We start from the raw sequence: 72,089 nt of genomic DNA on the forward strand, positions 1-72,089 counted from the left end.
GTAATTAAACCCTGTGATTTATGTTTTATTTGTATATTCGTTTGTTTGTTTGTTTTTGGTTTTGTTACATTTTTAAGTTTATTTATGTATTTTGAGAAGGAGAGAGAGCATGACCAAGGCGGGGACAGAGAGAGAGAGGGAGAAAGAGAATCCCAAGCACGCTCAGCACAGAGTCCGATCCTCAGCACAGGACTTGAACTCAGGAACCATGAGATCATGACTTGTGCTAACATCAAGAGTCTGACCTTAACCGACTGAGCGTCCCGATTTTGTTACTGTTTTCAGGTATTTGCTTTTCGTTGCGTATGTGTGTCTTAACATTTTTTTAGTTCACTTATATGCTGCTTACCTATGGATATATTTTTAATCACCTCAACTAATTCTTCTGTGATTTTTGAAAGAGCTCTTAAACATATCGGACCTGAGATAACACTGAGGATCACAAGGATTGCAAGCATTCTGCATTTGGCATCATACCATGCAGTTAAAGAAGGGCTAATAGAAAATGAAAACTAGGCTCATAAATTGAAATTGTGCTGCAACAGAGAATATTTGTGAGCTTGGTGTCTTAACACTGTTGCCAGAATGACTAATTCTAGAAAGGCTTCAATATTCTGAGGTATTTTTAATCCACACCCTTTTCTTCTCCCCCGTTATTATTTTTCCAGAAAGTTGGCTTCATGTAGAGATTGCAGGAATTTTTTGGTTTGTTTTGTTTGTTTGTTTTTTCTATTTTAACTGAAGACCTATATTTATAGTATTTGCTCAGAGGGTATTCATTTGAATTATCACTGAAAAGGTTGCCGTCAGAGAGGGGAAAACATTCGAGAATGATTCAGTGCAGCATGCCCTTTTGTCTAACGAGAATTTGCTTCTACATAACTTAAGTTTGTTGCTCAGAGAGAGCAGCAGCACGTTCAATTATTCATGCTTTCTAATTAAGCCCTGCTGACTGTGCCTAAATGGAAACTTTATTTTGGAGAGAATGTGTTCTTAATGTTTTTCACTACAACAATAATTTGTCTGATGGCGACATAAGTCTCCGTAGGATCCTGAGCAGCCTATTTGTTGGGTTTCGGACTCACACATAGATATGAGATGTCATGTGGAAGGTCTCCAAATTGTTCATCTCATGTCTTGTTTAGTGATGACAATGATATCTTACTTTTTGCTAATGACCTTTTAGTTATTGCCTGTGTTGGAAATATTGGGAATTTACAAGCCAGATTCTGGTGCTGCGCAGTGATTCAGCAGTTGCTGTACGGTACACTAAAATTACGTTTCTTGCAAAGCTGAGTGAGGTGATTAAAAGATTACATTTATGTACTTGTCTCTTCTTTTTGGTTGCTGTGTGGATGAAAAGCCTGTCGTCCCTAAAAATTGGCCAGCTGTCATTACTTCAGTAATGTTTATCCTAAAAAAAACCCCAAGAGGTTGATTTTAAACATTAATATTTCCTCTTTATCTCTTCCCATTATACTTTCCTAAGGTAAATTTTCCACAATTTTCCAAAAGTGTAATTGTTGTATGGTTCCTTAAAATACTGAAATTTGGATTATTTTAGCTTCATGTCCATAGATCAAGATGATTGTATTTATTTCTTATAATTCCATTCTTGCATTTTCTTAACGTTTATGATCTTTTTAGTATATTTCCTTCATTTATTACATATCTTAGTTATTCAGTAAAATATAAAGTGAATCTATTATACTGTATAATCCTATTTGAAATATTTTCATTAATTTTTCTATATCACCCATTGGACAGTTTGAAATGAACTCTAGTTAGTCTGAACAATAAATCAGTGACAATAGGATAAAGTCCTGAATCATCCATTTTGGCTAACACTATTAATCAGATTACATAGAGAGATTGCCTCTGTTACTTCATGGGAAAACATCCCAGCTTTAGTGTTTTTAAAAAGTAAGTTTTCATTTACAGACTGTGTTTTTGCTATCAAAAAGTATATATTTTTCTTAGTTTTCTCCATAAGAAAAATCTTATGGTGATTAAAGATGTTTCTTTTTTAAAAATTTTTTTAACTTTATTTTTTATTTTTTAAAATTTACATCCAAATTAGTTAGCATATAATGAAGAAATGATTTCAGGAGTAGATTCCTTAATGCCCCTTACCCATTTAGCCCATCTCTCCTCCCACAACCCCTCCAGCAACCCTCAGTTTGTTCTCCATATTTATGAGTCTCTTCTGTTTTGTCTCCCTCCCTGTTTTTATATTATTTTTGTTTCCCTTCCCTTATGTTCATCTGTTTTGTCTCTTAAAGTCCTCATATGAGTGAAGTCATATGATTTTTGTCTTTCTCTGACTAATTTCACTTACCATAATACCCTCCAGTTCCATCCACGTAGTTGCAAATGGCAAGATTTCATTCTTTTTGATTGCCGAGTAATGCTCCATTGTATATATATACCACATCTTCTTTATCCATTCATCCATTGATGGACATTTGGGCTCTTTCCATACTTAGGCTATTGTTGATAGTGCTTCTATAAACATGGGGGTACATCTGTCCCTTCAAAACAACACACCTGTATCCCTTGGATAAATGCCTAGTACTGCAATTGCTGGGTGATAGGGTAGTTCTATTTTTAGTTTTTTTGAGGAACCTCCATACTGTTTTCTAGAGTGGCTGCACCAGTTTGCATTCCCACCAACAATGCAAAAGAGATCCTCTTTCTCCGCATCCTTGGCAACATCTGTTGTTTCCTGAGTTGTTAATGTTAGCCATTCTGACAGGTGTAAGGTGGAATCTCATTGTGGTTTTGATTTGTATTTCCCTGATAATGAGTGATGTTGAGCATTTTTTCATGTGTCGGTTGGCCATCTGTATGTCTTCTTTGGAGAAGTGTCTATTCATGCCTTTTGCCCATCTCTTCACTGGATTATTTGTTTTTCGGACATTGAGTTTGATAAGTTCTTTGTAGATTTTGGATAGTAACCCTTTATCTGATATGTCATTTGCAAACATCTTCTCCCATTCTGTCAGTTGCCTTTTAGTTTTGCTGATTATTTCCTTTGCTGTGCAGAAGCTTTTTATTTTGATGAGGTCCTAGTAGTTCATTTTTGTTTTTGTTTCCCCTGCCTCAGGAGATGTGTTGAGTAAGAAGTCGCTGCAGGCAAGATCAAAGAGGTTTTTGCCTGCTTTCTCCTTGAGGATTTTGATGGCTTCCTGTCTTACATTGAGGTCTTTCATCCATTTTGAGTTTATTTCTGTGTATGGTGTAAGAAAGTGGGCCAGGTTCATTCTTCTGCATGTTGCTGTCCAGTTTTCCCAGAACCACTTGCTGAAGAGACTGTCTTTATTCCATTGGATATTCTTTCCTGCTTTGTCAAAGATTAGTTGGCCATACGTTTGTGGGTCCATTTCTGGCTTCTCTATTCTGTTCCATTGATCTGTCTGTTCTTGTGCCAGTACCATAGTGTCTTGATGGGTTACAGCTTTGTAGTATAGCTTGAAGTCTGGGATTGTGATGCCTCCTGCTTTGGTTTTCTTTTTCAAGATTGCTTTGGCTATTCGGGGTCTTTTCTGGTTCCATGCAAGTTTTAGGATTATTTGTTCTAGCTCTGTGAAGAATGCTGGTGTTACTTTGATAGGGATTGTGTTGAATATGTAGATTGCTTTGGGTAGTATCGACATTTTAACAATATTTGTTCTTCCTATCCAGGAGCATGGAATATTTTTCCATTTCTTTGTGTCTTCTTCAATTTCTTTCATAAGCTTTCTATAGTTTTCAGTATAGAGATTTTTCACCTCTTTGGTTGGATTTATTCTTAGATATTTCATGGATTTTGGTGCAACTATAAATGGGATTGGTTCCTTGATTTCTCTTTCTGTCGCATCATTGTTGGTGTATAGGAATGCAACCGATTTCTGTGCATTGATTTTATATCCTGCAACTTTGCTGAATTCATGAAACAGTTCTAGCAGTTTTTTGGTGGAATCTTTTGGGTTTTCCATATAGAGTATCATGTCATCTGCGAAGAGTGGAAGTTTGACCTCCTCCTGGTTGATTTGGATGCCTTTTATTTCTTTGTGTTGTCTGATGGCAGAGGCTAAGACTTCCAATACTATGTTGAATAACAGTGGGAAGAGTGGACATCGCTGTCTTGTTCCTGACCTTAGGGGGAAAGCTCTCAGTTTTTCCCCATTGAGGAGGATATTAGCATTGGGTCATTCATATATGGTTTTTATGATCTCAAGGTATGATCCTTCTATCCCTACTTTCTTGAGGGTTTTTATCAAGAAAAATTGCTGTGTTTTGTCAAATGGTTTCTCTCCATTTATTGAGAGGATCATATGGTTCTTGCCCTTTCTTTTATTGATGTGATGAATCACGTTAATTGTTTTGCAGACAATTTGAACCAGCCCTGCATCCCAGTTATAAATCCCACTTGGTCGTGGTGAGTAATTTTTTTAATGTATATTTAGTGCTGGTTGGCTAATATCTTGTTGAGGATTTTTGCACCCACGTTCATCAGGGAAATTGGTCTATAGTTCTCCTTTTAGTGGGGTCTCTGGTTTTGGAATCGAGGTAATGTTGACTTCATAGAAAGAGTTTGGAAGTTTTGCTTCCATTTCTATTTTTTTGGAACAGTTTCAAGAGAATAGGTGTTAACTCTTCCTTAAATGTTTGGTAGAATTCCCCTGGCCTTCTGGCCCTGGACTCTTGTTTTTTGGCAGATTTTTGATTACTAATTCGATTTCCTTACTGGTTATGGGTCTGTTCAAATTTTCTATGTCATCCTGTTTCAGTTTTGGTAGTGTATATGTTTCTAGGAATTTGTCCATTTCTTCCAGATTGCCCTTTTTATTGGCATGTAATTGCTCAAAATATTCTCATTAATTTTTTTATTTCTGCTATGTTGGTTGTGATCTCTCCTCTTTAATTCTTGATTTTGTTTATTTGGGTCCTTTCCTTTTTGTTTTTGATCAAACTGGCTAGCGGTTTATCAATTTTGTTAATTCTTTCAAAGAACCAGCTTCTGGTTTCATTGATCTGTTCTACTGTTTTTTTTTTTTTTTGGTTTCTATAGTATTAATTTCTGCTCTAATCTTTATTATTTCCTGTCTTCTGCTGGTTTGGATTTTATTTGCTGTTCTTTTTCCAGATCCTTAAGGTGTAAGGTTAGGTTATATATCTGAGATCTTTCTTCCTTCTTTAGGAAGGCCTGGATTGCTATATACTTTCCTCTTATGACTGCCTTTGCTGCGTCCCAGAGGTTTTGGGTTGTGGCGTTATCATTTTCATTGGCTTCCGTATACCTTTTAATTTCCTCTTTAACTGCTTGGTTAGCCCATTCATTCTTTAGTAGGGTGTTCTTCAGTCTCCAAGTATTTGTTACCTTTCCAAATTTTTTCTTGTGGTTGATTTCAAGTTTCATAGCATTGTGGTCTGAAAATATGCACGGTATGATCTCAATCTTTTTGTACTTACTTAGGGCTGATTTGTGTCCCAGTATATGGTCTATTCTGGAGAACATTCCATGTGCACTGGAGAAGAATGTATATTCTGCTGCTTTAGGATGAAACGTTCTGAACATATCTGTTAAGTCCATCTGGTCCAGTGTGTCATTCAAAGCCATTGTTTCCTCGTTGATTTTCTGTTTAGATGACCTGTCCATTGCTGTGAGTGGGGTGTTGAAGTCTCCTACTGTTATGGTATTACTATCGATCAGTTTCTTTATGTTTATGATTAATTGATTTATATATTTGGGTACTCCCACATTTGGCTCATAAATGTTTACAGGTGTTAGGTCTTCTTGGTCTATAGACACCTTGATTATGATACAATGCCCTTCTGTATCTCTTGATACAGTCTTTGATTAAAGATGTGTCTTAAATAAAATGATAAATTTTTACTAAAAATAAAACTTGCATATACATATTTTCCTTCTATTACAGTTACTCCATTTTGTCAGATTTATATTTTTATTTATCGATATAATATAGGACACTGAAATATAACAGGAAGTATGTATTTACAAATTACACAGACTTTATCTAACCCAGAAACTGAAATAAATTTAAGACAGTGTGAATATTTTCTGCATATGTTATTTTTCTAGATGATTTAGCATTTAATTTTCAAGGAAAATATTAATCCTTCAAGTATTATAATAGAAACAGAAACACAGTGTGAAAAAAACAATTTCAAGTTTTAGACAGATCTTTATACATGACCTTAACCACTTTAACATAAGTTTTTAAATGATTATGGCATTATATACCACCTTTGAGAAAAGATTTCGAATTCGAATGAAGTTCTGTATGTAATGAAGAGGTATCAACAACAAAAACAACTAGAGTAAAAGTCAAGTGTGGGCACATATAGCATTATAGTTGGAAACTGAATAGTTTCAAGAAGAAGATGGGATAGATCTTCTGAAAATATATACATCTCATACTTCACATCTATAAAGACCATTTGATTAAGTTGTTCAAATTAGTTCTGGGATAGCACATAACACTGCTTAAGAAAAAGCAGACTCTTTAAATGCTATTTGACAAAGAATTTCTTTGGAGCAGGGCCATTTTTTTAAAACTTTCTAGAAATTATTTATTCATTAAGTACAGATTGTATTATGGGTGATTCTGAAGTGGATGGAACACTTCACTGTAGAAACATTGTAATGCTGACGCCTTTGAGTTAGAATTCTATTTTTTTTTTTTTTGTATATTGCAGTGCTGTTTAAAAATGATATTGACTGATTTAAATAGGGCTAGATGATGACAATTATTCACTGTAGTTTAGAATGTCGATAAGGAATTAAATTTCTAGAATTTAATGTGTACTTGAATTCTGTTTATAATACTTGTTTATACTGTTGCAGATAAAGAGTTTATGAAATGGATGCTCTGAATTTTGTTGGCTCTTTCACATAGATCTTTGGCAAGGTTATAGAAAGTTTTTGGAAATGTACCTTTATTGCTTTTCTGTTAAGAAGTACGTTAAATATTTTTTAGGATAGTACTGTTAGGGTAAAGGTAGGCCAGTATTTTTACTTATCTTAATCTTCAAAGTATTAAAATAGATTTAGTTTCCCTACAAATATCTTATATAGACCCAACAATGAAAAAAACTATCTTCATTTATATTTTATTTAATCCATATAACTTGGAAAATAGGTATGATTACCTTCAATGTGTATGTGAGGAACTGGAGGAAATATAAATAGTCAAGGTCACATAAGTAAAATATAAAAATCTTTATTATAGCCTACCTATCTCCCAAGTCTATATGATTCCCACCTTTACACTTAAGGAAGCCCAGTGATTAATAGATTACCTGAATTTTCTTCTCTTTCCTGTAAGGAAAGTTCTAGAGTGTTAATTATATCCAAATGATATGTTCTACCCATGGTTACAACCTTGTTTATCTCCACCTATAAATCCTTTGAAATGTGTAACCCACAAGTAAATTTGGCTAGACTTAGAGCATTCCAGTGTCCTTAAGTAAGGTTTCCTCCTTATTTGAAACTTGTTTTCCCTATTTCTAAATAGTCTGTCCTGGTTTTCTTTCCACCACTGTTTGGACCATCAACTCTTTCATAGACCTCTCTCTTTTTAATTTTTTAATGTTTATTTTTGAGAGAAAGAGAGTGTGAGCAGGGGAGGGGTAGAGAGAGAGGGAGACACAGAATTGGAAGCAGTCTCCAGGCTCTGAGCTGTCAGCACAGAGCCCAACGTGGGGCTTGAAGGCATGAGCAATGACATCATGACCTGAGCTGAAGTCAGATGCTTAACCGACTGAGCCACCCAGGCACCCCTCTTTCGAAGACCTCTCTCACACTCGTTTCCATTACACAATTATCTCTCAGGGGGCTATTCTTAGACTTCTCATTTCATTAGATATATTCTCCTTGGATTATGTCACTAACTACAATGAGAGATTCAAAATGCCTTTTACTAATACACACCTTTTCTCCGGATCTCCAGACTCACATTCTAACTGCTTAAGCATATCAAAAATAGTAGATCAAAAGCCAAATGTAGCCATGTCTTTGTATTTTCACACACTTTTATGTTTTCCACTCAGTAAGTATAACTGTATACTCATTGTCAACTCATGAATCTTAGAGATAGCTTTAATTTATTCCTCTCATATTTATTAATTTATTAATTCATTGTCATATTAAATTAGTATTGTAGAGGCTAAAAGGGCTTTTAGTGCACCAGTAACTGTTCCCTGATATCCTGGAGATTTTGCTCTAGGTAATGAGACAGATATTAAGCAAATAATCACATACACACACACACACACACACACACACACACAAATCATATACACACACACACACGCACACGCACACAAATCCCATGGAAATTCAGCTATGTTAAAGCTTAGAATGAGAGGTACTTTGTTCCAAAACAGCATATAATGTAATACTCGACCTAATCAGGAAGATCAGGAAAAGATTTTCAGAAGAACAAACACATGAGCCTGGAACTTAAGAATAAGTATTGAGTTAACTGACTTATGAGATGGAAAAGAGAGACTTCCACATAGGTAACTGCAAGTGTAAAGGTTTTCAGGCCAAAAGAAGCCCAGCAGAGAGAGCCACCAGAAGAAGGCCAGGACTTCTGGAGGGAAAGGAGTCTGGGGAAGTGTGATGACAGATGAGGTGCAGAAGAATAAAGGATCCGAACACATTATGTCTCTTAAGAAGTTTAAAATGCCATAGGAAATGGTGAACTATTTTTGGGGTTTAAGCCAGGGGATGATAAAATAAAACTATTTTAAAAAATATCCTCATGGAGCACCTGGGGGTCAGTTTAACCCTTGAGTTCAGCTCATGTTATGATCTCATGGTTCATGGGTTCAAGTCCTGCATTGGAGTGATAGCACAGAGCCTGCTTAGGATTCTCTCTCTTCCTCTCTCTCTGTCCTTCCCCTGCTTGTGTTCTCTTTCTCTCAAAATATATTAACTTAAAAAAATAAAAATATTCTCGTATCTGATTAACAAATCTTATTTCTATTAACTCTTAAATACCCTTGAATTTGTCCCCCTCTTTCTTTCTTCTTTTTTTTTTTTTGTCATTATCTTAATATAAGACTTTCTTATTTTTATGCGACTAACTGCAACAATGTCTTACCTCATTTTCCTATCTCTGTTCTCTCACTGTCAACACATCTCCATTGTGCTCAGGGGGAAACAACAGAATGTTCTGTTACATAGAGCCATGTTTCCTAAATTTCCTATAGTATAATAGTAAAAGTTTTGAGAAAAAATGATTTTGTGGTCAATATAATTTTGGGAAGTACTCCACATTCTATGCCCCACTTGGTGGTTAGCAGTCCAAATCCTCCAGAAAAGACTTTAATTACTTTTTGTTTAATCAGGAATTTCCCAAGGTTAATTGGCTGACTGTAACCTCCTCTTTTCTTCTCTAAAGAAGTACCAACATCCTTCAATACCAGCGTTCTTAAGAACTTGGTTTTGAACCGTTGCCTACCGTGTGAAGTCTAAATGCTCCAATAAGGCATTCAGAGCTTTACTTTTAGGACTTGTTTCCTTCTTCTCTTTATAGCTTCAATTCTTATAGCACTCCAATCACAGCACATGCTCAAGTACACATTTGTGAAACTTTTCACACTTCCCTGAACTTCCCTTATGTTATTTCACAATATGTTTCTCTTTACTCAAAATGTTCCTCTACCATTTTGCACTTGGCTAGTCTCTGTTCAAGGCAACTCTGTTGCCAACTTCACTGAGGCTCTTCTATCTTTCAAACTTAACAAAAAGTCTTGTCTTCCTTCTGGAAATCTCCTTATTTTAAGCTCATTACACTTAACTCTTTGCTTTTTTAGCTCTAATACTAAAAAGTAAACTTTTTGAGGACAAGAGACTACCCTTCCTTTCTTTGCATCTTCATTTTTTTTTTTTTTTTTTAATGTTTGTGTTTGAGTGAGAGACAGAGCACTAGTCGGGGGGAGGGCAGAGAGAGAGGAAGACACAAAATCCGAAACAGACTCCAGGCCCTGAGCTGTCAGCACAGAGCCCAACGCGGGGCTCAAACCCACAAACCACAAGATCATGACCAGAGCCGAAGTTGGAACTTAACTGACTGACCCACTCATGCGACTCGCCTCCTCCTTTGCTAGCGTTATGCTTGGAATATAGTAAGTTGCAAAGCGGGTATGTGTTAAATAAACAAATACAAGGAACCAAACCAGGACTGACAGCAGATAAAGAAAAAGTAGTGCAAAGTTCCATTCCTCAATAAGTCTGCAATTAAAGTGGAAGTCAAATGACTGTAGCAAAAAGATTCAGAAAAATTCTCTGAGGAATGCAAGCAAGTTCACATATGGTTGAATGAATTGGAGAAGATTCCTAGAGCAATTATTTTAGATGGGCTTGTAACATCATACGGGATTTCTACAGAAGAAAGATGTATGTTCCAGATAGAACTGGGAAGTGCAAGAATATATATTCCTAGGAGACAAAGTCTACACCAGTGTATGTGGTGCATGTGCATGGTTTCTAATAGCAGATTCAGAACTGTATGTTTGGTCTGTGAGTATAGATGAAGCATTGAGGGATGTGAGCATGAGACTGTCATGAATGTTGATGCTTTAAAGCTTTTTTTTAGTGTTTATTTATTTTTGAGAGAGGGAGAGAGAGGGAGACAGAGAGAGACAGAGCACAAGAGGAGGGGCAGAGAGAGAGAGGGAGGCACAGAATCCAAAGCAGGCTCCAGGCTCCAAGCTGTCAGCACAGAGCATGATGCAGGGCTTGAACCCATGAGTTGTGAGATCATGACCTAAGCTGAAGTTGGCTGCTCAACCAACTGAGCTATAGAGACGCCCCTGAATGTTCGTGTTTTTAAAAGATTCAACCAACAGGATTAACTCTTGGAGGTCTAGGGATAAGGAGACTTATTAGAATGCATATAACAATATTCTAGGTCAAGGGATGACAAACATTTTCTATAAGTAGCCAGACAGTAAGCATATTCAGCCTGGCAGGCCATATGGTCTCTATCACAACTCTTTAAATCTATTGGTAAAGACTGAAAACAGTCATAGACAATATGAATTGAATGACCAAGGCTGTTCTCCAATAAAACTGTACTCACAAAACAGGTAGCAGGTGGATTTTATTTGCGGACCATAGTTAGGTGACAGTTAACCAAAGTGCCAACTGGACTGATGGTAGTGACAATGGAAAAGAAGGGTTATCTGTAACGAAATCATAGAAGTGGAATATATAGCATTTACTATCTCATTGCCTGTGGGTGGCAAAAAAGGAAAAGGTGTTAAAAATGATACCAAAAGGGCGCTGGGGTGGCTCAGTTGGTGAAGTATATGACTTGGTTTCGACTCAGGTCGGGACCTCACAGTCAGTGGGTTGGGGCCCCACATCAGGCTCAGTGCTGACAGTGCGGAGCCTGTTTGGGATTCTTTCTCTCTCTCTCTCTCTCTCCCTCTGTCTGCATCTCCCGTGCTCACTCTCTCCCTCCCCCTCTCTCTCTCTCTCTCTCAAAATAAATACACATTAAAAAAATGATACCAAGAGTTGAGACTCAGTCATGGAAAGAGCTGGTGTTGCCTTTGACAGACATAAGTATGTTAACAAAGAAGCTGTTTTGGGAGTGAAAATGATTTATCCGTGGAATGCGGAAACCAGTTAAAAGAAGAAAGCTGTATAGTGTTGGAAACAGTCCCATTAAACTGTGAAAAACATTGAAAACGCAAAAGCCTCTTCCACTTGGCAATGAGCTTTAATAAATTTGTTCCATTTTCCAATTTTTTATGTTATAAATAATGAAGAGGTATATGAGTTTCCTTAACATTCTAGCATGCTCAATATGATTTTTATTAGCACTCTACATAGAATATATCACTCTTACATCCATTCATTCAGGATACGGAACAACCTGAGCTATGATAAAAAGCATTTATTTTAGAAATAATCTATTTCTTGCTATAAATATGTCTACATTGTGTATTGCTTGACAAATATGACCTTATTCTTTTTTCTGTATTCAGAGTTCAGAAGGATTTAATTTTGATTTTAAGGAACCAATCTGAAATAAGATTAACTATAGACTATTTTTCTCCATTTCTTGGCCTGAGCAGGCAAATGTTACTATGCATTTCAATTAGAAACACACTTGTCAGGTGGGAAGGAAGAAGGACTAAAGTGAGCCAGCAATGAAACAGGACAGACTTCTTCACTAAGTCTGCTTCCTGATTAAAAAAAAAAAAAAATAAGTAAAAATAAAAAAGTAAAAACAAAAACAAAAACAAAAACAAAAAATCCAAAAATCTAGAAATGAATTATTCAGAGCCACGTTGAAACCAGTCAGCAACATTGAAATAGGATTCAACACACCTGAAACCTCTGCGGGGGAATTATCTCAACTTCTATTTCTTGGATTTCTACAAAAACTCCTTGTTAAAACAAGAGCCAGAAAGACTTTCGGTAAAATTGCACTTCATTATAAGGGACTTGCAAACATTTCTGTTATTCTTCTCTACTGCATGAAAAGCTTTACTCTAGTTAAAAACTGCTCCTACCTATTACAGCATATACTTGGGACTCAGGTGCTTATGGTTTTTAGACGTTTTTTCTCTTCTTTTCATCCACTACCATCTGATTCCATTTTTGGCAACCCCTCTTAAAGATTTATTTGGACTTTAGAAACAATACAGGAGTCCTATCCCAGGTAGATCCATTGATTTGTGCTGTTTTATTACTATTGTAAATCAAGCTGAATTATTTCTTCAGAAAGATCTGTTATGTTTTAGACACTGTAATGGAAACGTGTTCTCTTTGGAATTTGTAAAGAAAGGTGTAAAACAGCTGTTTGCTATACATCAGAAACTCTACTGGTGGGCATGTAGTGATATGCAAAACACCATTTTAATTATGCCCACCTCTCCTCTTGTTTTGTGTTATTATATGAAATAAAATTAATCATTCATCAAATTTAGAGTGATGGTAGGTTATAACTTGTTCAATCATCCTGTAAACAGGCCTGAATATATTTGATGTATCATATTAACCACACTACAAAAATATTCAAAATTTCAAAATTTCAAAATTGAAAATGCACAATAAAAATAGTGCATATGTGTGCTGGGGAAGAGGGTGCTGCTGCTAATGTCTTCTGGGTTTCTCATGTAATAACTGTTAAGTATCTTTCATATTGTACTAAACATTGATGATGTTTTCAGGGTAATCGAAAATACAGTTAGAGGGGCACCTGGGTGACTCAGTCGGTTAAGCTTCTGACTTCGGCTCAGGTCACGATCCCGCTGTTCTTGAGTTCAAACCCCGCATTGGGCTCTGTGCTGTCATCTCCGAGCCTGGAGCCTGCTTCAGATTCTGTGTCTCCCTCTCTCTCTGCCCCTCCTCTGCTGGCACTCTGTCTCTCAAAAATAAATAAACATTAAAACAAATTTAAAAACAAAAAAAAGAAACTACAGTTAATCAACTTTAAGTGAAGAAGAACACCTGCTGATAGGAAGTGTTTACGATTTCGCCCCAAATAATTAGATTAATTATGTAGACTACTCAAAGAGTTTAAGTATAAATAAGTGATACAAATATCTTCACAGTAATGATCATCAAGCTGGGTGAGATAGGAGTAGCCTTGTGGGTCAGGAAGACTTTTTAAATGGTAAATGTGCACAGAAAATTTTAAGGCAATCAATTTCCAGATTTTCCGTCTCCCTATGTATTCTTTCTGATAGGTGACATAGATCATGCGTCTCCTCTTTTCCCACCTCGCTTTTGGTCATTGTCGTGCTCTCATCTCACAAAAAAAAAAAAGGTAAAGCTCTTACAAATTCTGGATTTTGCTGCAATAATTTTCATGTAATGACGTCAACTTGTGCATTCCTCAATTCTAATCAAATAACGCATTGTCCTTGAGGAACGAAGCCATAGAGCATTATGTCATTAGGCATCAAACTCATAGCAAGGGTCCATGCTTTATTTGTCCGTGTGTCTGTCTCTCTATCATCTATCTCATGTTATCTAATTATCTGTGTATCTCAGAATTAAAATTGAGAAGCAAGCTTGTTATGGGAGGCATATTGACACATTTATTCATTTATTTAAATTGGAAAATGAAGTCAAGCTTTTTGTGACAGGAAGCAAACATGCTTACTGTTTTGTTTGACAGCAGGTTTGGCTTTGGGAATTCGGTTATATGTCAGGCATTTTCCCATTATTTGAATGATCCAAAACATCAGCCCCAAGATTACAAAGCACATGATACTATACAAGTGTTTTATCCAAAAGCAAAATTAATGATAGTTTAACTTATTCAAGCTCTTGTGAGTGCATCTGGTTAAAATTGTGCCTCTACATAAAAGAGAAATGGGTATAAGTAACAATTACTTGATATGTTGGGGTAAAACTTTTTTTGAAGTAATAGAAATTGAGACGATAAATGATTTTGAGAAAACTTGTTTCAAGTCAGATGATTTTCAGTCATTGGCTTTCACTGAAAATGAATAAAAACTAATCAATATGTCAGGTGACATTTTTCTTAAAGATATATTACCTAATTGGTGTTCTTAACCAGCATTTAGTAGCACTCAACCAATATGGTCTCATAGGAATAATTTGTTTTGTTTTTGGAGAGGATAGGGGCTTTGAAAAATCATTAGGAAAAATCTGATATATTATCTACTGAATTTTATTGCTATAGAAACCTTAGACAATTTAACTAAAATAAAAATAAAACACCCCTTTTGTATTTTTTGTCGTTTGCTTAAATCAATCAGATAAATTTAAAATTGTTGTATTTATTTTTTCTTGTATTGGAAACTCTAGTAATTCTGAAAAACATAAAAGATGAGAATTTATTCATCTTACCTTAATAACCTTAAAGATACTAAGATATTGAAAGTGGAAAGTCAGTATTCTGTAGTTCTTAACACATAATCAATTTATCAGAAGTCCCTCTCTCTTTTTAAGTTTATTTATTTATTTTGAGAGATAGTGAGAGAGAAAGAGAGTGGATGCGAATAGGGGAGAAGAGAAAGAAGGAGAGAGAGAATCCCAAGCAGTTTCCATGCTGTCAGTGTGGAGATGGATGTGAGTCTTGATCCCATGAACCATGAGATCATGACTTGAGCTGAAACCAAGAGTTGGCTGCTTACCTGACTGAGCCATCTCTTTTCGATCCTTTTTAATACATCAAGAAGAAAAACCAGTTAGTTTCTAGTATGTCTTAACATTGTTCTATCACTTTCCATTCTCTCTTGGCAGGAGATAGGATTTAACGAAAATGTAATATTGTTGAAACCTTGGCACTGTTGTAATAAACACAGTTGTTAAGTCACTGGGCTCTGAAGCCAGACAACCTTCATTCATTTGCTGGCTCTACTAATTACTAGCTTGCTAACCTCAGGTAAGTTTCTTAACTTCTGTGTGCCTCAGTTTTCTTCATGTGTGATAATACTTTTAAGGGAATTATATTATTATGAGGATGTTTATTCATGTACAGAATTTCAGAAACACATTTTCTGTCACATACTATGAGTTCAAGAAGTTAATTATTGAATTTATTTTTCTCGTTCTTGTGTGTGTGTTCAGGTGATCCTGTTTTTTTCCTTTATGGAAGTAAAAAGTAAGATCATTCCAAGAAATGTTTAATAGGTGTTTGAACATTGATGAAGGGATATTGTAAAAAATCATGAACGTCATTTCTAAATGGTCAATCTGTACCACAGTAATTTTTACATTTTTTCCCTTAGGGTGTTATTTAGGTGCAAATAGAGCAATCCTACTTCTAGCTAGAAATTAGTATCTTGTAGCACTGTAAGCACTCCCCACACCAAGGAAAATCAGAACATTTGGTAAAGAACCGCAATATTCTTTTTTTTTTTTTTAAGTTTATTTAGTTTTGAGATAGAACATAAGCCAAGGAGGGGCAGAGAGGGAGAAACAGAGAGAGAGAGAGAGAGAGAGAGAGAGAGATAAGACAGACACGGATAGACAGAATCTGAAGCAGGGTCCAGGCTGCAAGCTGCCAGCACAGAGCCTGACGCTGGGCTTGAACTCATGAACCGTGAGATCGTGACCCAAGCTGAAGTCGTAAGCTTAACCAACTGAGCCACCCAGGCGCCCCTAGAAGCACAATATTCTGTTTGAAGGCATTTGGAAGCTGCCAAGAAAACCAGGACTAGAGAGGCTGTGATTCTAAAGAGAAGGCAACCGAGGAGAAATTAGTCATCATTCTTCACATGATGCTTTTCTTCTTAGGGCATTTGCCAACACTTACCTCTGCATGAGAAGAAAACACAGCCAAAGGGCCATATACAAGGGACACAGAAGCCAGCAAAACAACTGAAAATATCAAGTGGCTGGAAAGACAACACTTTGAGTTCAGGGCTGCCAAGGTGGCAGAGATTTCAAGGGCAAGATCCTAAAGAGAGGGGAGGCACATGGAAGCTAACTTTACACTGTTAGTGTTTCCGCTTTGTCAGCATTTGGTGAATTTTAAAGCTGGCTAAGAAGAGGCTGAGAAATGGATCAGAACTACCCACTGCCCTGTGGTGTTCTACACTCATAGACCAGGAATTCCATTAGCCCAAGTTAGCAGTGCAGGTTGAGGTTCTGCAGGCAAGAATATAAAACCCTTATTCAGTGGTGATGTATTGTTGGCCCTCCCAAGACAGAAGGGGTCCAATGCAGTCAACTTGTCACCAGGTGGTCAGTTGGTTTCCTTGAGAAATAATCACATATCAGGGCTCTGTTTTTGTCTCTGTTACTGGGAGGCAAGACACCTGGAGGTAACAATGGTCAACATGGGTTGGGTACATAGGAGAACATATTGTTCGGCCACGGATAGTCTCCATTTCTCCTACTATGTCTACTCTGTTTATGTACCCATTGAGTTGGTTCTGGGGTTAGCCACTGACAAAATCTGTAACATCTACAGACTAAGTCATTTTTCTTCTTGGTTTTTCAGTACCTCTTCCATAAGGGTTGCATTCTGGTAGGTATTAGTGTGTGATACAAAAATAATTCCACTTTGTCCTTTATATATCCCATATATCCACCCACTGTCTTCTTGCCAGACTTACTCATTTAATATTATAATTTTTTTTCCTTCCAGGACCCTGACAACCTGACTAGGTCATTGGCCACAGTATAAGACTCTGTACGTAGTGTTTCCCAGGGCTACTTTTGCTTCCAGCAAGAGCTTGCAGAGTTACTTATGGGAAGATTTTCTCTGTCTACTTTCTTTCAGCGCAGTCCCTGAAAATAGTTGTAACATAGCCACCACCCATTTGTGTTTGAATCCACACACCAAGATGTCCTATCTATAAATCAAGTTGGGCTTTTCCCTCCTCCAGAAGCTAGTCCTAGGTATAGTCCATATGGTCACAGATACGAGGTGGAAGATAGGTATGAATAAAATCTGAGTAATTTGGGCTATCTGCTCATTTGCTTACTCTTATCCTTCTTGAGTTGGTTCCTGATGTCCCATTTCTGATAGACTGCTAGCCCTGTCTGACTTTTGACTGGATCCATCTGATAGAACCAGCTCTGACGGATACATGTTTAATTTTTGTCCCATAGACAACCTTCTCTTTCTATCAGGGCTCGATAGCACCCAAGAGCCATCTCTTGAAATGTATATAATTTTCTAGTACAGCTTGCATGGACTCAACTCAAGCCCCAAGGAACTACATTATGATTTTCTCATTGGACCTTGCTATAAACACTATATTTGTATCTCCTCGCCACTAAAATCTCCATCTCCATAGACTCTTCCAGATACTGTGATCCAGGCCAATGGCTGCTTAAATTGTAGCCAGGACCTGCTGTGAAGTCCTTTCCTATTCAGATCCCACTCAAGCCTCAGAACTTTTGAGTCTCCTGATATATGGGCCAATACAGTAATACTAAGTGTGGAATGTGTTGTTTTTGGAATCCTAAGAGGCTCTCAAAACTTTGTACTTCTATCTCTGTGACAGGAGATGCAAAATGAAGTCGTCTTTTACTGTTACACCGTACATGTTCAGAGTCCATCATTCTACTATTTTCCCTCAGCAATGCATCAGTATAACTTAAGAATAATCATCTAAATCCATTGTTCTTACGACATTGTTCAAATCCTAATCCTCATTTTCACTCCCATCATTCAACTAACTGGATCATTACCAGCAAGGTTATTACCTTCCACTAAGGCAATTCGCTGCTACTGCCAGTGAAATATTAAGCAACTGGTCACCATTTTTTGTTCCATATTTTTCTTTGGATTGGATTCTCCTTGCTAGCCAGGCAACAAGAGAACCAGTCCCCAATCCATCTTTTCGCTTTTTTTCTTAAACCAGTCTCAGTACCAATGTTCTCTGTTCACAGCATCTGATAAGACATCAAGATATAATTAGACACAGTAAGCTTTATTGTGGTAAAATCCTGTTGAGGTTAAAGACGGAGTGATCAAGAGTAGTAGAAGGAGCCTTCACAACATGATGCAGGTCTAACATCTATAGGGGGGAAAAAAGGAAACAGAAAGGAGGAGGCAGAGATAGGAAGGGCTCATGTTATAGAACTACTCTCAGAAAATTGACAGAGAGATCCTGAAAATGATTTCTCATTATAGAGGTGGAATACTGGGCAGAAGGAGCCCATCTTTCGTACCCTTGACATGCTCAGTCATTGGCAACAGGGTGGATGAAGTTTGGCCTCATCTTAAGCCCCATGGAGAATCTGAAGGTGTACAACAGCTGGAGACTCCCAGTTTTCCTGAAATAGTAGGTCCTTTTGAAGGGATATCTGAGTGGTACACACCATGGACAGACACTGCAATGAAACTTAAAAAAAACCCACAAAATTCAGTGATTTGACCAAATATTATGTTTAAGTTATGTGTAAGTTATGTTAATAGAAGAAAAGAGCTAAAGAAGAAAAGAAACAGAAAGCATGGCATCTAATTTTGGCAGAAAATTTTGATAGAAAAGAAGCAAAAAAATAAAGTTACAGAATTTTTAAGCTATGCAAAATAATACACATAATATAAAATATTTAATTTCTCAAAGAGGATGCTAACAATGGAAAAAAATTAAGATTGCATTCTATTATTTATTTACTTATTTATTTATACCATTCATGTTTCAATAGTATATGATATGAAATACAGTCAGTTATTGTACACAGTTGGAAATAGTGTAAAACATACCAGCTTTGGATATACGCGGTCATTCCATACTCTTGTATGTGTGTCTTTTTCATGCTCTATGTATCAAGAATTACAACAGGAAAGAAAAAAGTTGGAGAGCTCTTAATAGTGGAAAAATGCAACTAGCTGTGAAAATTAATGAGATGTAAAGAACACATTGAACAGAAATAACAAAGAACTATAAAAGTAGAAAGGAGATAAAGACCACTTTATGTAAAAATTTTGGAAGCAAATCTTGGATCTGTATAAAGCTATTAGTTCTAAAGGAATTTTCCCACATTAAGTCAGAATATGGCACAATCTCTTGAATATGTACCACAGGGTAATGGGGAGGAAGATGCAAAGTACAATATGGGATCCTTTTTTCAGTAATTTCATCATACCTTCTATTGGACTACCCTTCCCAGGGAGAGTCGTTATAAACATTGAACAAAATGTAATAAACTCTTTGCCCTGGGGTGAAGTGACAGGCAAGTGAAAACTGGAATAGGGTCCATGAAGAAACTCCTGGCATACATTGTATCCTCAACTGTAACTTCAGAGGGTCCCTCCTTATATCTCAAGCAGCAGCAGTAATAATGGCAGTGAGAACTCTGACAATGGTGACCAGGGAGAGTTGTCATGGTAAAGTCTCTATGAGAGAGAGTTCGTTGATGTCCAGGCTCTGAAGGACATCTTAGCTGGCTATAGCGGATGGGGGCAAAACCCACAGAACTCACCGTGTGAAAATTCTGTCCTGAAGAACCTTATTACGAGATCTTCTCCCTTCACCCGTCATAGATAATGACACTTTCCTTCCAGTTCAGAACGATAGAGTGGAATTCTAACTGCAGTAACAACAGCAGTGGGTGGCAGAGGGGTTAGGAGTGAAACTGCTATTTCAAGGCAACATCTTGGTGGACCAGTCAGACCTGAGTTGTGTAGTGCCAATGGAACAGTAACAAAACTGAGCGGTAAGCTGGCCAGGTGTATGGATAATGAAATTGACTCCTGACTTTTGGAAACATTTAAAAACTTCACCTGGGCCTGTGCAGTGAAGCTCTTAGAGCATTTCAACTTGGACATAAAGGTGAAGGTGGCCACTTACGCACAACCTGGGGAGTCTTATGATATAAAGCTCAATCATTGTCTGTTATTTGTGGAGGCTCTTAATATTGTTGATTGATTTTGTGAAAAGAACCCAAATCTTATTTATTTATTTATTTATTTATTTATTTATTTATTTCTAATTAACTAATTAATTAATTTGAGAGAGAGAAAGAGAGTATAAGCAAGGGAAAGGAGCAGAGGGAGAGGGACAAAGGGGGGAGTTGGGGGGCATCCTAAGCAGGCTCCACGCTCAGCACAGAGCCAGACACAGGGCTTGATCCTACGACTCTGGGGTCATGACCTGAGCTGAAATCAAGAGTCAGACGCTTAACCCACTGAGCCACCCAGGTGCCCCTGATTCCTTTAGTTCTAAAGACCAATACAGACATTTAAATAAAACTATAAATGCAAAACATAGATTCAAGATAAAAATTCTCTGTAATTTCTAAAATTCTGTGCATCTTATTTGTTCATTGGATGTCAATGCAATCTTCTGTTATTCACTAGCATATCTAAAGTTTCCATACTGAGAATTGTTTTTAAAAACATTAGTTATGGGGCACTAGGGTGGCTCAGTCAGTTGAGAGTCGGACTTCAGCTCAGGTCGTGATCTCGTGGTTTGTGAATTCAAGCCCCACAGCAGGCTCACTGCTGTCAGCGCAGAGCCTGCTTTGGATCCTCTGCCCCCCTCTCACTCCACCCCTTCCCCACTCATGCTCTCTCTTGCTCTCAAAAATAACAAAAAACATTAAAAATATATTAGTTACATTGTTTGTAATTAGTATATTTAAAATGTAAAAAATTAATGTGAGAAATAGTAGAAATGAATGCAAGCTGAGTAAAAATATGGAAAAAAATAAAAATGGGTTAAAAATCACCAAATGGCATTGTAATTATATAATACTTTTTAAAGCCTAAAAATGAAACAATCATATGATCAGGATATTATTTTAAAATATCGTTCCGCAGTTAATTCTTCTATACGATGGGGAAATATGAAGATTGCATTTCTGTGAGAGTAAAGTTTCAGTTCATTTGCAAGTATCTTCATTTTTGTAATAGGGAAAACTACTTGTTATGGGGGGGAAGGAGACTAGCACATTCATTCAAAAAGATGGCACATTTACAGCCAAAGTTGTTCACTGATATTTTATTGTTTTGTTAAGACATTTGTCGCCCATTCTACCTCATTCTGATTCTGAGAATGTCATTCTATTGCTTAGTCAGGAAGAGTACTGCAATATACTTAAATGTAAAACCCAAATGGTTTTTATGGTTTGTTTTTCTGTCAAAAGCAAACATATTTCCCTGAGTTTTCTAGCTCTTTGTTTCTCTTTAACTTTCTGGATACCATCAAAGTTGAATGGATACAAACCAGTTCTTGTGCTACAGATTAAAAAAAAAAATCTATCTGATGTTTTCAAATGGCTGAAGTTTTCACCAACAGTTGTAAAATTTTTAAAAATAAAACTCTGCCTGCCAGACAGTTTCACATTTGGGAACTCGGCTTTGCTTCACATATCCTGGCCTGAGAAATAAAGTTTCCACATTCCCAGAAACTTAATGGCAATTCCACATTGCTGTTTCTCTCTGGGGGTTCCCAGCATATGTATCAAATTACTCCCTCTCTGAGTTCATGTTCATTTAAAAATCTGTCCCCACCTTGAGCTTTATTTGTCTTTGTCATTCTATATTATTTTTATGAACTCAATTATTTTCTGGGAAAATAATTTCTCTTTATACTATTGGCTTGATGGCTATGAAAATCTCTGGACTAAAATTCTTTAGGTGATGTTGCTGGCAGAGGATTTGTAGAGATATCTCAAAATAAAGGAGCTCAATTAAAAATCTTTCCACTCCACACAATCGTATTCTGGTTTTAGACTTCCCTTTCTCTCTCTCTCTCTTTCTCTCTTTTTTTTTAATGTCTATTTATTTTTGAGAGAGAGACAGAGCCAGAGAGCGAGCAGGGGAAGGGCAGAGAGAGAGAGAGGGAGACACGGAATCTGAAGCAGGCTCCAGGCTCTGAGCTGTCAGCACAGAACCCGACGTGGGGCTTGAACCCATGAACTGTGAGATCATGAGCTGAAGTCTGAGGCTTAACTGAGCCATGCAGGTGCCCCAAGACTTCTTTCTTCTTCTTCTTCTTTTTTTTTAAGAGCATTGTTACCTATGAAAATATATGTGAGAGATAAATGAACCCTGACACTCTAATCTCTATAGATTAGAGGCTGAGTTATTTTTGTGTTAAATGTGAAATAAGAATATAAACTTAACATTCAATAATGTATTTAAATTTGGTTTACATATGGGAAGATAAGTGCTCTGGTCTAAACAACCTGCCTATATTGATAAGCCATTAGAAAACTACAATACACATTTCTGATTTACTGTACATTCCTATCATAGAGTTTGTCATTTATAGCCAGTAACTATATTTAATATTTAATTGAATTCTGTGTATAGCAACCACAGCTAGGTTAAGTGGCAATTTATTTTTGATCAGTGCTTTTTGATGATAATAATTGGAAAATGATGAAAAAGTAACTGAATTAACCTTATTTATATTTGAGCAAATCCATTTATGTAAAAATGATTAATTAGAATATTTATAAATACAGTCTATTATAGACTGTCAGATACACTTTGACATAGGGATAAATGGATCCTTCCGTTTATTTCTAGAAATGTGCTATCTGAAAAACAAACTAAAGGAAAATGTGCATTTCTTTAAGGGTCTTTAAATATCAAAGTAAACAGAAAATAAGCAATTTCTGAGGGAAGATTTGGTCTACTCCATACCACTACCAAAATAGTCACTTATAAACTTAAAGCAAAAATCTGTTGCAAAAGTAGGAAACAAAGTATTGTGGAAATTGAACAAGCATCTTTTTCCCCAAGCTTAACTCATCTGTAGGATTTCTATCACAGTAGACTGCATTCACTTAACTATGCACCCTTTTATTTGTTTGCTTATTTATTCCTTCTCACTCTATTCCTCTATCAGGAGAAGTTATTAAGCATAATACATTTATAGCCTCAGGGCAACTGGGTGGCTCCGTTGGTTAAATATCTGACTTCAGCTCAGGTCACAATCTCATGGTTTGTGGGTTCGAGCCCCCGACAGCTCAGAGCCTGGAGTCTGCTTCACATTCTGTGTCCCCCTCTCTCTCTGCTACTCCCCCCCCCTCAAAAATAAATAAACATTAGAAAAACTACCTTTATAGCCTGTCTTAAAGTGTCAAAATCAGTATCATAAACCCAGTGTTAAAATTGTTCAGTCTAGTTAATAACATCACCTAAACTTGCAATATGAACCAATATAAAGTGGGTTTTAACTTATTTTCTTAGGAATATTGCTGATGAGCTTTTTGGATAATAACATTTATGAGCAACATGTGTTGTTGTTATTGTTGTTGTTTTGTATGTAGTAATAGTTTAGGTGTTCTTCTTCCTGGACCATAATGGGTTTTAATTCATGGCAAGTACATGAAAATGAGACATGTGATACTGTTGTAAACACAGATCATTTAATTTCTCATATTGATAGAAAAGATGTATCAAATGATAGCTTGTCAAAAATGTAGGAGTCCATATCAATCCAAAGGTTTAAAAAGGAGAGTTAAATTTAGCCTGGGCCACTTGGGAAGTGAACAAAGAATGTTGTCCTTGTTTACCTACCAGCTGGATCTTCCCTTGCTATGTTGCATTAGCTGGTGAAGTAAACAAGCTGGGTTATTTTTTTATACATAGTAAAATCTCCTGGCCAGTTTAAAGGAAGCAAGGGAGCAAGTCCATGGATGAGTGGTGAGAACTTTGCTGAATAACTGAACATAACCTTTCTCTGTAAGGTAAGGTTAAAGAAAAAGTGCCACATGCCGTCAGGAGTGGCTGTTTCATTTGCCAAAGCTTTCTAAAACCCCAACGTGCTATGGTGAAAATACAAACGTTTGCAGCTCAGGTATCTTCTATTAAGACTAGTTAGAATCAGAAAATATGTATTAGAGTACCACATTCACAATGGATTGTTGAAGGAAAAGTTACTGCTACATGGCTTTCCCTAACCCCTGCATTATACGAAATTTCCATGTAATTTAGAGAAGATAGAAATACTTTTGGCTTACTGGATTTTATGATATTTGATTTTATGAGGTCTGATACCTGCATAGAAGTAGGCATTGCCAGAATCCACATCTGGCTCAAGGGAGAACACTTTATAAAGATTTATATGCATTATAATTTTTTTAATGTTTATTTATTTCTGAGACAGAGCACGAGTGGGGGGAGGGGCAGAGAGAGAGGGAGACACAGAATCAGAAGCAGGCTCCAGGCTCTGAGCTGTCAGCACAGAGCCCAGTGCGGGGCTCAAACTCACAAACCATGAGATCATGACCTAAGCCGAAGTCAGTCGCTCAACTGACTGAGCCACCCAGGTGCCCCAAGATTTATATGCATTATAAACCACCCTGCCCTATATTGAAAAAGCTTTTAAAATTTAACTCCTTCTGTCCATCACCCATCATACATCCTATGACAGAACCTGTGGATTTTATCTAAAGAGATGAGAGCATCAAATGTGAAAGCTCAATCTTCAACTGAAAATTTTGGAATGATTATACGGATAGGAATCTTCTCATGTGAGGGCTGATCTTTGGTCTTAATACTGAAAAATAATGAGAAAAGAACTAATAGTAATAGACACAGATTTTTTTATATTATATCCTTAATGCAAAATGAAATAGCAGAGAATAGAACGTCTAATTCTTAGTAAAGACTTTGCACTATCATCATGAAGAAACCAACAATAGCTCCCCAAATACAATAGAGTATATGAATTAATATAATGGAAAGGAATTCTAATTCTCCAGAATAAGACTGAAGATGTTGAATGTCCTCTTTGCTGCAAAATGGAATGATGGGTAGCATATGCCTGGGAGAAATGTGAGATTGTCTTGAGCTCCAACCCTCTTCTCACTGGAACACTTTCTCAAGTATGATTTGGTGTTCTACATGAATACATAGTATGTAATGTACTATATTATACATTTTATCATATACCTTTACATTTTTATCGACAAATTAGAATTTTCTTTATATTTTTTATTGGTATGTTGAATACACTTATCTAGAAGCCATTTGTATTTAACTTTTACATAAATACCTAACAAGTTAGGAATAATTTGAATAAAGCTAACAGGAAGTAAGAGACATTCCCTTTTTTTCTATTTTTCACTTAAAAGGACATTTGCCATTAAAAATAGAGGATTAACATGAAAGTTCATATACTAAGGCCTACTTCTTCTCTTGGTCATTACAATGTTACAGATAGGGGCCCCTGGGTGATTCAGTAGGTTAAGCATCTGACTCTTGGTTTTGGCTCATGTCATAATCTCACAGTTTGTAAGTTCAAGCCCCATGTCGGGCTCTGCGCTGACAGTGTGGAGACTGCTTGGGATTCTCTCTCTCTCCCTTTCTCTCTGACCCTCTCCACTCTCTCTCTCCAGAATAAATAAATAAACTTAAAAAAAATAATGTTTACAGATAAATTTTATCCTCACAGGCAGGAGAGAAAATTATCTTCCCTGAGGCTTTGCCAGCCCATAAGTTGCTTCCTGCCCCGAGCATTTTCAATTCTCTTCTTAGTGCACTAATCATAAATATTAGCAAATAGTTAGAGATCATTAATTTGAAGAATGTGCTAACCGGAAAGGCAGACCAAAATGCACAAAAAGAATAAGTAGAAATGAACGTAGAGAAAACAGAAACAGTTCAGGGATAAAAAAAAAAATTCAAATAATTTATTAATGTACTCAGAAAAATAAAAGAAGACATTATAATAATCCATGAAACAAAAGGATTGTTCAGAGAGCTAAAAAAAAAAAAAAAAGCTATAAATACATGTGTGTGTTCAGAAATGTTTTTCAAATACTCGTTTGAAAGGTTGGAACATAAAATTGAAAGTTGGAAAATAGAAAAATTGATGAGAAATAGTTGGGAGAAGTTTAGAAAATTAGAGGAAAACAATACTTCTGAAAAGAATAAAAAGAACAGGGCAAGCATGAAATATCAAATCATCTAAGAAAGTTTCCCAAAATAGTAGAACATGTTGTCTAGGTAGAAATAAGCCACTTAGTGCCCAGTACTCCCTGTACCAAAGCCCATCAAATGGAAACTCTGGAAAACTGAAGTTCAACAAACAGAGGATCCTGAAAGTTTCCAGAGAGGAAAAAAGATATAGGTTACTTGAAAAGGACCAGGAATCAGAATGGCATCAGCCATCTTTACAACACAGGCAAGTAGGAGAAAATAAAAAAGCCTCTTCAAAAACCTGAGGGAAATTGTTTGCAAAATATAAACCAAAAGTCAATGAAATTTGATAACAGAAAAAAATTTTTGAGACATTTAATCTCAATATTATCTCCATTGCCTTTTTTCTTAGGAAGTCACTAGTTGATATGTTTCACCCAAATAAGGAAGTAAACCAAAAACGAAAAAAAAGAAACCTATGTGACCTAGGAAGAAGATTCCATGTAAAATGAGGAGAAAGGTATCTCGAGGATGAGAGAGGAAGATCCTCAGTCAGAAGCCTCAGAGCCTTCAGCCAAGACTGGAGACTTAACAACCCCGGAGAAAGTGTTCCCTCAAGCCATTTAAGTAGGTAGGGGCGCCTGGGTGGCTCAGTCGGTAAAGCATCGACTCTTGAAGAAAGAAATTAAGTAGGTAAAATATCTGATGTATTAAGGGGAGGTGGATATTAACACAAGAGATTTTAGAGCAAATTAGTGATAAGTTCTTAGATAGCTGAGCAAATTACAAGGCAAATAATTGTCTGGGAAACCAAGGTTCTTCCAGAAGGGGAAACACCATCCTGATACACATTAACGCTAAATTAGGACTGGTCTTCACGTGCTTATTTACCGTAATATCAACCTTGGATATTAAACTAATAAAGTTAAATTATAAACATATTTTGGGAAGGGAGTGAGAAGTGTGAAGTGTGGAATGCACACATAAACAGTGGTTTGAAACATGGAGAACATGAGAGAATTTAGTACTTAATTTTCATAGTAGGAAGCCCATAGAGACTGGCTTTAAAAAATCACAGAGTAGAACTGTAAGCATGTTATTTATAGATATGAGAATAAGTGCTTAAAGAAAGAGCTAAAAGAATGAGATGAGAGCATGTGACTGCTATTGCTCTTAATAGGCTTTATAGATCCATTTGATGGTGGAAACTATGCTAAAAATAAAAAAAAATGAATTAAAGAAAAAGAAGGACTATACCTCCGTATTTGGTATTACTGAACAATATGAAGTTATCTCTATGGTGCTGCCCTTACAGAAATATTGTCATTTTATACAGAATAATTGAACTTTTCAAAAAAAACACCCGGTGGTTGCTTTTGAAAGAATTCATATACTTTTTAATTGGTATGTTCCTCCCGTGTTTGACAAAATTCAGGCTACCGTAACACTTTGATAACCATGGTAATAAAACCAGCTTCTTAATGTAGGATCATAGGATTTTAGATTTAAAAGGAACATCTGAAATTATATAGCCAATCTCTTCCTTTTAGACATGAGGAAACTAAGGTCCAGAGAAATTAGTGACAGAAATGGAACTATTTTCAGTTAATTTTTAGAAGAACCTATCCACGGAGATGAACAGGAAGGATCATAATACAGAAGGTATGGAATCAGATTGATCTGGCTTCATATTCTGTTCCTACCTCTTATCAGCAAGATAATATCTGACAAATTAATCTCTCTTAGGGATGAGAGATGATAGTTTATTGGATTAAATAAAGTAATGTAAATAAGATATATCCCTGGTATAGAATGCTCAATAAATTATAGCTTTATTACCAATAGAGTTAAGAGTATACATCCATGATATGTACAAAACAGGAGTTATTTTCTAGTCTGGATGACCATATAATTTATCATGCAAAGTAGTCTCTTCAGAATGAGAAAGCTCACTATTAACAATAATGCCCAGAACACAAGGTTTGGGGGTGGGGTGGGGAGCATTTTCTGGTACTTACTTTAATTACAGATTTTTCTAGTGTTATTGAGATATAATTGACAAAAAGCTGTAAGATACTTAAAGTAAACAATATGATAATTTGATAATTTAATATGCGTGTTTATTGTGAAAGGATTCCCTCAATTTGAGTTAATTAACACATCTACCACCTCAATTATTTATGTGTTTTTCCTTTGGTGAGAATATTTAAGTTCTATTCTCAGCAAATTTCAATTATATAATACACTGTTATTAACTATAGTCACCATGTTATACATTCAATCTCAAACCTTTTTCATCTTTTAACTGAAAACGTGTACCCTTTTACCATCCTCTCCTTTTTCCCCAGTATTGGCAACTTTTTTCAGTTGGATGCATATATACTTAGAGTCTACATATAAGTGATACCTTGTGGTATGCAGTGTTCGTCTTTCTCTTCCTGGTTTATTTCACTTAACATAATGTCAGGCTCATCCATGTTGTCACAAATGATAGGATATCCCTCTATTTAAAGGCTGAATCATATTCCATTGCACATATATATGCTATCTTCTTTATCCATTCATCCATCAATGGACATTTAGACTGTTTCCATACCTTGGCTGTTGTGACTAATGCTTCTATGAACACTAGAGGAAGGATATCTTTTCAAGATAAGGATTTGATTTCCTTTGATTATATGCCCAGAAATGGGATTGCTGGATTAGGGTAGTTCAATTTTTTTACATAGATATAATTGACATATAACATATTAAGTTTAGCTGTGCAGCATAACACATTCTATATGATTCTATATTTGTATATGCTGAGAAACGATCACCACGGTAAGTCTAGTGAACATCCGTCACCAAACATAGTTACAATTTTTTTCTTGTGAAGAGAACTTTTAAGATTCACTCTTTTAGAAAATTTCAAATATACAATGCAGTATTATTAACTACAGTCACCATGTTGTGCATTATATCCCCATGACTTATTTATTTTATAAATGGAAGTTTGTATCGTTTGACCATTTTCACCCATTTTGCTCACCCCTTACTCCCCACTTCTGGCAATCACCAATCTGTTCTTTGTAACTGAGTTGGGTTTTCGTTTCTGTGTGCTTGTTTGTTGGTTTTTTTGACTCCACATATACATGAGATCATGCAGTATTTACCTTTCTCTGATTTATTTCACTAAGTATAATGACTTCAAGTTCTATGTTGTTGCAAATGGCAAGATTTCCTCCACTGGATGTATATATAAACTTGTAGTGGTTTTTTTTCACTCCTCAGTGAGTTCACTCCATTCCTCAGTCTTTACCAGGAGTAAACTCACTGCTGGGGTGGCTTTGAGAAGCCTAGAGAAAGCAATGTCAGTGCTGAGTGATGTGAAAATGATCAAGTTGCCCTGGCAGAGAGTAGAGCAAGAAATAAAGAGGCTGAGGTTAAGTGGACATGTTGCAATGGATGTATTACACAAAGTGAAAAAAAAAACACTACAAGTTTATAACGGCCCAGAGGACACATGAGGAATGAGTTGTGGGAGGACCAGCATCGCTATAAAGTTCATTTCTTCTGCAGGCCAGGACTAAGAGTGGGAGAGGAGTCTGGTCACAGAGCTGAGTTCCACATGGGGATGACTGGACCCCAAAGTAATAGGGACCGGGTACACCACGCCACAAAATAGGCCAGGAAACTGAAATTATGATTAGAACCAGCAAGGGTGAAGGCGTAGAAAGGAGTGACAAACAAAACCCTGTGGAAATGGTTCACAGAATGTGGTGTTCTGAGGCACAAACTAGAAAGGCAGCTGAAAAGGGTGTTATTTAACATACACAACTAGCAAAAGGCCAGAATTAGAAGAGTTAGAAACTGAAAGTAAGATCTTTCATTTAGGTCTCAGTCCTGAGTCAGTTTTTAAACCAGAAATCTTTTTGACAGGACTGGTCTCTATGTTCCTAAACTGGAGGAACTTGCAGCACCGCAATGAATGTATATAATTCCTCCAGGACTTGCCCAAAGGAAACTATGGCCATTTACTCAAGTACACTGGAGAAAGTGGTTCTTAGACATTTTGAAGATTATTGGACATAAAGTCTGAGTTGGCATTGATGCCTGGAGACCTAAAGTATCATCATGGTTCCACTCATAATGGAGATTTATCAGGACTGGGCAGTAAATGGAGTCCTGGCTGAAGCCCAGCTCACAGTGGGCCTCCTTAGTCTCCATACCCTCCCAGCGGTCATTTCCCAACTTCCTGAGTACAATATTGGAAGTGATATACTTGGCAGTTGGAATAAACCTTACACTGGGTACTTGGCCTTTGGGGAATACTCAGCTGAAACCTTAAAAAATGACTTAAAAGAAGTGAATCAAAAGTAGGATTATATCCTGGGGAAGGGGAGACATGGCAAATATTAGTTCTACCCGTAAAATCCGAAAGCATCAGGAATAATGTTCCTTATCTTATAATTTCCTTCGCTAACCTGGTTCCTGCAGAAACTGGATGGGTCATAGAAAATGACTATAGACCACTGCAAGCTCAACCAAGTGGTAGTCCCATTCACAGCTGCTGTGATGGATGTGGAATTATTCCTGGAGAGGATTAATAAGGCTTTCAGTATGTGATGTGCAGCTGTTTTGTTTAGCCAAGAGGATCAGGAACAGTTTGCATTTGCCTCAGTTGGACCACAGTATTCACTGGCAGGGTTGCATCAGTGATATGTTAGCTCTCCTACCTTCTGTCATATTCTGAAGAGGTATGTACCACCTGGAGTCCCATAGACTATCAGACTGATTCATTAAAACAAAGGCATCAAGGGGCGCCTGGGTGGCTCAGTCGGTTAAGCGTCCAACTTCGCCCCAGGTCATCATCTCACGGTCCGTGGGTTCGAGCCCCGCGTTGGGCTCTGTGCTGACAGCTCCCCTGTTCATGCTCTCTCTCTGTCTCAAAAATAAATAAATGTTAAAAAAAATAAAAAACAAAAACCAAGGTATCAAGTTGACCAGCCAGGATGAGCAAGAGGTAGCTAAATTATGAGAACTTTGTTCTATCACACATATGCTCCAAAGGGCAGAATTAAGATTCAGTGGCCTGTCACTTCAGTCAATTTTTATTCAGGGACATGTCAATCCCTAATCACAATGAATGAAACACAGCTCTTGATAGACCTCTTTGAGTTCTTGAGGCAACATATTCTGAACTTAGGAATACTGCTTCTGACAAACTGAGTGATAGTGATTTGAATGACCAGAGGCTACCAAATTTTGAGTGACACTTAGAGCACCAAGGGCTCTGTAGCAGGTCTGGGCTGTAGGGAAAGCTGTTCGGCTAGTAGGTGCAGATGACACCTTAAGCCTTATGGCTCTAGAGATGCCAGTGATTGGAAAATATATAGTATGTAGTATTTGTCAAGCTCTTGTGAAAAACTTATAACAAAGTGCCCTGGGGTTCTATTTGTGTGCCTGTCTACAAGTAGCTCTTGGCAAGTCCCTGGGATTCTGTAGACATGGAGCACTAGACGGCAGGCCACCAAATGACCATGCTTCTATGATCTGGGTTATGTCAGACATTCTACTATGGTCTGAATGTTTGTGTCTCCCCAGAATTCATATGGTAAAATCCTGACTCTTAAAGGTGATGGTATTACAAGGTGAGGTCTTTGGGAGGTGATTAGGTCACACAACTGAAACCCTTATGGACCAGATCAGTGTTGTTGAGATCCTTAGCCTATCTGCCATGTAAGGATACAATGAAAAGTCTGTAACTTGAAAGGGAGTCCCCACCTAACCGTGCCGATACCCTGATATTGGACTTCCAGTCTCAAGAACTGTGAGAAATAAATTTCTGTTTATAAACTGCTCAGTTAGTGGTATTTTGTTATAGCAGTCTAAACAGACTAAGACCCTTCCAAGTCATAAAGATGTATGGGCTCAAATAGCAGCTCATCCTAAAAAGGAAACTGAGCAGGAAGAGGAGGAACAGATAAGCTGACTGAGCAGAGATCCCAGACCCCCAGACCTTCCACAACAGTTCCATCAGGGCCATTTCCCCAGTTCGCACCTATGACCATACCAGGGAAGAGGTGGGGTAAGAAGTCCATACCAGTAGCTAACAGAGGAGGAAATTTCCAACTTCTAACTTATGGATGGGTCAGTTTGATTTGAAGGCAAAAGCGAAGAATGGATGATGGCTATATGATGGTCATATTCAGGGCTGATTTTGAAAGAGTTAGGAAAATACCTTCCCATTAGGCAGAACTATGAGTATTACATCTGGCCATCCACTTTAAGCTTTTTATGTGGGAGAAAAAAAATGGCTGAAGGTGAGAGTATGTGCGGATTCCTGGAAATTACCAATGGCTTGATTGTTGGGTCATGGGCCTGAAAAGACAATTATTGCTATAGCAGATATCTAAAGGTTACAGTTTACTGAGGATTCAGTATCAAAAATTACATAGCTTTCAACTTGCAAAAAAAGGACATTTAGTAAACTCATCACCTTTAGAGAGTTTTCTCTATGTCAAAAGAAATTTCTGTTGAAAAATTTCAGTTTTCGGTCTGGGTTTTAAAATATGTACCTTTAAGTATGTTGTAACTTTTCAGCCATATTTGGTGGCATTTTTCCTGTGTGTGTATGTGTAGAAGAAAAAAGTAAATGCAATTGTTTCCTCCTCTTGATGGAAAACAACAGTCACCAAAAACCACAACACGCTTGTATTTTTTCCACTGTGGAATCTTGAAAAGGAAGATGCCAGAGTGTGATGACATATATGTTGCCACCAAATACTTTAATTATCACATTTCTTCATGGAGCTTAGTATTTTCTTAGACGCAGCCACCACAGAGTGGGATGTCAGTGATCCAAAAAATTAGGCTTGCCTCAATATGCTTAATGTCAGGATTTTTTCAAGCATCTGTTAAAGTTTCAGTTTTTTCAATTTAATTTTCTTGCTAGCTTAATTTCTGTTAGTTAGGAACATTATTTTCAGACTTTCAAAGTTGACATACTTACATATGCTGTATAACCACCCATGCTTTCTGTATAACAGATGGGGAAAGTCACGTGTCTTTCAAAGCATTTTCATCATAGGATGCCTGGGTGGCTCAATCGGATAAGCATCGGACTTCAGCTCAGAGTATCTGACTTTGGCTCAGGTCATGATCTCACAGTCTGTGAGTTTGAGCCCCACATTGTGCTCTCTGCTGTTATTGTGGAGCCCTCTTCAGATCCTCTATCCCCCTCTCTCTCTGCCCCTACCCTGCTTGCACGCTGTCTCCCTGTCAAAAATAAGTAAATATTTGAAAATAAAACAAAACGTTTTCCTTCTCGTCGTAAATATGTCCGTACAACTTGATTACACATCACTGTGACAGATTGTGACAAGGAGATATTTTCTCAAATGGTAATTATGTGTTGTTAGGTGCCTAGTAGAAAGATGCCTAACATGAAATATTTGAGCGTTCATGCATACCTTAAATGTAGTGATTCCTCTTAAGTATGAATGTTTTAAGGATTAGTACTCTCATTGTCTTATGAAACCATTCACCATCAGATGTGAAGTTTCAGAGAAGTTTTGTGTCTGTGTAGATTTTGGTCCTTTACTGGAGACATTTGATCATTGTTCCTCAATTTTAAGCAGAGATGAAGCTATTGCAATAACCTAACGGATCCTCTAGCAGTCATTGTCCCTTTTATGCTTTCATACCTATCACTTACTAATTATACTTTCAAAAGTGTATGTCCAAAGCTTTTCATGACATCTTAATGCATCCTGCTTGAGGGTAAAACTCTTAGCACGACATTCAAGAACCTGTATGAAATGTACTTGTCTCACACTTTCTAGTCACATCTAGTACCATTGACTATTTTATGTGATAAAAAAACGGGGGCATTCAGCTCCCTATTTTTTCTCAATGCTCTAAAAACCTAACCAGGGTCTTAGACCTCTGTGTTTCCTCTAGAGTACCTACCACAATATATAAGACATAAAGGAAATATAAATGCCATGGATTTAAAACTAGATGATTACCTTTTCGCGGCGCCTGGGTGGCTCAGGCAGTTAAGCGTTGGCTCTTGATTTCTGCTCAGGTGATGATCTCCTGGTTCGTGAGTTTGAGCCCCATGTTGGGTTTTATGTTGGCAGTGCAGAATCTGCTTGGAATCTCTCTCTCTCTACCCCTCCCCACATCTCTCTCTCTCTCTCTCAAAAATAAATGAATAAAATTAAAAAAATAAAAAATAAATAGATGGTTACCTTTTCAACTGCATGAAAAAGCTATTACAAAAATGTAAGTAGCCTGTTGGAATATAAAAAACTTGAGTGCAAGACCTTGAATACAATCCATTCCTTGCCAAAGATTCAGCATTCTGATGAAAGAACACATTGGCAGGAGGTGGAGAGTCTCAGTCCTTCAGAAGGAGAAAATGTGTGGTTTTAAGGAGTAATAGTTAAGTACAGTTGAAAAAATTCACTCTTTATGATCAGAAATTTTATGGATAAATTGCCTTTTGTGACCTTCTTGAAAAAAATTAATAGTCCACAATACTGCTGTCACAGAAGAAAGCATCTGAGTTCCAAAGGCTTGAATTAAAAGAAAAAATTTTATATACAACCTTGTTGTAGGATGAGGACTATGTTTCCAGTAACCTACACTCAGAGGCTTATATTTTAATTTAGAGATCGTCTTACGTGACATTTGTCATTAACAATATGACAGAGCCAACTGGGAAGCATATCTACAGATTAATGGCAAAGCAGAGAAGGCTCAGATTCTTTACAGTATGTTTGCTATTCTTCATGAAATCTGATTAGCATACATTTTGATGCTGATTCATCTCCTTTGCACATTAGTAATATATCATGTCATTCATCACAAAGATAAATGTTTATCCATTTATTTACTCACCGTACATATTTTGAATCTCTTCATACCAGTCACAGAAGAGGCAGAAAAGAACAAGATGCTCTCTGCATGAATCAGCCTCTAGGACATCAAGGTAGGCAAATAAATATGGACACACACATGTGGCAGTCCAATATGGTAAATGTAATAATAAGAAGCATGTTAAATGTAGAGAGCTATCACAAATATAGTAATTAACTCTATGCATGTATGTATAAAAGCTTTTCTAATTATCCATGCCATGCTAATTAGGAGTACTCTAAGGAGATAAAGTATGTGTGAGGGTGTGTGTGAAAGCATGTGTGTGTGTGTGTATGTATGTGTGTGTGTGTATGTGTGTAATTATTCCTAGCTGAAGAAATATTACGTGTAAAAGAATGGAGTTATAAAATATCTACTCCACTAAAACATAAAACAAATTTAAAGGAAATGAGGCAAGAGATTTAGATTGGGACCGTATCAAAAAGGGTTTTGTAAGCTATGAGGTATGGGCTTTAGAGCATAAAGAATTATAAGTCATAAGCATTATAAGCAGGGGAATCAAGCTAAGGTTTTTGTTTTAGAAAAATCAATTTGGTGGCAATAGGAAGAGTAAACTAGAGGGAGAGGGCAAGACTAAACACAAGAGGCTATGAAAAATTTGCAAGAGAGTTTATAAGAGATTGAGTTAACATGTAAAAGAAAAGAATGATGGATAGATTTGATAAATAGCAAGGAAGAGTCACTGAAAGTACTTGACCAATTTGATGTGGGGGGAAATGCATGGAGAAGTATCTTGTGCATAGCTTACAATATAACATGAAGAAACTGGTAGAGTGGTAGTGATTCCAATACAGGAAAAAGAGGACACAATTGATAGCATATATCTTGAGCTGGGAACTGGATGAGTGCACGTAATTCAGCTTTCAACAATAAGATATCAGAAGAGGAAAATATCACATAGATGCAGATTTAATAATAAAGTGGATACATTTGTAGATTTTTCTTTGTTTTTAATTTTTTTAATGTTTATTTATTTTTGAGAGAGAGAGAGAGACAGACAGAGTGTGAGCTGGCAAGGGGCACAGAGAGAGGGAGATACAGAATCCGAAAAAGACTCCAGGCTCAGAGATGTCAGTACAGAGCCTGAAGTGCAGCTCGAACTCACGAACTGTGAGATCATGAGCTGAGCCGAAGTGGGATGCTTAACTGACTGAGCCACCCAGGCACCCCCATTTGTAGATTTTTCTTAATGACAACAAAGTCTCTAAAGAATAAGGGATGTTATGTTGACCAGAGAGGACTAATAAGCAGTGTTATGGAGTCAACTAAGCTAGAAAGTAATGTTTTTTTTTTTAAACAATGTTTTTAAATAAAGTCACGTTTTCCTATATCACTCAATTTCTCCAGTATAAGACTATAGATATCAGTTATTAGGCCCAATTCAAGACTGATGGATTGAATATTGAGATCCACAGATTAATGTTATAAATGACTTCTGTGTATTTGTGTGTATTATATATATATATGCATATGTATGTGTATACTTCCATATACACGTGTATATTCTCTCATTTTCTGCCTCTCACACATACATATATGCACACAAATGTACATATAGGTATATGTATGTACATATATATATATATATATATGCATACATGTGTGTGCATATATGTGTGCGTGTGAGTATTTGGTACATACCAGGAATTCACATAGACATGAAATTTCAGAGGCAGTTCGGCAACAGGAGGCTTTGTATAACATCCTGAGATAAAGAGAGGTGGTAGGTATTTGAGGATACAAAGGGGAGGAAATCATTAGCAGAAAGGTGAGAGGAGATATTTGGAAAACAAAGTTGCCCTATTATGCAGATAACTCTCTTAAGTAAAAAGGAATATCTATTAATAGATCTTTTCGTGGTACAGGCCCTCTATCTAAATTCTTTTTAGGCAGTTGGGGAGGAGATCAAAATTTTTTCTGAGTTTTTTGTGCCTGGATTGTTGTCAGTTAACAATAATCTACATGCCACTGTGTCCCATCTAGGGGCAGCCTACTCTTGACCCCTACAGTACACACACACACACACACACACACACACACACACACACTGCTTTCAATTATTTATTTAGTCAACCAATACTTATTTGACTGCATCATTGGTAACAATACATGCAAAATAATTTAAAGAGAATTTTGACATACATTTCATTTGGTAACATGTTTAAGCAGTAAAGTTGGAGAAAAGTAGGTCTTTGGATCACCGGTCCAGGGCAATTTCAACTCTAATACATTCGCTGTCATCCAGCTGCCTACATTTATTTCTTGTTATCAGCAGGGTATGGTTAATGAATGTTAACCAAAGAATACTTTTTTTTAAAGGAAGCTCAAATAAGCCACAGGATTTGAAAACTCAGTATGGAACCTAGTACATGAATATGTTCATTATTCTTTTCAATCGTTTTCTTACATTTTTTTTTTTAGAGAATCTGCTGAGACCTCTTTAAAATGTGGCCTTTGACACTATAAGAACCAAAATTTCTCTTTTAAGATATTTTTTAGTCTTTGATCAATAAAGCCAAAGAAGACCTGTAAAATTACAGTACTATTGCTTAACAAATTGTCATATATATTTTTTGCTTAAGTAAATCAAAAATTCTTCCTTTATTTTAAGTTATCATTCCAAACTTATAATAAATCTCTTAAATTGGGTACCTCCTATTGAGAAGAAGAATGAAGATTATTGAATCACACACATAAAATGGCTTTGCTGCAAATTATATACATTGGAATGATATGTAAAGAAATTGAACAGCTTTGTTAACAAATTTTAAAATTAAAAGTCAACTTTTGTTGGGAAGGGTATCTAGGTCAGTCCTGTTAATCAAAAATAATGAAAAACCTAGAGCTGAACTTTATAGATCTATCACTTTGCATAGCCAAAACATTTTAGGCGAATGCAATCTTAAAACCACACAGATTAAACATATCAAAACATTTATTAACCAACAGGATTAGAATAATGTTGAATTTATCAAACCAAGGGAATCTTCTTCTTAAAACATTTTCAGATTGAGAAGAAATTGCCTAAAGCCGTTCTTCTAAAATCGCAGTGGTAAGGAAACCTTCTGTCTTTTCTCCCTCCCTCTCTTCCTTTTGTCCCTCCGATTCTTCCTTTCCTTTTCTCTTTGTTTCTCTCATTCCTTCCAAGCTTTCTAATCCAATGTAAACAAATACTTCTGTAAAATATATTTGATGTTTGCTACTGATCCCTGCTAACTTCTTATCAAATCTCCTTCTCTGTGCCACAAAGCCCTCAACCTCACACTTTCAAAAGCCCCTGTCTCTGTAAGTACCTCAGTCTTGTCTCCAACACTGAAGAACTGTGAAGGAGCTGAGATTTCACCCTACTTGCAAGTTCATAAGCTTGCAATTTTGTTGACGCTGGGGGAAACATGAGACTCCTTGGTCAAAGACAAAGGCCTTTATTATTCATAGCACAGTTGAACAACAAACTCGCATCATTTTCCCTTATCCCAAGTCTCACAGGGAAGCACACATGGGCCCAGATGGACTACGTTTTACAGAGAGGAACCCTAAACATAGGGGACCCAGATCTTTTATAATGGGGATGAACCTGTCCATCTTTCCTCTTGTGGGAGTTATTACCTTTATTATACTAGACAAAAAGCATGCTTGTTCTAGAGGGAGACACTATCTTTAACTTCCAAGGATTTTTGCTATACAAACATCCTCAAGAAGACAGCCTGGATTAAAAGCAATGGGCAGTTCTACTCACAAAATGTAAAGAAATGTGAGATTTATGGAGAATTGGCTACCAAAATTAGTTGGCTTTGTGTCAGAATTTTAAAAGTGATTTCTAGGTGACTGGGATTTGTGCCATCCTGACTTATTTCTCTAATTTAACATAATGATTTATGTACTTCGATCTCCAACTGTTATATACCTTTTACACTGTCAGTGGACATATCCATTTGTAAAATCTCGGGCACCTTGGACACATTTAGACAATGGTCAGTCCTTTTGACCCTGTCTTGCAGAGAATGTAGGTGATGTTTGCATGTTTGCTTTCTGGGATTTTTTAAAAAAATGTTTTTATTTATTTTTGAGATAGAGAGACACAGAGCATGAGCAGGGGAGGGGCAGAGAGAGAGGGAGACACAGAATCCAAAACAGGCTCCAGGCTCTGAGCTGTCAGCACAGAGCCCTACACGGGGCTTGAACTCACAGACTGTGAGATCATGACCTGAGCTGAAGTCAGACGCTTAACCAACTGAGCCACCCAGGTGCCCCTCTGGGATTTGTTGTAACTTATCTTGTTCTGCTTTTGCTAAACAGTTGACATACTCAGCCTGTCTTTATCTAAGAATCAATCACTCAATACGAGATCCTTATATGTCTCAATACAATCTACATATCTTTGTTGTGTGTATGTGTGTGTGTGTATAAAATACTTATTTATTATATATTTGTTTTATATTTACATATTTTATTTGTATGTAACATATAGTTTAATATATATATTATATGTATATATAATATTTTTTACACTTGATCTTAGCCAAAAGGCCGAGAAGCGATATATATAATATATATAATATAAATAATATATATTTATATAATATATTATAATAATATATATTTATATAATATAATATATATTTATATAATATAAAATCTATAATATTTAATATATATTAATATAATATATTTATTTAATATATATTTAATATATAATATAAAATATATATATATTATTTTTCAACCTTTTTTCATTCTATTTTATCTACTTATAAGTGTCACTGTTTCTGCACTCAGACCAGTCCCACTGATGAGAATTTTGTGGAGGTGTGTATTTAATTGTATAATGTTTACTTTTTCTATTGCTTCATCTTGTTACATGGCCCTTTATATTTAACTATACTTTATTATTAATGTGTTTTTATTAGTTTCAGAACAGCAGGGATAAAGTGATAATGGCTGCTTAATTTCTTTGGTACATTGGCTAGTAGAGCACTGGTGTATTAAGATGATAAACAAGCATTGTTTGGTTATTTGATTATGTTGCAGTGTTTTGCAATATTCAGAGAAGGCAGAGAAACTTGAAAGGAAAAAATGTCTTCTATAGAGATAATACAACTCTCATTTCTTTAAAAGGAAGTAGTTTTGTGTTTGTCTCATCTGCCAAAGGGCTATATATTCTAAGCCATATTAGGGCTCTGTGGGGAATAAACTATGCACTTCAGATGTTTTAACCTTTAATTGGTATCGAGACACTGCGGACCAGAGAAATATCCACATAAACAACTCATGATGAAAGTGAATTTGAAAAAGCAAGATTGGAAATGAGGCTGCAGCTGGAGAAGACACAGAAAAATAACATTTTCTTCTGAAAATTGAACAGCACCCTTGCATTTATTCCCTTAAAAAAATTATGTGTCTTTTAAAAATGTATTATCTGTATAAATTATGAATGTAGTATATGTTTATTTAATCCAGTAAATCAATCCAAAGTGTAAGGAAAATGTTTTGAATATCCTTCTACCATACTGAATTAACTAATGATAACAGCATGTCTTGTATTTTTCCATACCTTTATGAATTTTCATATGGACATAGATAAAAATATGCAAACCTATAGGTATGGCTTATTGGTATAGTTGTTTACAATAAAGATTGTAATAAACATTTATGAACATATTTTTATAATTTCTACAACTTGAATTTAAACATATAACAGCTATTCTTCTCAGTAAATTCAGAATTGATATAATTATTAAACAACTTCACTCTTGATGGTTATTGTTTTGTTTTTTTGCTTCTATGAATATATAAAACCCTTGCACATAAAAATCCTTGCAGTAAAAATTCTTGTACTTATGTCTTGGCTATTTTATTTCTGTAAGATTATTTTAATAATAGGATTTCTGGATCAAAGATTATGGTATTTTAAATTTTAACAGCTACTGATAGATTTTTTAATGCCAATTCCCATATTACTTCCAAAGGTTCCCCAAATTTCGACTTCATTCATCTCTATGAGAATTCTCCTCACCACTATATGCTATTCCTTCTTAACATTTTTGTCAAACTAATGTGCTACATTACTTTATTTAATATGTATTTCTCTGCCTGACTATTAACATTAAACACTTTCTCATGAGCTATTGGCCATTGGACTCCTTTAGCCAATTATCTATTATCAGTTATTTGTCAATTAGTTTACATTTGTTATTTTTATGGTAAGCATAAATCTATATTTGTTATTTTTCTAGGTTTGTTTTTTTTTATTTTTGAGAGAGACAGAGACAGCATGAGTGAGGGAGGGACAGAGAGAGGTGGGAAGAGAGAGAATCCCAAGCAGGCTCCATGCTGTCAGCATAGAGCTTGATGTCAGCATAGGCTCGAACTCACAAAACCACAAGATCATGACCCAAACTGAGACCAAGAGTCAGATGCTTAACTGACTGAGCCACCCAGGCACCCCCATATTTGTTAGTTTTATGGGAAGCTTTAGTTACTTGTTGATCATTTGTGCTGCAAATATTTCCCAAGTTAACATGTTTTTACATACTAGCTTTTGGTGTCTTTTGCCACACAAATTATATGTAGTGCCATATACCTTCGATTTTGCTTATCACAACTGAATTATCTGTATTGCTTAGGATGATCCACCCATTTCTAATACTTTGAAGTTAATGAATACTTCTAACACTATAGATATGAAGCAATCAAATTTATAAAAGATTTTCTGTGGTCTAGGCTTAGAGCTGAGTAGTTATGTGAGTTTGGGGATATTTCAGAGTCACTTTGTACTACTCTTTCTTGTACTTATTTTTCCAGGATTTAGGATTGTCAATAAGACAAAATATGTCCGTATTTATAGCTATGCTTATATCTGTTTATATCCGTATGTGTCTTTGGCAGAAGCACCTACTATGTTCCAAATATTGCTGTAGCTTTTTTCACAAAATGCTTATAACAACTATAAAGCATTATGAGGGAAATCCCTTGAACTACTCATCAGCATTATATGAACTGTTACTTGAAATTCAGAGAATTTCACCAATGAATGGGGTGAGGATTTCCACTAATGTTGGGTAAGGGGAATTGGCTATAATCTTCCAAACTCAATCTGTAAGTGCAGATAGTAAATAGCGTGGAACTCACCAGAACTGAATGCTTAGTTGCTCACCCAGAGGAGAGCTATGTTTTTGTTTGATTTCCTCTCGATGTAACATAGAGATCTCTATGTATTTTTCCTCCAGGTATTTCAGATTTATAGTCAAATCAGATCTAGCTTCCTACTGAATTTCTTTGATCAACTGCTCATATATAGTTACTTATATACATGGCAAGGGTAAGCATATAAAACTATAGTTAAGCATTTAAAACTCATCATTTTCTGTTTGAAACTCTTTCATGTCTTCCTTTTGCATTTAGAATACCTTTACCTCTGTTTACAAAGCCCTACATCTTCTAGCATCAGCTTGTGTCTCCCACCCATGTCATGTCTCTATCTTATTTGCTTTGTCTTCTCTAGACACACGGGCTTCTTATGACTCTTCAGAGGCAGCAAGGTTATTCCTTCTGACTTGCCTGAGATTATTTCCCAGTGCTCCTTATCATGTATCAGCTTAAAGACCTCCTCCTCAGAAAAGTCCTCTCTTTTTATCCAGTCTGAAGCAGACATCAATCACTTCCCATTGTTTCTTATTTTTAACTCCCTGAATGCCAATATATTTTTAGGTGAGAATGTTTTATCTCCCCTAAATAGATCCCTATGAATTCTCAAGAGAAGAATTTCAATACTGCCCAGAACTTCAGAGTTAAGAAATGAAGCTGGCATTCAAGCACATGTAGACTACATCCATTGCCCATTTAGTAACCAGTATTTTGTAAGTGTTAAGAAGGATGTGGTCAAGAATATGAGATATTGCCAAGACAAGTAGTTGACTGAATCAAATGCTATCTAGGGTTTACATGGTTTAGTAAAAAAGTCATAGAAATTTGACAAAGCTGTTTATTTCTCTGGAGTGATAAGGGCAGACACCAAAATGTATTATACTGAGGATGGAAAAATAAACAAATTTTGAGGGAATCCATGAAGAGACAAAGTTTTTCTTAGACTGAAAGATAATGTCTGAGATAGAAAAGCCTTAAGTCTCAGTTGTTGATAGGAAGGATCTATGAGGAGATTCTGAGGGTCAAAGAGTGGTGGGAGGGATAGTTCCTTGAGCCAAGGTCTCATGAAGATGGAAGGAATGGAAGAGAATGAAAAGGCTAAAGATAAAGGTTTAACATAGTTTGGAAGAAAGAAAGGCAGTTTGGCATAGTGAGTAACAGTAAATAATTTGGAGTTGAACCACCTAATTTAAACTGATTGACATCAATTTCCTTCACTGAAAAATGAAATATGTAATAGATATTTTGAAGGGTTGTTGTACCTATTTGAGAAAATTAGAGTTCAATATGCATATGTTGCTCTGTGATAGTTATCACTATGTGGTAGTTAAACAGCTTACCCAAAGTAAGTTCCTGGTAAGTGATGACCAAGACTTGAGCCCCTAGTACCAAACCCAGTGACTTAATTACTATCTCTTCTGCCCTTCAGGGTAAAGAGTTCCCTAGATATCACCATGTTTCTTTTTCTTAACATAGGAACATGTTTTCTTGTACCTATAAACACAAACATGGCAACCCTTCAAACATTGCTGATATGTTTCATCTAAGGTGTTTGAAGGGAAGGAGACCATGGACAAATACGTGCTAGGAATGATTCACCTAGAATATCATTACTTGTAGTTATCCAGGTGGATGCTGAACTCCTATTTAGCAATACCATAGGATTAATTCATGTCATGTACATATAGGACAACTATGTCACTCTTCAAGAAAATGATTCAACTGTAGGCTGTCATATTTGCCCCATAATAAATACATGGTTGGTGGCAAGTGGTATTTACTCATGAGAAAGAAATATCAATTAAAGTGTCAAGATCAAAATGTAGCAGATATGTAGCACATTCCACATTTTTTTTTTTTGGTCCTCCTTTGCCCTGCTTGATATTATTTCTCCCACATATATGTGTTCTCTTCTTTTTAAGAGACTTTGGGGTCAATCCCAACAAGGTTTAATTCCTGACCTACACTTTATAAATTTTGGAATTTTGACAGGTCACATAGCATGTTTGAGCTTCTGGTTTTTCATCTATAATAAGTGGAAGTAAAACCTGCATCACAGTAGGAATGATAAAATGAAATTGAATAATGTACGTTTCATGCCTTACATATAGCAGGTAAGCTGTATACCTTGAAGAGTTGCCTCTCCCCCCTTGTTCATTTCATCTAATCATGGGATTGTAACTAGGCCTTCAAGGAAAACAATTTTCAGATGTGTATTTCTAGTTTCATATCTCCAATTGCATAGTTTTTTTTTTTTTTATTCTTCAAAGCACAAAGCAAATAGCACAATCTTAATGGTAACATTAACGATAAACTTTCTTCTTATAAAACTTCTAGTGTCTTATATTTCTCATGTTATTTTTCATTTTTACCCTAATCCCTCTTTCCAGATATAGACTTTGTCAGTAAGAATTCATTAACTCAGGGGCGCCTGGGTGGTTCAGTTGGTTAAGGTCCAACTTCAGCTCAGGTCATGAACTCCCAGTTCATAGGTTCAAGCCCCTCTTTGAGCTCTGTGTTGACAGTTCAGAGCCTGGAGCTTGCTTCAGATTCTGTCTCCCTCTCTCTGCCTCTCCCCAATTTATGCATGTACATGCACTCTCTCTCTGTCTCTCTCTCTCACACAAATAAAAAATAAAAACATTTAAAACAGTTTTAAAAAAGGAATTCATTAATTCACTCAAGTAGGCGCATCTGGTTTGCTCAGTCGGTTGAGAGAGTCTTGACCTCAGCTCAGGTCATGATCTTGCAGTTCATGAAACTGAGTCCATTTCAGGCTCTGTGCTGACAGCAGGATCCTGCTTGGGATTCTCTCCCTCTTTCTGCCCCTCTCCTGCTTGAATGCTCTCCTCTCTCTCAAAATAAATCAATTAACTTAAAAGAAAAATAATTTATACCCAAATCATTTTTAATCAGGCATGATTATTAATCCAATGTCCCATATCATGCTAGGTTGGCATATAAGCAATGTCTTGGCAGAAAAGTTACATAACCTGGCAAATAGATTTCTTAATTATAGTTATCAGTGAAAATTAAAATGTGGATTTGATCAGGAGGTGTGAAAATACCTTTGAACAGTCCAGAGTCATATATTCAAGGGGAAAATGATATACATTTTAACTGTGGTACATTATTTAGGTAAGTTTGCTTTGTTTGTTTCTCTTAATGTAAAGCAGTCACCATATCCATATAACCACATAATTCTGAGATAGAGAGTATCTATCTTTTATTATCACTCAATTATTTCAGGGGAAATAATCTCTTTTCTACTTATTTCTACACTACTATAGAATTACCATTTATTTCCTAGAATAGCTTATTTATTTTCAGTTTATAATATATAATTCCTTCAATATAAATTTATGATTCGCTATCAGTATATCCCATAGTTAGGATCCCATTGCGTTGTCTTTCATAACAGCTTAAAAATTGCATTTTTTCTTAAGGAATCTAGTAGCTCACAATACCTCTTATATTGATGGTCGATTTCATGCTACTTCTAACTATGCACAGAAAGCCAAACAAATTTGGATGTGGCATGCTGATCCTCTATCTATCTTTCATTGAGTAGTCATTCTAATATTTACTGATCTCTATCTTAATTTTAGATATTTTTCTGATACGAAAGGAGCTGCATATGTACATGACATTACTGAGTGAGTAGTCATTCTGAATTTAAAAGTCTTATTTAAAATGTGATAAAAAAAGTAAAAAAAAATGTGATTAAATGTGGTTTTAGGAACTAAATCTTTTTAGTTCATTAAACTAAACAAAACTAGTTTATTAAACTTAAAAAGTTCTCATTTAATAAATACAAGTGCTGCTAATTTTCTGATCTTTAACATATCTAGCATCATATATTGACATTAATTCTAATTTTGGATTTAAGTGTAAAAGATAAAAGGAATGAAAGATTTATTTTTACAAAATAACTTTGCTCCTTTCTAGAAACAACTCTTACCATTTTTAGATTAAAATACAAACCTATAATTTTCTTTATGACCGCATGAAATTAGAATTATAATCAGAAAAACATTCTTACTCATGAAATTTTTTTGATTGGTTAAATCAAACACAAAATAATTATGAGTTTTTAGCTACTTTTAGTAAACACAATAAATTTACAATAATTTATTGTTTGAAATGGTCAAGTCTGTTTCACCAGTTACCTTTCCTAATCCTTAATGTTTATTGTGTTCAAAAATTTGATCTGCTTCAGAGGTTTCTGGATACTTATTTTATAGGACACATAGTTAGGAAAAATATATATATTGGAAATATAGAGCATATCAGTAGAGAATAGGTATATTATATCACATAAGCAACATTAAAAATAATGAGAGTCTTAATTATCAAAGAAGTCAATTAATTAAGTCCAAATACTGGCTTCAATTTTGTACAAATAAAGTTTCTTTTATTTATGTTGGGGAAAATGAAACAAATGGCTGGTATACTAGGTGTTATTTGTGTAAAGGAGCAAAAATTATAGGTATAAGTTAAATTTATGAAAGTTTAATTAAGTCATAGGCCTGGTTTTTATCAAAACTATATAGAGTGTTACCCAATCTGATAATTGATGATAATGAAAAATAATTCTTTAAAGTTAATATTTACATATATGCCTTATTATTATAAGTGCTTACTTCAAAGGCGATAATATCAATGAGAATACCATTGGATTTCTTTATCTATACGTGACAATTTGGATAAACTTGAGATGTATGGTTTATAATAGGATAATAATCTTTTGAAGTAATTTCTTAATTTTGATAAGCTATGAGGCCCACAAAGGCATGAAGTCAGTTTATTTTTGTTTTACAGCTATAGCTTGAACTTTTAACATTGCATCCAAACCAAAAAAGATACTTAAATACACATTAAATGAATGCATGGATGAATTTTAAAATGATGCTTTATTTATTCTAATTTTATTGATGAAGGATTTTAGCACCACATGCATTATATGAAGTACCGGTTATTATTACTAGGACATGAATTTAAAAAGAGAAACACTAAGATCAATAGCTACCTTAAATAAGACTTCAAAAGGAACTGTGACTCAAAACTTCATCAGGATGGGCTCAGCCTCAAGAGACAAAGAAGCCCTTTCTGACGATGTATAATTAAAAAGGGTTTAGAGAGAAGCTCTAATTTTCCATGGAAATAAATTCCACAAAATGACAGCTGTCCAGTTATATCTGGTTTCATAGGCTCTCTACAAGGAACTCAGTTTTTATTGAGTTTTCCACAAATATTTAGACTCAATTTTAAAATGTCACTTGCTCCCCCTCCACACCCCCCTCTCACCACCCCCCCGCCCGCCTTCCAAATTAAGGCAGCAACTGAAAAGCCAAGATGTAGTCCTTCATGTTTTGGATTTATAATCAACATTTTCTTTCTTGGACAAATGCCCAGTTCTTGGTATACTAGAATAGCAAGGGAAACAGGGAATTATTAACTTATGTTGATTGTTTAAGTCCAAATGATTCCCAGGCTACAAAAATTCAAGTAACACTGAACAAGTTAATTTAGTAAGAGCGAGAACCAAGTTAGAAGATCACAGCACAGGGAAAGGTATTTTGGTTTTTCAAAAAATGTTTAAAAGTTATTGATAGCAACAGTTTTGTAGTCCCACCTCAGGATGGCTGTCTTGAGATCTCTGACAAGACATACAATGCCCTCCAAGCCAGGTCCTGCTCTGTGCAATCTAATAGCCCTTTATTGTTCCTAAGTGAAAGTGAAATGTGTGACTATAAATAATTGTTTTTTATAAACATACCTAAATTTACTTCATCAAAGGAGTGCTGTCCTTTAAAATGAACATCTTGAGAGAGGGTCTATTTATTCCATTACACAAAGAATTTGGAAAACTTCTTGTATATTCTTGCAAATATGTGAGTCATGCAGAAACAAAAATCAATCTTAGAACTATTAAAAACACAGACTATTTGGGGGCTAAAAATGGCATGGCCCAATTCCATCGCTTACATTTTTCATGAGTCTTGGTTCCAAATGAGCTCCATCTTTTTTGTCAAATGAAATCCAAGTTTAAAATATAAAAGTCCGGCGCTACTGGGTGAGTCAATAAAATATACCACAAACTATAAAACTACTTCCAAAAGTGCTTTTCCAAAATGCCTGAAGGGATGGGGCCATCACTGAATTGGGACTATAAACTCCCAAGTGACTATCCGGATACAGGCTTAAAAAAATCACCAGCATATATTTTTAAATTATACTACATAAATGATGGGTGCACAGTAAATGTTAGAAGCCTTTACATTTTTCTTGAGTTTTAAAATACATAACACATAAGTAGTAAGGTGGTACCCTAAGGAATACCTTTAATTTGTGAATTATTATGTGTCTATTGTAACATGCTTATATTTTGAATGGGAATCAATAAACAAATGTCTGGCTCTTCATTGTGCCCACATGATTTATCAGAAGCAGAGCAGTAGAATGAATAGAAAGTAGTAGAATAAATCTACTACTACTATTTTATTTATTTATTTTTATTATTTTTTAATGTTTATTCATTTTTGAGAGAGAGAGAGAGAGTGAGGGACAGAGAGAGTGAGAGACAGAGAGAGAGAGAGCGAGGGGGAGGGAGCATGTGTTGGGGAAGGACAGAGAGGGATGGAGACACAGAATCCACAGCAGGCTCCCAGACTCCAGAGCTGTCAGCAAAAAGCCGGATTTAGGGCTCGACCTCACGAACCGCGAGATCATGACCTGAGCTCAAGTCTGACACTTTACCCACTGAGCCACCCAGGCACCCCTCTACTACTAATATTTTAGGCAAAATACCAAAGTCTCACCAAGAGAACTAAAAAGGATGGTTTATATGTAAAAACAGGCAAGGAGTGACATAGAAAGAAGGATTATTGCAATGAAAAATTAAAGACTGTCTTCAGAGAAAATAAAATAATTTCCTCTTCCCAAATATAGCTTTAAATTGGAAGTCAAACTATCCTGCAGAAGTGAAACATTCCAGACATTTTTCTTCAAATTTTAAAATTGATTAATTAGAGGAAATTAATGATTGGTATTTCATTTTCAATTTCCAAATATATACACAAAGCTATTTCCTTCTTGAGCATTTTCCATGTTTTGAAATGATCACATTTCCTGAAAGCAAACTAAATAAAATCAGATAAATAAGCACAACATATGCAAGTTGGATCTTAGACACCTTTGAGTTTTCAGTTCACCTACAGGATATCATACATTGCACTTAAAAGTTAATATTAATATACAAGGCTGTCTTGTACCTTGAAGCCGTGAGTGGAATTAATTCACCTGCAGTATAAGACCTCAATCCAATTGCTGAAAATCCTCTACTTTTCTGCCAGTCAGTCTTAGAGAAGCATAAAATCAAATGCTAGATTTTAAAAATCATCACATGAAGGGGCGCCTGGGTGGCGCAGTCGGTTAAGCGTCCGACTTCAGCCAGGTCACGATCTCGCGGTCCGTGAGTTCGAGCCCCGCGTCGGGCTCTGGGCTGATGGCTCGGAGCCTGGAGCCTGTTTCCGATTCTGTGTCTCCCTCGCTCTCTCTGCCCCTCCCCCGTTCATGCTCTGTCTCTCTCTGTCCCAAAAATAAATAAAAAACGTTGAAAAAAAAAAATTAAAAAAAAAAATAAAAATCATCACATGAATAAATCATGTAAACTATCAACAAATATTAATTGCGTCCCTACTGTGCATAAGACAGGATGGGATACAAAGAAATGGTTCATGACCTTGAGGATTACAATATATGTAGTTGGTGAAAAAAGATCTATACCAGAAGTCTAGTAGGTTCTTTATTGTAGTACAATCCTCTGAAACTATGTAAAAAATTGTTTCAAGACAGGATAGGTAGAACATTTATAAGAATATCAAATGAGAGAATAGTAAACATCTGAAAAGCTTCTAGAAAATTTACTGTTCTAAAGGTTAGCTATTATGACATAATTGCCTAAAGATGAATTCTAATCAGGCTTTACTTTGCAAATTCAGTGCATATTATTGACTAATTGAAGAAAGGTTAAGGCAGAAAAAAAAATGGACAATACCAAATGATTCAAATTTGGCCCTTGATAACATAGCCAATGGGTTATTTTATAGCTACAACCCAATCGTTACTATAAAAGAATAATTTCACAACTGTCATGGCATTAAAATGACTTTGATAAGCATTACAGCATTAAAATATATTAAAGAATAGAAAAGATTTATATCTTTTTATTCGGTGCTTAAGGGAAAAAACAGGCAAACAAATGATTTGCTTTTGTTTATAGTCCCAATTATCCTAAGTACTTGGTTTAATTTGTTCTCTTCCTGATTAAATCTAGAAATATAAAGATCTGATGAGAATGCATGTTTCTGTTAAATGTTGATTGTGGATGCAGTAGAAAGGATATATGGAATTCTTTTCATTAAACTGGTATTTTATACTTTTATTGCAAAACATAGATGTTATATCTTACGGCTAAAGAATTAGCAGTTAATGTGTATCTACTGTTTGAAATATATGAGCAATTATTTAATAAAGCACACATATATAGATTATCAAATTATTAAAATCTTGAGTACAAAACAGAACCCAAAATTGATATGCACATACGTGGTATGTATGGGCCAGCATATTGATAACTGAGAATTCAAAATAAATTTGATCAATTGATGTAAAGTACTATTTGTGATCATTTGGAGTTGTGGGATGAGTAAAAAGAACAAGTCTATGTTTGTTTTATAAAGTTTGTACAATGGGATCACAAAGAAAGTAAAATTCCTTTACTGGCAGAAAAATAAGTGACTGTGAAAGTATTTTACTTTGTAGTGTTAAGTTTCATCTTACTAAGTACACAAAGCCCCTGAACTAATAAGAATCCATCCCTTGCTTCCAATGAATAGACTTAAAACTATTTTAGCCACGGGGGGGGGGGGGGGGACTTATTTCTGATATAAAAACTTAAGGTATGCTTTTGATCCACAGAGGCAGGAAGGCACCATATGAGCTCTGAGAACACAGATCAACCTGTCCGACCCCTATGAACTGAATTGCTTCCAATTGTATAATGGACTGCAGTCCAGCTAGACCAGCACCTCTCAAAAGGGCATGCTTTTCCCAGAGAACATTGGAAATGTCTGGAGACAACCCATTGTCACAATTTTGGTAGGGGGGCAGCAAGGAGCGTGCTGCTGGCATCTACTAAGTAGAGATCACAGATACTGCTAAACATCCTATTGTGCACAAGACATTCCCTCACAACAAAAATTATCTGGCCCCAAATGTCAATAGTACCAAGGTTGAGGAATTCTGAGTAGATTAATTGTCTTCTCCCTGTTGACAAATGGATGAATTTGGAGTCCCACCGACTGATAAATCTATGGTCCAAGATAAACCCCATTGTATCCAGTACCAGCCAATCCTATCTGGCCATAAAAATATCCTGCTACAGTGTCATGGGAGAAATTAGAGGTGGGATACATGGCAAATGCTAATATTTCTTTCTCTGTGAATCTATTTTCAACTTTAAGAACTTTTCGGTAAAAGTACTCAATTAATTAGTTAATGGAAGTGCTAGTTAGGGAGGACTGAATTAATGTTTTCCCCCACTCACAAATCACACACTGATTCAAGTTTCTTTTGAAATAAGTACCAAAGAGGTGAGATCCACATTCATGAAGAAAGTAGAAGGTACTTATACAAGATCTGGAAAGAGGGGAGAGAGTAATTCACAAAACTTTGTAGGGACATTCATTTTATCTTGAAGGTAGTCAAATTACCCATTCACCAAATATTCTACTAGCATACAAGGCCCTTCTATTTATTTCTCTATACACTAGATACTTACTATTTTTCATGACATTCCAGAGACATAAGAAATGTGAAAGAATCATTGAAACAAAGGTGTTTAAGGACAAATGTGTTGATCAATGATAAAGATGGAAACCGCAATCTTGTCCATTTCTATCAGTGACACATTACTCTTTTTCGTTTTTTAATTAAAAAAATTATTTGAGAGAGAGAGAGAGAAAGAGAGAGAGCACAAATGGGGGGGCAGAGGGAGAGAGATAATATTAAGCAGGCTCTATGCTTAGCATGAAGCCTGATGGGGGTTGGAGCCCACCACCCTCGGATCATGACCTGAGCCGAAATCAAGAGTAGGGCGCTCAACCTAATGAGCCTCCCAGGCACTCCTTATACTACTCTTTTCTAAATCACAGTAAATAGAAGAGTGCTTGGTTGGCAATAAGTGTTCAATAAATATTTATTGAATGAATAAACGTTTATTATCCAAAACATGAACTCTCTTTCAATGCATTAATACTCTTCCTTTGTTTTATCTAGTTTTTTTTTTCAAGCCAGAGTTTTCCATTTTCCTGTACTTTTCTCACATTCTTTTATTCTCTCTTCTGAACGTGACACTCTGAGAGGCACTTCCATTCTTGCCATGGTTTCCTGATTGTTTCTCATGACCTTAATATTAAATTTTTGACTACCGTGCTGCCAAATTACTCCTTTTAGAAGATATCGTTCTGCATACTGTCTACTACTTTTAGCACATTTCAAAGTTCTTTGCCAAAAAGGAAACGTCTATAGCTTTATTTTTTTTTAATTTTAGTTTATTGGTTTAATTTCACTAATTAGCCTTGAATTGTACAGTTTATGTACTATATATATTTATTTATAGTAGGTTACATATATATATGTATATATGTATACTATATATATATGCATATATATATATATATATATGTAACCTACTATATATGTATTTAAAGATCACCATTTAGTAGTGTGCTTAGGTGGCTCAGTTGGTTGAGCATCCAACTCTTGATTTCAGCTCAGGTCATGATCCCAGGGTCTTGGATTTGAGCCCTGTGACTCCCTTTCCTTCTGCCCCTCCCCTGCTCATGTTCTATCTCAAAAAATGTAAATAGATAAATAAATAAATAAATAACATCCATACGTAATAAAATAAAATAAAAAATACAAGTAAAAATGACTCTTGGCAAAATAGGTAAGAAGGCCAGTATGTCATTCAGTAGAATGGTCCTTAACTAGGAATTAAGAGACTTTTTTTGTTGATCCAGGATTTAACATTAAATAGTTGTATGAATTTCAATAGACCTCTTAGATGAATTTCAAGCTATATCTCAGCTATACAATGCTTTATTGTCTCTATGGGAATGTTGTCTGATATTTGGATTCTAGCAAAAAAAAAAATCTTTGCTCAATACCTTCATGAAAGAAAAAAAGTATATAAAGAAGCTAAAATTTGGAGACTCAGGACCCATTTGTTACTTTAGCTACAAACAGGTCTCACAGAGATTGTGTTACAGAAAATATTAAGAAGATGAAAATAAATGATTTGCCATATTGTTGAGAGAAAATTATTCTTTCGTAAAGAAAAAGTTTAAAAGTGAAATGTTTTTTCCCCACTCATCTTGGCTTCAACCAGTCCAGCTGCCTTTTAGCAGCCAAACAGTCCATTATCACTATTGTGTTTGAATCATCATGGCCTTGCGATGAACTGCTTGAGGAAGATGGCTTGAATAAAATACATACATATACATTGGCATCATTCTTCAGTCCCCCTTTTTTTTAGTGGCATTGCTTTCAACTCGAGTTGGCTCTTGTCCAAAATGGAAAAAAAAAAAAAAAAGAATCAGCAGTTAAACAGCTGGTACCAATTATACTAACTTCAGTGGGACTTACATGCTCAAGTGTGCAAGGAGCGAGCTGAATCTATGATATAACGGACTTTTGAGTTTGTAACCTGACCGTGGTCCTTAGGCTGTTTTTCCAGGGACTCCTATTTAAAGTCATCTCCAGAATTATACACCTACACTCTCACAACAAGCAAGTGTTAATAGTTTTGTGTTTTTTTAATAAGCTCATTAAATTACCGCTTACTGGTATACATACACCAAAGGATCTTACTTTCTGGGGAAAAAAAATCTGAGGAAGCTGGATGTAAAAGTTTGAACAAATACTTATCTGAAAAGTAATACTGTTTTTTGACATTAGCATAAGGATGTGGAACTTCAGAAAGATAAGTACTATGATAATGAACACAATGAAATATACATCACAGATTATTTTCTAGCATCAAAAGTTATTAGAAATATAGTTCTTCTAAGTTCACTCATAGAATGGAAAAACTAGTAAGTGTCTTATACGTTATTGGTTCATTTAAAAATATTTGTATTTAGAAGACATGCAATGATATTTCATACTTCTTCTTATATGTATACCTTATGTTTTATAAAGTCTTCTCACTTTTTAAGGAGCTTAGATTGAAGTGCTAACTATCTGAGATGCCATTCTCTAGAAACAGAAAGTAAATGTTAGCAATATTAAATAGCATTGGACCAAAAAAAAAAATACCAGTTCATAATTTTAATCCCTAAGAAGTACAAGTTCTAAATTTGGAAAAAAATATACTGTTTTTAATATGTTCTAGTCTGAAATAGAAATTCTCTTAAGTTTACTTTAGGAAAAAAAAATCCATTGCTTTCCATCAAGACAAGCATCTCACAAATCACAAAGAGGATTTTGTAACTAGGCAACCAAGGTCAGAGAGACTGTGACCAAGGTTTGGAGAACCAGCTGAACACACACACCGGGAAGAGTGAGGCTTGGAACTGCAATAAAGGAAACTGATGTATTTTAAAGCACTCCTTTTTAAAACCTATCATTCCATAACACTATGCAGGTGTACATTCTGAAAAACAGCTGATAAATCTGCTCCAGATCCACATTTGAATAATAAAATCGTATTTTATTCAAATGATTTTCCATTATAAACACAACCTGATCAGCCAAGGAACTAGAGAACGAACAAACAAACAAAAAAACACCCTTAAACAGACATTTTTCTAACATAGGTGATTTCACTAGAATCGTACATGGATATGTGATTTTCCTAGGCAAAGATACATGCTCATCAAAAAAGGATAGATTTGCTAAATCTTTAGTCACGAATGTTAAGATGAATGAGATGTTTTCATGAGTTCTCATACACGTTTCCAAGTAACTTAAATGGATGTTTGTGTTTTTTTATATTGACACAGGGCATAGCATATTGATCAATACCACAGCATTATGATACCTATCAAAATTCTAGAAGGAAGCAAATATGACTAAAATCAAATGCTGATTTTAATTGATTGTAGAGATGTCAGTTTCAGAAACTCAAAAATTGTCATAGGCCAGGAGCCCCAAGCCATCGTGTCAGAAAATTTTATTGAGTATTGCGGTCATTTTGCACGGTGAGCTGTTGAAATGTCTCATAGGGTAAGCAGTATTGTGAATAGTTTTAAAGCTTGTATGTGACTTCTAAGGTCTTTTGAGTCTCAGCTGAGTGGATCTGGTAGCCAATTTGGATACATCTGGCTATTATTCTGTTTACTTACTTTCCACTCATTTTCCCCAAAAGACGTTCATATCTGTGAAAAGAGACACCATTGCAGCGGCACCTGGGTAACTCGGTCAGTTAAGCAACCAACTCTTGGTTAAGGCTCAGGTCATGATCTCACAGGTCATGAGCCTGAGCCCTGCTTCTGGCTCTGCGCTAGCATTGTGGAGCCTTCTTAGAATTCTCTCTCTCTCTCTCTCTCTCTCTCTCTCTCTCTTCCTTGCTCTCTGCGCCTCCCCTCTTGCACTGTCTCTCTCTCAAAACAAATAAACTTAAAAAAAAGAGAGAGAGAGAGACACCATTGCCTAAAATGTGTACCAAAATTCTCAGAGAAACTGTTATCTTGGTTGAGTTGAATTAATGTTTAGTTTTATGATATCATATTTAAATTCTTCCAATTTAAACTTAATTATGAAATTCTTGACGCCATCTTAGCAATATGTACCTTGTGTAGGAAATGTGGTACATATTGATCAAAGAAATTAAAAGAACATGGGATGTATTTGTGGAATCAAAATTTCAAATTACTTTCACATGTTGTAAAGGCACAGGAAAGGGACGGATAAGCATTTTTTAATCATGTCCTCACCTCTAACTCATCCTTCTCCCTTCTATTTTTGCCTATGGCACATATAGCTTAGCTTCAATGAGGTCATAATTAAGTGGAATCTTGTTGTTGGTTTAAAGAGAAACTTGTATATCACAGTAATACTGTGTTTGCTGTGTTTACTGGACCTTAGTGTTATCATCTCAGTACAGATGCCTGACCCCAAATCACAAGCAATGGTTCATGTCTTTCTATAGGATACTGAGCAAGTATATTTGTATGCCTATTAGTTTATAGGTGAAATCATAAGCTGTTTAGTTCTGCAGTATTTTCTGAACTTATAACCCTTCCCTCTTAGCTGACCTGCAGGAGGCTGTATAATGTACTTCAGGGACCCTAGATACATTTGAGAATTTATGTCTGATAGGAAAAACAGTAGGAGAGTAATTCAGTAATTTAGGCTCTGGACAATAGCGGACTATATCGCAAAAATGTGAGGCACCACTTTAAAGTTCACTTACACACCATGTTATTAGCCAGATTGTTTTTAATGCATACACAAGTTGTTGTGTGTGGGCCGCCGGGGTGGCTCAGTCGATTAAGCATAAGGCTCTTGATTTCAGCTCAGGTCGTGATCTCCTGAGATCAAGCCCTGGGTCAGGCTCTGTGCTGGGTGTCGAGCCTGCTTGAGGTTCTCTCTCTCCGTCTCCCTCTGCCCCTCACTCCGCTAGCTCTCTCATTCTCTTTCTCTTAAAACAAAACAAAACAAAACAAAACAAAACAAAACAAAACAAACAAACAAACAAACAAAAACAAAAAACAACAGCTGTGGTAAGCCAGACACTGAATGAAAACTGTGTGTGTGTGTGTGTGTGTGTGTGTTTTACAGATTTAGTGTTATGACAGTCTATATTGACATTATTTTAAAGGTCTAATTTGTGCATTTTTAAACCAAATCTTTAATATGTTATATTCTATATACATTCTAAAGGTAAATATCAAATGTCTACTTAATGTTTTCTTAGAGGCCAGATTTAAGTGGAAACAGACAATGTAGCAGAATTTCCAAAGAAATTACCCCTAAGCCAGAACTTACCAAGAACACTATTAAATGAATAAGGGTTTTCCCCTGGCACAAGCACTACATGTTTCCATGTATCTTTTAGTGATAAAAGTAAATTTCCTTAAAAAATATTGTATCAAAAAATCATTCTTTGTACTGGCAAATTTTTTGTTGAATATGTTTGTATATGAGGATGATTAGTTGAAAAACTTATTATTTAGTAACACAAATTTTTAGATTTGATAAACATGTAAATATATCCTCTTTAAACATGTCTATAATATCCACTTTTATCTTGCCATAAAAATGAATGTTTCCAAACAGATTAACCATAAGGTTTTCATGTATTTCCAAATTTACAACAAATGACATCTGTGAGCCAGATGGAATTAACAAAAATGTCCCTTTTACTTCCTGTGTTGCTCAAGAGAAAATAATACTGATCATCTTGACCTCAAAACTACAGTTTTATTGTTTTCAGATTCTACCATTTTCCACATTTGCTCCTGGAACAAAATGATTGTCACATTTAACAGCTTTTTCAACTGATTGTGTCTTGTTCTTGGAAGAATTTATATTTTCTTTTAGAAAACAAACACCTACTGAAAGTTAGAAAACTTCCATACTAATGTGATAGTAAACTACCTGGGCCTTCTACCACGAATCTGGCTTTATTACCTCTATTTTGTTATAGTCTAGTAGACAAATAATGTAAAGATAAAGCAAGTATTAGCTCAAATTTTAAATTTAATAGGGGTATATCCATTTAAGAGATGAGAAGCTTTGGAAGTTATTCCCTAGAATATCTAAAATCATCTAAGTCTTATACAAGAAAAGTAAAAAGGCAAACTTCATAATTTTCAGGTTAGTTCATTTGGTAAAATAATGTTTAATATATATAATTTGACACATTTAGTACTTCATTTTATTTATCTTGTTCTAGGCATAGCAAAGCAAATGGACAACTGATACAGGAATACATTTGCTCAAGACATTGCAAAAGAGAGCAACACTAAAGAACAAAGACAAAAACTTTGTGATTTTAAAGAAGAACCTTATTTGAAAATTCCTTGCATTTGCAAGTGGAGGTAACTGAAAAACTGTATGAAAAAAAAATATTTGTTTATGGAATCTGGGGCTTTTGGGATTATGTTTTTATTTTAGTACTGAATGGTTCATATTTTCGAGTCAGCATTTCCCATTAGACTACAGTTTCCTAAGGCAGAATAATGCTTCATTCATTTCTGTATCCTGAAAGGTTAGCAGACTGATTCATACTCAGTATGGAAACAATGCAAATTTGATAAATGAATGCATAAAATGAACTCCTTTCATCAATTCCATCAATAACCACCAGTCAATATTACTTATGTCCTGTTATTGAAAATGTAATTAAATAATGCATTTTAAACAATATAAATGAACAATTCTTTGTCAAAAATGTATATAGTTGCTGTTTGTCTTACCTAATCTATTCTGAAAATGGGAAAGAATTATTATTAAATGTTTATTTTCATTTATAAACCAAACTACAAGGGAATTGGTCTATTTCTCCTATAATTCCTTGGTATCACTATACACATGCTAATTTTTTTTTTAAATGGAAGAAATTTTGCAACGAATTGTTAGTGGTATCATTAATCTATGTGCAGAATACTATCATATAATTAATAGTCTTCTGGGTAAAGAAGAAATATGAGGACTATATAATTAACAATCTTTTTGCAGACTTTACAAAGATAAAATGGCATGCTGCTAAAACGTATTTTAGTTCTATTTTAGTCTTATTTTGTTCACAATATTTATAGAAATACTTGAAAGATAATAGAAATTGTATTCTTAAAAGGAAAAAAATTTTAATGTCTTACTGAGACCTAAGCCGTTTCCCAAATTTATGAAATAGAATCTTCAGAGGCCTTGTACAAACATTTATTACCAACTATGATCATAAATTCCAGTCAGTCTTAAGTTGTGTGATTGTGTGTGTGTGTGTGTGTGTGTGGTAGTAACTATTTATCTATCTATCCTGTCATATATCTATTCATCTTTTGATAGTCCTGACAGCCATAAATATATACTGTTCTTCATAGAAACTCAAACATGACTGCAGGAACTCTATGCAACTTAATACCCCACATGGGGTATCAAATTATCAATATTTATCCTTAACTTATTACTGTTTCCTTCCACAAGGTTCATAAAGAAAAATACATTTTATTGTTCCAACAAAGCTTGAAGCTTTGGTTAAATGTTAATACATGTTACATTTATAAACGATTATGTATAAACACATGTACCCATACAGCACAAGGATATATTTTCACCACTAGACAAAAATAAGAAGTAGTAAAATAAAAGGAATTGCTTAGATCCAGAAATATACTTGTACCCTCCAGTGTGAATTGAAAATCATGTTTTCCAGATCTAGTCTGCCCTGGCTTCTATGTTTGTCTGACAGTTCAGCAAAGTTACAAAATGTGTATCAGTATTGAAATAGGTACATTGGAGTTAAAGTTTAGCAATCTTCCTCTGTAGGACAGTGTTATTTCTAACTATTACAGGATATATATGGAGCACAAAAGGAATATAGATAGGTGTGATTAAATGAAACACAACGCATGATGTCCATCTTGAAGGACAAGCATTAAGCAGCCTTAAGTGTTGAAAGACTCCTTTTAAATCACACAATTGTTAAAAAATAAATAAGTAAATCACACAAGTGTCATAATGTATGTCCTGAAATTGCTGCTAGTCTTTTATTTTCAAAGTTTAATTACCACTGTTCACAACAGTTCTCCCGATACGTTTCCATGAGTGAAGACCATCATCCACACTGTGTCCAACTGTACATATGGTCTGAAATATTCTGCATATTTGCCCCCTCCCCCCCCCCGTTTTTTTTTTTTTTTTTTCTACTTTTAGTGTTGGTTTAGTTTTTCAGTAGAGTTGTACTATGGTATTCTGGTAAAACAGCGCTGACCTGCTGTCTGACTCATACAGCTTGATTGTTTCCAGAAGTGGAGATGTGATTTCATTTCTCCTGTCTTTCTTTTTCTTTCTTTCTTTATTTCTTTATTTCTTTCTTTCTTTCTTTTGTTATAACAACTTTATGGTGAGTTAGTTTGGGATGCATTTGATATTCCTTATAATGAAATTGAAACAAAAAAGAGAGAGAAAGGACATGCTAAGAAATAGGGAAGACAGATATGATGAAGTGTCATTTTCTATCTTCCTTAAAATGTTATTTATTTTCATTGTGTGGTGGTCCTGGGAGCGATTTGAATACTTGGATCAGATTAAAAAAATGCCCTTGTCACAATATTACCTCCAATTTGCAGAGAGGAATGTGATAACTCCATACATTTCATAATTTTGGTTCATGCTATATTAAAATATTTGCAATATCAGTTTTTATTTATTGAAGTTCCCAGCGTAGTGGAACCCTACATTTAGCAATTTCCAATATAAGGGAATCTACCTCAAACAAAAAGAACTATGCAAAAATTGAGCTTTTTGCAAATCTTTAAACATAAATGAGTAATAGACTTCAGATAGACATATGGTTTAAATTTCTTCAGATTAGTCTCTGCTTGTTCAAACATGTAGATCAGGAGTCAAGGATTGGCAATCTTTTTTTCTTAAAGGGCCAGAGAGTAAATATTTCAGGTTTGTCGGCGTTATGATCTTGGTCACAACTACTTATAGATTCCATCGTAATGTGATAGCCACTACTGACAATATGTAAGTAAAGAGTTGTGGCTGTGCCCTAATAAAACTTTGCTTATAAAAACAAGTTGCCCGCTGTAGTTTGCAGACCCCTGATGTAGAAACTTGTTCAGTATTATTGGGTACATAGAAATTAATGTGATTATTGACCTTAACAATCTTTAGGAAGATTAAAAAGTTTTAATAGACGGATGAAAGTGTGTGAGGTAAGTTGAGACATGATTCTGATCTGGGCTGAAAATAATAAGGAAGGCAATATTTAAACAATGAAGGTTTGTGTTCATGTATCCTCAAGTAAAGAAATGTTACTCTTGATAAAATCTTCCGATTTTAAGTCTGTGATTTATTAAAGCAATATATTTTATTTACTATATACTTGTTTGATATGGCCTCAGAAGTTAAAAACAAAGGATTAAGAAAACAATCACAAGCTCAAAATGTTCATTTCCCAAATGTTTCTGGCTTTGTACAAATCAGGAGAGGAGAGTACCCTGCTAAATGTTCTTTCTACAATTGTTGAGTGCAAGGTTATATATCTAAATTAGATCAAACATGTTTAGCATAATATTGAATCTCATGTAATTGAGTTGATTTTTGTCTGCATATCCTATCAATGACTGATAGGGTATGTTGAAATTTCCTACTCTGATTTTAGAAATGTCTATTTTTCCTTAGTTTTGTAAATTTTCACTTTACATATATTGAGGTTTGTTACTAGGTGCACACAAATTTAGAATTGTTATATAGTCTTGGTGGACTGTCTCCTTCATCATAATGAAATGTCACTCTTAAAACTTGAGGTTCACAGTGCTTCACACATCTTCATCAATGAAACAACTTCAACATTGACTTTAGAGAATTGTCCCAACACTTCAAATATCATGGGTATCACATCATAGCCTTCTAGGGATCCAAATTGAATATTAAGTTAAACTTGGTGGTAAATACTATATGCCTCTTACTGTGCTTGTTTTTTTGGTGTATGCTCCTCTTTTCTTTCATCTCATTCTTTAATCTCTGCATCTCTGCTCAATTATTTGAGAGAGAGAGAGAGAGAGAGAGAGAGAGAGCACAAGCCAGGGAGAAGGCAGAGGTAGAGGGAGAATCTGAAGCAGGCTCCACTCTGAGTGTGGAGCCTCATAAGAGGCTCTATCCCATGACCCTGGGATCATGACCTGAGCCAAAATCAAGAGTTGGATGCTCAAGTGACTGAGCCACCCAGGCATCCTTATGTGTTTAGTTATTAACTTCAGTTATGTTATTGTTCAGTACTGGAATTTTGGTGTGTTTATTTATAGACACTAGTTTTCTCATGAAATTTTCTGTTTTTTTTTCTTTTAATAACTTGAACATTAAATCACAATTATTTTAAAATCTCCTTTAGACAACTCCAGTATATGGCTTTCGTATGTTTTCTCTTCTCTTTTTCTATACTTTATCTTGATTTTTGTCAGATCTTGCACACTTTTACGCTAGGCTAATTTTGCTCAAATGCCAGACATTACAAATGAAAAATTTGAGACTTAATTTGAAGCTCCATACAACTTATACTTCCTTAGAGAGCTTTTGGTTTAATTTCTGACAGTTTAATTAAAGTAAGAAAAACGAAATCTAATCAGTGATTGAGATCATTCAAAGCTTTGATTCAGTACCTGTGAGGAATTTTATTTCCTGTAAACCCCTACTGCCAGGGCATAGTCTCTGGGGTTCTCAGACTTCAGAGGGAGGGTTGGTCTGAAACCAATTTCTTTGCTATAGCTGGAGAGGAACCTAGAGACTCATATATTTATTGAACTCTGTCATATGTTACCCAAAGACATCCGAACATCATTTTGCATTGTAGCTATTTTGTATCCTGGCTAACACTTGTTAATGTAAGTCTTTTAAATTTTTCTTAGTTTGGGTGAAGTGTATCTTGTGTTTTAACTTTGGATTTCCCTTGGTAGTTAGTGACATAGTACATCTTCTCATGCATTTATTGACCATTAATATACTTCTTTGATGAAGCATCTGTTGGTATCTTTGTTGGTAGCATTGTTGGCTTCATACTGAGGTGGGAGTGTTCTTTATATTATCTGAATACATGTCTTTTGTCAGGAATATATATTGCAAGTATTATGTAACATTTTGTGTCTTGATTTTTTTTTTTTTTTGTTTTAGTTTTCTTAACGGTGACTTTTAATGAGGTAACACTTTGAGTTGTGAGAAAATTCTGTCCATTTTCCAAAGGCTCATGGTTTTGGTGTCCTATTTTGGAAATCTTTCCCTACTCCAAAGTGCTAAACATTTTCTATCATATTTTCTTCTAAAAGCTTTATTTTATTAGCTTTTACCTTTAGATCTGTGATCTGTTTTATTTTGATTGAGGTGTTCTCTGTGAGATGTTCACTTTTTTTCTCATGTAGATATAAATAATCGTTGCCCCACCACATTATGTTGGAAGACTTTTCTTTCCTCCATTGAATTGCATAGAACTTTTATTTAAAAGCAACTGATGGGGTGCCTGGGTGGCTCAGTTGGTTAAGTGTCCGACTTCAGCTCAGGTCATGATCTCGCAGTCTGTGAGTTCAAGCCCCGCATCAGGCTCTGACAGCACAGAGCCTGGAGCCTGGTTCAGATTCTGTGTCTGTCTCTCTCTCTCTGACCCTCCCCCATTCATATTTTGTCTCTCTCTGTCTCAAAAATGAATAAACGTTAAAAAAATTAAAAAAAAAAAATAAAAAAATAAAAGCAACTGATGATATATATATATATATATATATATATATATATATATATATATATATATATATAGGTCTATTTTCTGACTATTCAATGCCATTGATGTATATGTTTATCCTTTGATTATCAGCACTCTTTTGATTACTATAGCTTTATAAAACCTTGAAACCAGATGGTATAAATTCTCCCAATTTGTTCTTGTTTTTGAAATTACTTTTGTTGTTGTAAGTTAGTTTCGTTCTTATATAAATGTTCAATCCTGCTTCCTTCCCTCTGCCACAAGTGTTGATCCTGAGTCTTCCTTCATAAGCTCAGATTCAGAATCTCTTTCCCAGTCATCTGGACCTGCAACGCTTCTATTTTATATATGGTAAATTTGAATTTCTTTGAAAATAAGTGGAGATTAATGCCACAACATAGCACATGGCAGAGACATTTTTATACCCGTGCATTTTTAACTAAGAGACTCCCAAGCTATTAAGCATTTGTTTTTCTGTCCAAACCCTTAATCCAGATAATCATTCTCTCTTTCCAGAATATTTTAATAGCCTCCTGACTGGTATTCTTTATCACTCCTGCTCCATCTAATCTATTCTACATTGTAGTCTATAATGCTGTCAGATGTTTATTATGTTTACAGAAGTCATATCATTTTGCACTCATACCAAATGCCCTAAGTGGCTCATTGCACAAAGAAAAAGAAATTCCAAACCCTTTGGTTGTTAGAAAAGCATTGCATGATCTTTCTCCTTCCTACATCTCCAGTCTCACATCCGTCTGCTTTCTTCCTTCCTTCTTGTGCTCCAGCTTTTATGACTTTCTTTTAGTTTCTGGAATGTAATAACCCCCCATAGAAGGCTGTTGCATATGGTGTTTGTTTTTTTTTTTTTTTTTCTCACAACTAGTTCCTCCTTATCCTTCAAATTTCAGTTTAAGTATTCTTTTTTGAGCAAAATATAAGTGTAAATGCTATGTTATTCTCAATCACAGAGCTTGCATGTTTCACAATTCATATTTCTAAAAGTATTTGACTATTTATTTTGACTTTCTCTTGTACAAGGAAAGATGGTGTCTGCCTTGTTGCATTGAATCTGCAGTGGTTTACAGAGCATCTTAACGGTAGCAGTATTAACCTGTGTTGAATTAAAGGAAAACTTGGTGTCTGCTAGAATCCCTCTGCTGCTCCCAGTCTCTCCTAAGAACCATTTTTCTAACCTTATTTATTTTTCTCAAGCTTCTTCGTATTTTGTCAATGAAATAGGTTATGGCACTTTTGATCACTTCTTAGAATTATCCTCTTTTCTTCTTTGAGTCCATACTTTTTAATTCCGCTGCTTATCCTATAACTTTAACTTCGTGATTCTTCTCACTTTTTTGTTTCATGGTCCTTTAAATGTGAGTATTTCCTAACATTTTATTCTTTAGGAAAATACACGGACTTTAACTATTGCAGATGTCCGGTCTTCTCAGATGGAGTGTCTTAGACTCTGTGGGCGACTATGACAAAATACCACAGATTGGGTGGCTTACACAACAGACATTTATTTGTCACAGTTCTAGAGGCCAGGAAATCCCATGTTGTGGGTGCCAGCTGATTTGGCTCTTGGTGAGGACTTCTTCCTGGCTTGCAGATGGCTGCCTTTTTGCTATATCCTAACCTGGCAAAGAGAGGAAGCCTTGGGGTCTCTATTATAAAGGCAATAATCCCATCATGGGGACTCCATTCTTATGACCTCATCAAACCTAATTAATTCCCCAAGACCCCATTTCTGATGCCATCTCATTGGGGTTATGCTTCAACATATGAATTTGGGGGTGAGGGGAAACAGAAACATTTATCTCAGAATACCCAGTTTCAAGGTTTTATTTCCACCTTCCATCCGGATAGCTCTACCAGGACCTGATGGACAATTAAAACTCAATGCGGTGTAAAATAAATATTGTATTTTTTTTTTATATTTTCATTTTTAACTTACACAGATTTCTGCACATATTTACCTGATAATCTTCTTATACAACCTTTTACAACACGAAGAACATTTTGTAAGGAAATATTTTGTACTGAGCATCTTAACAAGCCAATTTTCCTGCTAAATAGAGAGTTCACACAAATTAACTAAAAGACACATGATGTTTCCATATATAAAATGTTATTTATTAAGTGAATCAAAAATTGAAGAAGGCAGTCTTAAGAAAATGTCCTTTTAATTAGAAATTGTGAAAAGTAAATTTGGTCATTGATTGAATATTTGTTATATGGTGATTACTGTGCCATGGATAAAATATTAAGCAAGGTCAACAATATAATATCTCTGTCCTCATGTATAATACATTTTAGTGCAAAAGAGAGCATTTAAAAAAATTAAATACTTGCAGAATTTTAGACTAACAAACTATAAAATACAAGCTGTGGGGATAGCGTAAAAGTGAGAGAATAAGCTATGGTCCAGATGATCTGGGGAGGCATCCTGATAAAATGATATTTAAATTCAAAGGTGAAATATGAGAAGTTATTTAGGTAAATGGGGTAAGTGTCTCACACCAACTGAGAAAGCAAAAGATATATGTATATATATCATCACAAAAGATATATATCATCCAGTCTTGTCTGTAATTATAGAGAAAGAAAAAAAAAACCTAACAATCCAATAATGGATGAATGATTAAGTAAATTATGGTACAAACAGCTGATGAGATATTATGAAGACGTTAAAATAATTGGGAAATTTGTACTGATCCCATGAATATCTATTGTCAAAAATGATTCAAATTGTATATGCAAATATAATTATATAATATATAAGTACATACTTGTGTATATGTGAAACACACAAGCACATTAAAAACCAACCAAGAGCAACAACAACAACAACAACAACAAAAACCCACCTCATATCTTTGGATAATTTAATATTTATGAAGATGCCATTTTAATGATTTGTCCTCAGTTTCTCTATACCATTGGTCTTCTACACTACTGCTGTGCAGTGTTTTCTTGCTGCCCACTAAATCCATATTTTCCCCTTCTGTCTTAGGTCACATTTCCTTAACTCCGTTGTGGATTGGTGCAGGTATATGACTGAGTTATAGGCATTGCACTATGAATGGAAAGAAGGGTCCCCTTTCCAAGTCTCCCCTATATAAGCCTTCCACATGTTCCTCCTACAAACAGGTGCCAATATGGGATTGAACGTGCAAGAGATTTATTGGGGGAAATGGGGAGGGAGACGTATGTGTGCAGGAAAAGCTTTCCAGGTCTCAGCCATGTTGCGGAGAGAAAAGGGAATGAAATTACACCAGAAACATCTTTAGCTGCAGTGCAGTTCTGGGAAAGTTTCTGCAAGGCCAGGGAGAATCCTTAAGTTAAAAGTGCCTGTTAGAGGATTCCTGCACCTCCCCAGAATGTGTCTGCTTTGCTCTCCCTGATGCACTCCATCATTTGTTGGGGCCAACCTGTAGGAAGTGTGTCTTTGTCAAATGGTGGAAGACCCAGAGGGATCGTATCTGTGACCTGAAGTCACCTACACTCCTTGCACTGGGAGGTGCATTTATGGAGAGGTGAATTTCCTTGGCTGCCACATTCTACTCCTTTCACCACACAGATCAACTTTTCCATACAGGTTTGATGAGAAGCTCTTCCTGCTTCTGTGGGAGAAACTCAGAAGACTGAGGTTAGTGTGACAAACTAGAACCCCTGAGCTGCAGTTGTCTCAAGGTGATAAATAGAACTCATCCCCTCCATGTTTCATATATCCATTCTAAATTCCCTTTACTCCCAACTCTTACCTTGGCAGTTCTTGATGGCTTAGCTGCTAGTGTGATTCCAACCTTCATTCCTGAGAAGTCTGAAATCTTGGCAGCCAAACATTTCTCAAACACGAATGTGGCACCTGTCCATTCATAGTTACAGTAGGGTATGACATGGACACGGAAACGGATCACATCAGTTACAAAGTTTCTAATTGGAGTCAATTACTGCTGCCAGCATGGTGATGCCTTCCTTGCCTGTTGGTCTCTTGATGTAAGGAGCCTAAAATGCTCTGTAGCATGTACTTAAATAGAATCCTATTGTTTCCCCTGACAAAAGCGCACTCCCTCTGTAGACCAAATCCTGTAACCCTGCTGAATCTAGAGTTGAGAAACCAGAAGCCCAGAACCATCCCCTTACTCCACCGTGAGTCTTTGGGAATCGTGGTTGTATTCGTTAGAGCTCTCAGAGAAACAGAACCATACAGAGAGACTTATTTCAAGGAATTGACTCATGCGAATGTGGAGGCTGGGTGAGTATAAAATCTGAGGGGGTAGGCAGGTCGGCTGGAGGCCCAGAGAAGAGTTGCTGTTTCGGTACAAAGGCAGTATGCTGCAGAATTCTCTCTTGCTTGGAAGAGGTTGATCTTTGTTCTTGAGGGTTTCGACTGATTTGGTGAAGTTCACTCACATTATGGAATGTAATCTATTTTACTCAGGGTCTGTGGATTTTGATTTAATCTCATCTAAAAAAGCACCTCTACAGACACACCCACAATAATGTTTGACAAAATATCTGGGCACCACAGTCCAGCTAAGGTGACACATAAAATTAATCACCAAGGATGGCAATTGGGCTACTTCTGTTTCCACGTTCTTGGACCCATATATTCTTCCTATTGGGGATATAATTCCACGTCAAGGTCTCTAAGTTAATGCATATGCTACATCTTGAAGGTGGGAGGATTTTGTTTTCAGAGTGTTGTCTTTGAACTTGTGTTTCAGCTGTGCTTTTAGAAGGCTATTCTAGCAGTCGGTCAGGCCACCTTCCTTGAGATAATGTAGTACGTGATACAACCCATGAGTCACATGGCCATGGGCTCACTACCACATTTCTTGTGTCATGAAGAGAAGCTTCTGGTAGTATGCTATGGTGTATGGAATTCCATGCATTTCACAAGTCTCTGGATCGTGGCCCTGGCTGAGCATCTGTAGGAAGAAGAGACAAATTGATACCCAGAGTAGGTATTGGTCCTTATCAGGAATAATCACTAACTTTCGTAAGGTGAATGTGGCTCAGTGTAGTCAGCCTTTTATTATGTGGGTGGATTCCATAAGGATTAATGTTATGTTGGATAATCAGCATTGGTCTCTGTTGCTGACATATTAGACTTTAAGAGATAATAGTGGACAGACATTGGAAAGTGGGAGATCAAGCTGTTGGACCCATGTAGATCCTTGGTCTCCATGGTCATGCCATTCATATGTCCATCATACTAGTTCTAGGGTGGCCAATGATGAAGGCTGGCTTAAGTATGCTGGTCCAGTTATTTGATTCATTTAATTATGCAGTGCCTATTCCATGGTGGATTTATTCTGGAAGCCATAATCACGTGATATAAAATTTCCACTTTTTTCATGCCTATTCCACCTATAAATTCACATGTCTCTACTCCAGCCCCATTTGTCTTTGCTCTTTCTGTTCTTTTTCTTTTAAGCCTCAACCAGATGCCTAGGTCGTTTGTCACAGACTGATCAGTAATCTCACCTTGGGTCATTTTTTCCTCCCTATTAAATGGATGACCAAGGGTACCAATAATAGATCAACCCATTAGATATATTGCCTCTACCCACTCTTTTTCAAAGTAGTCCTTAAATGTGGCGAGAATTAACCACTATCCATTGTTCATTTGCTTCCACACATTGAGCCAAACCATCAGTAAATCCAGATCTGACTTTTCTTTTGTTCTCTTTCAATGTATTGTATAAATTCCTCATTCTCATGTAGTCATAAGTGTGAGATAAGAGGAGGTGTTATCCCAACTGCTGTGAATTACATGGAGTCTGGGCTACCTGCTTATGCAACTTGTTCTCTTTCCCTGCTCAGGATTGATGTCAAACATATCACACACTGGACTTCATCTGGCATTATGGCTTGGCCTGTCCAACAGACCCCAACTTGCATCAGGCTGTTCCAGGTTCATGAGAATGTGGTGCTCCATGGCCCAAGAATTCTCACTCTTAGTGACATGCCAGAGGCTCTTTAATAAAAGGCATATACTTCTCTGCTTTAGATGGCATGGTCTTGTTCCTGAATCCCAATGTCCACACTACAATCCTTCCACTAGGGTCTGCCATTAGATCCATCTTCCAACTTTTCCCATCTCCGATAGCATACAGTCTACCTTATTATATGGGCCAAATGACAGGGTAACTTGCATTGCAGTCTGGCCCTGTTGCAGAACTCTTTCCTGCTCCAGGCCTGATCCAAAGTTAGCTTTCCATGACACAAGGATTATGAAACAAAGCAATGGTCCTAGGTGTAGAATATGTTTGCTTTCCACAACCCCAAATGACCCACCAGACACTATGCTTCCTTATTTATAGTAGAGGATGCAGGAAGCAATTATTTATTTTTTATTTTGAGGAAAGATCTTGGTATATCTTGATTTTAAGAATTCTAAAATCTTCATAGAAAAGAAGTTTCCTTGATAAATGTAGGGTTTATCTACTACCTCTGGAGAGCATGTATATTACCAATGCCTCCACAATTCTAGTCACCTTTTGCTTCTTCTGCCTAACCAGCATCAAGTCCTAAATGTTATGAATCAGCATAGTGTTCTTAAGGACATCTAGTTGGTCTAATTTCTTTGTAGTATATTATAGCACAGGGAAAGATCATGAATTTAGTCCTGAGAAGAAATTTTAAATTGAGTATTATTGCCCTTTCCAGTGAATGCAAACTTTTTATGATCTTCTAAACTGATTGGATTTGAAAAAATCTACTTACTTGATTATCGGCTCAAGAGCATGTAGCCGAGGTCTTATTAATCTACTCTAGCAATGATACATACAAGTAGTTGTTGTGATTGGATTTGGTTAAGCCTGTGATAGTCTACATATATTTTTCAGAATCTACCTGGTTTCTGCAGGGATCAGATTAGTGAATTAAACAGAGATGATAATGACCACTACCGCTGCATCCCTTATTACTTTAATCATCATCATCATCATCATCATCATTTCCATTATCCCCCATCCCTTGATAAAAGGCTCTTTTGATTTAAAATTTTGGCTGTCAAGGGGCACCTGAGTGGCTCAGTGGGTTAAGCATCCAACCTCTGCTCAGATCATGATTTCGCAGTCTGTGAGTTTGAGCCCCGTGTTGGGCTCTGTGCTGACAGCTCGGAGCTTGGAGCCCGCTTCGGATTCTGCGTCTCCCTCTCTCTCTGCCCCTCCCCCACTCGTGCTCTGTCTCTGTCTCTCTCTCTCTCTCTCTCTCAAAATAAATAAACATTAATATATTAAAAAATAAAGTTTTGGCTATCAGGAAAGAGGTGACAGAGATTTCCACTTGGTCTTGCCTACTATAAAATCTCTTACTCCATAGGCCAGACCAATGTGGGGATTATTTTCAACTGCTAACCATATCAACTCCAATTATGTACTTGGGATCTGGTGAAATTACCACTAGATGGGGTCTATGGGGTCAGCAGTCTCATTTTAAAGTAAACTTTATCCTTGGCTCCATTTATTACCTGGCACCTGTAATCACGTACTGTAAAGGGAGCCTTGATAGCAATTTAGGTAACTGTGTATATCAGTGTCAACTCAGACCCTGTGCTCACTGATCCTGGAAATGTTTGGGTATGTAGGTCCTCCTGGGGAAGGACTGTGGTAATCATTATAGTGTGCACTTACCAGAGTATGGCAGAATCCTTCCCTCTTGACACCTGGCCACTTCTTTAGTAAGTTCTGGATATGAAAATTGGTTCAAGGTTGAGAATCGAGCAAGTCCTGATGCCTTCCTGTTGGGACAACTGCCTTCATTCTCCTGTTTCTTCATTCTTCCCCTTTTTCTGGTTGTGAAAGTCAAACAACATCCTTACTGACTACCAGCCTATTTGCCCCTTGGGATATTATTGTTGATGAGCTATCTCCAAACATCCTGCTGGGCAATCCTTTTCTGCTGTTCCTCCAGCCTTGAAAGTATATAATAATTTGCCTCTTGATTTCTAACAATTAAGCTCTACCATCTGAGCTCTGTTTACTTCATGGAACAACATCATCAGGGATATTAAAGGGCCGGCTCTGACTGCAGACAAGGGCTGATATTGAACTTTTCCTGTGGCGCTGGCTCCCCTGTCACCAGACGTTCCTGATGGCCTTGGAAAATGGTATGTCCTGGGGACCTCACATAAAACCTGACCTGGTGATTCTCTTGGCCTCACATAATATATCCATTCCAGCATGCCACTTTACTTGGTCTCCTTATTCCCTTCTCTACTGTCA

At 36.0% G+C, this 72,089-nt stretch overlaps 2 long non-coding RNA genes across 2 annotated transcripts; one reads left to right on the plus strand and one right to left on the minus strand.

Moving 5' to 3' along the window:
* Positions 1 to 18,391: 18,391 nt before the first annotated feature.
* Positions 18,392 to 19,719, minus strand: LOC122216991. The gene is made up of 3 exons (XR_006201232.1): positions 19,556 to 19,719; positions 19,173 to 19,228; positions 18,392 to 18,807 (listed from the first exon to the last, which is right to left on the minus strand). It is a non-coding gene; the product is annotated as an uncharacterized LOC122216991 (long non-coding RNA).
* Positions 19,720 to 19,847: 128 nt separating this feature from the next.
* Positions 19,848 to 58,754, plus strand: LOC122216992. The gene is made up of 5 exons (XR_006201233.1): positions 19,848 to 20,125; positions 35,207 to 35,268; positions 39,972 to 40,022; positions 45,968 to 46,015; positions 58,327 to 58,754. It is a non-coding gene; the product is annotated as an uncharacterized LOC122216992 (long non-coding RNA).
* The last annotated feature ends 13,335 nt before the right edge of the window (positions 58,755 to 72,089 follow it).

The sequence above is a fragment of the Panthera leo genome, chromosome B1, assembly GCF_018350215.1.
Source record: "Panthera leo isolate Ple1 chromosome B1, P.leo_Ple1_pat1.1, whole genome shotgun sequence".
NCBI lineage: Eukaryota > Metazoa > Chordata > Mammalia > Carnivora > Felidae > Panthera > Panthera leo.